Source organism: Leiobunum rupestre, chromosome 2 (genome assembly GCF_980474605.1).
Source record: "Leiobunum rupestre chromosome 2, qqLeiRupe1.1.hap1, whole genome shotgun sequence".
NCBI lineage: Eukaryota > Metazoa > Arthropoda > Arachnida > Opiliones > Sclerosomatidae > Leiobunum > Leiobunum rupestre.
Genome location: NC_143385.1, coordinates 83300160 through 83372248, shown reverse-complemented (window position 1 = coordinate 83372248; position 72089 = coordinate 83300160). Strand labels below are relative to the sequence as shown.

The window sequence follows — 72089 nt, the reverse complement described above, 5'->3', positions numbered from 1 at the left end:
TTGCCAAGACAATTTGGCTCCTTTGATCAAGCTTAACAACATCTTTCAATTTGAAAAAAATCTGTCGAAAGCCAAATCCCATAGAAGAATTACGATGTCCTTCATCTATCAGTTTACAATGAATCCAGATTAGTTTCGGGTTTTAAATTTGACCCATATTTACTGGTCTGATAATATCTTAGGCTAATTGCAGATTATTCGATATCTGATATCGTAATAATGTTTTCGAATCAGGTAACGCAACTGTAATTTGATAATCCGTTGGAAGCACTAATCAGAAGCCTCCGAAAAGATGATACAAGGAACGTTTACCCTTTGGTGGAACGAACGAATTCTTCACATTTCCTGGTAGTGTTGGAGGGGTCAAAATTCGGGACTAATGGTTCTCCGTAGACTCCAATATCCACGTAAATCTCCGGTTCGCCATTACTTGAGTGCACAAACCCCGGATCGTTTGGAAGAGTCATGGGACACAGCCATAGAGGATACACCTGGAATGTTAGGTTTACAATTTAATGAAATACACACCAAGGTTCCATTTTTAACTTAATTGAAACCAACTATGGACTATAATGCAGTTAAATTACGCGAAAAAGTAGAGAAGTACATAATAACAAGTTGGCCAGCCAAAATATACCTCTCCTCGGAAGAATAGTCCCTAGTGGTATTAATTTCTCGAGATAACTTTAAATTGCGGAGTTATATCTTAAAGAGCTATTTGTTAAAAATGTTATCCCAGTTCTATCCCGCCCGGTATAAAATTTTAATTATAATTAAAATGAGACGAAACGACCAATTTTAATTTATTCAGAATATCATAAGTTAGTTGTTACAACAGTGAGTTAGACGTACTATAACACTGCACAATTGAATTTATCCCTTTTTTACAGTACAAGTTTATAAGTTGAATACATGTATAATACGAAGCAAATTTTAATGAAATAAATATCTACAGAGGGTACTATAACGACCGTTCGCTTTTTGGTTTATAATTTTAACGGAATTGGGCTGATTTTAATTCAACGATAGTTTATCGAAATTTTGTAAAAAGAATATTCCCTAAGGCCGCGCGATAAATTTACGAGAATAATTTCCCGTCGCCGTTATATCGAAAATTTATTTGATTCGGGATTGCCAGAACTGTAATGTTGTGGGCGAGTGATTAGAAAATAAAATGGCAACCAGAATTATACAAAATTATAAATGTTTATTTTTATTCAGAACAGTCTATGGAACGTTCTTGATTAATAGCCCAACAATATATATCCCTTCTACGTAATTGTACAGAACTGGTACTCAAGTGTCTTAGTTCATCGTGATTGAAACATAAACCCAACACACTTACACTTAAGTAAATATTATAAATTATACTGAGTAATTTTAACTAAATTCAAACTACCTAACTATAAACTCCGTCTTAATTAACAGCTGAGAGCTGTTCGCTACTAATTACTTCCAATCTACTTAATTAGCCTCACAGGTTGAGTTGATAATTTCAAGCGTATAATTAGGTTATTCCAATTCAAAAAAAATAACAATCAATTTTATCTTACAGCTGACTTGAGTTAGTTCACAATTACTCTAACACTTTCAGTCTTAAACACGCACTGTTCATACAGTGAAGTCCATTCACTCACGTTCCATACGCGAAACACAATTTAACTCTTTTCTTGACCGAAGACCGAACATACTAATTAAAACCGCAAAGTTACCTCATAACTTTTGACCGACACCAGGACCCCGTCCTGTAGTATTTCGTCTGACAGCCAAGAACTAAGAAAAACTAAATTGACGGCAACGGCCTTATATACCCTTATTTTGTGGTTTTTTTGACACCTCGAGATTTGACTAAAGTTCGAAAAATTTAAGATATTATATTTTTTACCCGGTTTGATTGATAGTTCTCCACACGGTGGCGCTATATTATTACTTTTATATAGTTTCCGCGGGAGTTTTGAATAATTATCCTTTTTCTAAGCGTTATTAAAAGGTAAAAAACCCGCCTTATCATAATGGTTTCTTTACTTTTTACTCTCCTAAAGGAAGTGGATGGCTCGGCGGTAAACTATCTGCATTGTAACGATGCGACCCGAGTTCAATTCCTGAACACGATCAAATAAATTAAAACACTCAGATATTCAATTAAATATAATATAATTTGTAAATATTTGATTAATATAATTAATTCTTTTTAATTAAATATAAGATTAATATAATTTATAAATATTTAATTAAATATAAGATTAATATAATTTATAAATATTTAATAAAATTTAAGATTAATATAATTTATAAATATTTAATTAAATATAAGATTAATTTAATTTATAAATATTTAAAATGATGTAGAATAAATTATAGTACCTAACGTTATAACTTTGTAAAGGACATTCGCCAAAGCTGTTTTTTAGAAAAACACCGTAACTTATCAAGCGTTGGTGGCTGAGTGGTTAGAGTACATCTCTTGCACGAGGCAGACCCGGGTTCGATTCCCGGCCGGCGCCAAAAATTCGCAAATTGATACTAAGACGAATACCGTGTACAACTGGTGGAAACCCTGCCATTGGACGTTGAGAGGTAGCATTACACGCAGCACTCGGTCCGTCCCAAAGTCATTAAGAAGAAGTTGGAGAGAAAACGCCCATACAAACACAACATACTCAACATCCACAACCATCATAAAACGAACTCAACACCCACAACAGTCACAACACGAACTCAACATTTACGACCTACAACATAACAATAACGAAATATCCGGTGAGCGTTGACGAAAAAACACCAACCAAACCAAACCCAACCGCAAATCAATCCGTTAACGCTCACCGTCACACGGTGGTTTTGCCAACCCTTCGAGAAACTGCGTACGCAGTGACTACCCTTTGCCCTGAAAATGCGAACGCGTTCGCAGGCCTGACTGACAGACACGGTGATTGTATAACCCCTTCTAGGTAAAAATGGGGCGAAAAAGCTAAACCCTAACAAATTTCAGGTAATGATAAAACTTACGAAATACTTGGACCAATAGGTCTTCGAGAATAAAATTAAAATCCGAAATTCGGACCAAATAGATCTTAGAATGAAAAACAAATTAAAATAGCCAGAATTTTGAGCGCGGTACTGATGACCTCCAAATAGTGCGAAACCAGTCTACCGCGGGAAATTCTGGCTCTTTTATTACCATTTTAATTTGTTTTTTTCCTAGAAGACCCATTGGTCCCGAGTATTTGAAAAGTTTTATCATTACCTGAAATTTGTTAGGGTATAGTTTTTTGCTCTCTTTTTACTATAGACGTTTCTACCTCCTTTTCGCGTAATTTAACTTAATATTTATTTTTGCAACGTGGTTTTAAATTTCGACGATCGTGTTCAATCGTCATCTGATACTATGGTAAACTTTCTTTAAATGAAGTATAAAGTAAGGCGTTTGCTGATTGATTAACGATATTATTGTTTTTGTCGCTAGGAGCACTGACTTTTAGGGTGAAATGTTTGTAGGAGTTCCTAGTCCTACAACCATATGCGACTTTGCCCCGGCCGTTTTTCCTAGCTTATTGGATGATAATTCTTTCAAATACGATTTAGATAAACAAACTCTGTTAGTAGAAAATGCCTATAGTACTATAGTGGAGTACAAATTTGGCTTAGTACGAAATGGCAGTTTGAAATTAAGTTACTGCTTACCACCAATACAACCCTGAATTTTCACAATTCTTTATATAAACAGTATATTAGGCTTATTTCTAGCCTTTGAACTTAAAATATGGATGGCACGTACTTTGACAGCGTCATCGAAGAACGCCAAGGCCCGTTGGAGAGTATGCAAGGGGACAAACATGTCTTGAATGAAATGATGCTTTTCATAAAGTTCTTTGATAGTTTCTCCTTGAGTCAGTTTCAGGAGAGAGATCTTTGGCGGCATCAGCCAACCGAAGAGATTCCTGAAGAGCCAATGGTTTCCAAATGGCAAAATATACTGAAAATCATATTAACATTTCAATTTCTTTCCGATACCCAAAATGTCAATATACACATAATTATAATTAAGGAAACGATGTTTACTCCGCGAAGGAATCTACTAGATAATTAGTGGGGTGGCGGAGTGGTTTGCACTTTCACCTCGCAGCAAGAGGAGCCGGGTTTGATCCCAGCTTGTGGCACTGGGTGAAAACTCGGAACTACTCCTTCCGCGTTGTGTTTGCAAGTTATCCCCACTGTTTAAGGGGTTTTCCCTTTCTATAAAAACTTGTAAAGAGGTTTTTTTCTCGAAGACCGATTGGTCCGAGTATTTGGAAAGTTTTATCATTACCTGAAATTTGTTAGGATTTAGTTTTTTTGCCCTCTTTTTACTATAGACGTTTCTATAAAAACTTGTAAATAGGTTACCGGTTATAGTTAGTGTAGGGTGCTGTTAGCTCGCGTGGCATGTGGGGCTGTCTCTTCCCTCCTACGCGTTGTAACCCGGCCACATAAATTTATGGGCTAAAAATCGCTTGATGACTTGGGCTTAAATGGTTCCTAGTCTAGCTTATTATCTAAACTAAGTTTTGAAATGATAGCTCGTCAGTTCTTAGTTTAGAATTAAACACAGAAAACATTTACAATCATTTTCTTTTACATTGTATTGTTAAATTCATGTGACCTTCTCGACAAAACAATAAAATTTCTGCGAACTGGTTAGATCTTAGTACTTTAAGATTATAGAAAGATATAAAGATAATCTTTGTACTTTTTTCTCATTTCTCGAAAAACTTCTAAATTCTGGTATGTTATCCTTAGTAATATTTCCCATTTCTCAAACACGATTTTCCCATTCATCCAGATTGTCGATAACGACTAAATTCCGGTTTGTTAGATTACCCTTAGTAGTTTTAATATTTATCGAAAACGACTAAATTCCGGTATGTTAGGTTAGTCTCGGTAATAGTTTTCCCATTTATCCAGATTCTCGATAACGACTAAATTCCGGTATGTTAGATTAGCCTTAGCGATTTTTCATATTTCTCGTTAATGACTGAATTCCGGTATGTTATGTTAGCCTTGGTAATTTTATTTATATATTTCCAGATTCTCAAAAACGACTAAATTTCGGTATGTTAAGTTAGCCTTGGTAATTTCGTTTCTATTTTACTCGAAACTCTGGATTGACATTTTCAATGTCGAGATCTACTCAACGTTGAGTATATTTGTGTACTTTTTCTACTTTTTTCAACGTTGAGGTGGATATTTACTGAAGATCGTCCAATCAAAAGCACTTGTTTGATCAATATTCACCACTATTTTATGCATTTCACTTGTTTTCTTAGTTACCTTCATTTCCCAAAAGAGGGCTCTTGAGTGGCGGTGATAATAGTCTCGAAGAGGGATGTACTCGGTTGCTGATCCTTTTTTCAAAAATGACTCCACGTGCTTGAAGAACCAAGGCTTGTTGTAACTGCAAATTCTATTTACCTTCAAAAATGAAAAATGTTTTTATGAAATTACATATCAATAATTTAATTTTCTAGGACAATGTGTCCACAAATATTCTTTTGTGTTAAATAAGCCTTACACTACAATCGAAAATTCGACTATAAATGAAAAAAAAAATTATAAAAATTCCCATTCTTTGGCATCAGCGTTTTCGCAATTTTCTCAAATGAAATATTCAAGCTATTAACTTGGAAAAAAAAATTATTTCTAAAGGCTGGTTCACACGAGCACTGTTTTCCTGATTTTCTCTATTTTCTCGTTTTACCACCTTTCCCCGTTGTTCTGGCGCACGGGAAAACGACTGTACAACGGAGAAAAAAATGTTTAAATATCTCTACTTTATTTTCCCGGTTTTTGAAGCTCTTTGAGTTGGACTAATCAGCGAGCGTTTCGCTGTCACGTGATATAAGGAGCAATTTTGAAAGTCTTTAAAAGTAGGCTTAAGAATTTTTGCGTCTACCACGTGACGGCATAACGCTCGCTGACTGGTCGAGCCCAACGCCCCTCAAAAAAAGGTTATAGAAAATATATTAATGATTATGTCCCTGAATATTTATCGTTTTTGGAAAAGTATTCAAAAAATTACGCAACTTTTTCCACAACCTACATCAAACGGCTCCAAAAATTTCAGAAATCGCAGTTGAACCTACGTGCAGCGCCAAAAGAACGAAGTCGCTAAAATTTGAGAAAGGGCGGCGTGTAAGGCATTTTAAAAACACGATAAATTACAATCTACGAATATAACTCGGTTAAAAAGCAAAGGAGAATGTCGTAGCAGACGACAGTTCCGACCGAAAAACGATAAAACTGGGGAAAATAATATTTCGCTCACGAGATGGCGCTGCAGGTAGGTTCAACCAAGTCTCGACTCTCGAGTCGGGGGGGGGGGATAAAACACGAAATTTGGTTGCTAATAATAAATCAAATACTGGAAATATTAACATGAATTTTTTTGTATAACCATTTTCGGACGTCCTCTATCCATTTAAATGGTTTTTAACCAATTTTAGTACCTCTACCGACAGATAGATGGAAATCCTTTGGACCTTTTCCCATAACTGAACGTAAACAATAGTTCCTTGTACTATTTCCTAATTCGAGGCGGACTTTTCTCTCTCAGACCCATGTTCATAAGGTCCCAGTAAAATTGCGCCGGATTTAACGTAAAAATCACAGGGTCATAGGCTTAGGCAATTCACGTTAACATAACATTTAGAAACTGCCAACGAGCAACGAGTCACCGATTGCAGTAGCGATTCTTGGTCCTGTTTCCCAAAGCTATTATAGTGCATTGGATGTCGCTGACACTTGCTTAAGGTTTTTAGTTATTTCAAAGAGCAAGGGATATCAGCCGTCAACTCATTTAAAGTCATTTTACATTTCTACCATCGGTTTCTCTTATAATCAATTACACAAGACGAATTTAGAAATTGTACCAGATCAGTTTCTACATCGTCCACCATGTCGGCGCACATGATGACCGCCGTGGATTCGGAATAGGCAATTCCTTCGATGAAGTCGTATTTTCCGATGTTACTAGCAATGACCATTTGGATTTGCTCGGGTGAGAAACACGGTTTGTAGTGCACCCTGACGTACTTCTTGGCTGGAATAATTTTGATTTCGGCTGCTACCAGGAAACCCAACGCGCCGTGCGACCACGGAACGGCGTAGAACAAATCAGAGTTTTCTTCCTGTTGATCAGTTAATCATAGATATAAAATTAAACCTACAGGTATGTGGCTTACGAAAGTTTCTGTTGCGTATGAATAATGAGGTTTGCTAAGTGATTTATCGAAAATGCTACTTTTATTATGGTACTTCTTAAGATAGGAACGTTATTTCAGACGTGCTACTTAACTCAATCTAGCTAGTCTGTGGGACCAGAGACCACCTACCCCAAGAGGGATATGTATCGCTGGTAGTAACAAATTTTTAAATCTCGAATGTGATGTGGGTTTTTTATGAGCAGGCCATCTCACGGCAAGTAGAGGCAGTTTTAAAGGTACATAGATGAGCACACGCGACAATAAAAAATGTGTTGTAGAAGCTGGCTCGCACACGACCTTTTAATTTTTATTTCGTAAATTTTATGATTTTCACGCGCTATTATCTGTTTGCTGTAAATAAAGCCGCATCACTTTTGAGACTTTTTCGAGGTTGACGCCAGTCCTTCTTGGGGTAGATGGTCTATGGTTGGACAGAATTTTCACTCTTCCCGTGAGCAGAACAACCCAATCCCCTTAAGTGAACATCAATGGAAATTACAAATTTTTCGAAAGATGTTGTCCTGTTAATTATATTATAATTTTTTTATATTTATTTGATAAATATGAATTATACCAGGATCAATACCATTATGTTACATACCCGAAATTTTAATTCGCGACCGAAACGAGTCTAGGTGGCGAAATGGTGGTAGCTTCCCCTAGGTTGTGCGGATGCCTATGATCTGGCGTCGGTTACAGACGAATTAAAAAGTCATAAGAACGTTTATTTTCATAAATAAACTTATAAAAATATAAGCATCAATTAGATTAAATTGCAAGTATCATCTATAACTATAAGTCTTAAAGTTTGTCCATTTATTTATTTATTTATTTATTTATTTGTACTCGAGAACGGTTAGCTCTAGAGCTTTGACGTTTTTGCTACAGTTTTTGCTACGCGTGTTGCGTTTTCGCTACAGCTTTTACATTTCTTACGTACAAAATAGATCTAATTCATTAAAACTAAGACCCCGGGCGAAGCCTATAGTATTAAAGCAAGTTATTTATTAAGTAAAATTTATGAAGAACGATGAGGAAAAACTTATAGCTTCTGCTTTAGCCGCTACCTTTCTGGATTTCAATGGCGAACCAAGGGAGGCGTACTGATAGTTTACGGTCGCGAATAGATTGATAAAATGTTAATAACACTTTGACACTAAAATAGTTCGTACAAAAAATTCAATAAAATAGCATTCTATTGACAGAAACGATCATAATCAACTGAATATCCATTTTTCAATGTGGGACTTAGTGCTCTCTGGAGAAAACCTTGTAACACGAAATTTGTCAAAGGGGGAGGGGGGATATTAATTTTCCGAAAAGGTTAAGAAGCATGTGCAAATTGTCTTGGGCATAAAGGGAGAAGACGTTGTCCCATTATGTTCTGCAAAGTCTTAACATTAAGATAAACGTACCTAGTAACTGTAGGTATTGCTGATAGTAATTATAAATACAGTGCGAGTACCTTACTGCAATGAACTAAGGATCCATCAGCCATCACTAAATCGTACGACAGGCAAATGTGCTGAAACAATCCGAACTCGTGGGACGATGATTCTATTCCAGATCCCATGATTAGGCCTCCTAAAAAGAAGATTGACATTTAACACTTTAAAACGGTAACTTCCAATTTTACAATAAATTATGATAATAGTGGGGGACACTGCAGTCTTCTACCACAAAGTTTCGCGAAGATATCAAACGGTTTTTAAAGCACGTGTTTTCATTTAAAATATTTTAAATATATTTTTCAAAATGTCACGTGGCTTCTGATTACAGGTGATAATGTAATCTTCAATTGCATACGTTGATTAGTTTCAGCTAGGAGCAACAAACACAGAACCTCACGCAAGAAGAACGCAACCCGTCAAAAGTCGTGCATTTTCTTCGGAAAATTTTCATTGGTTAACGGCTTTAGCCCCTGCTACCGTCGGAACTGGAAAATTCGGAAATTGTCTTCCCCCTTTCCGTAAAACATTCAGCCTAAAGGCTCGTCCAATGAAATTTGTACACAGCGATGCGTTAGCGTGTTTAAAGGCTAGCTGCGTTCTCCTTGTGTTTGTTATTCCTAGGTTTCAGGTTTAAACAAAGTGCATTTGATATTCCCATAAATGGAAATAAATACAATATTAAAATTTCTTTAAATGTAAAATATATCTTTCGGGAAAAAAAATTCGTGAATATCTTGATTGATAAGATATTTATATAATAACAATTTCTGCCCTTGTCTTTTCAATCGATTACCTACTGTTAAATCATCTAATTCCGGTATGATTGGCAAAGTCCACCCGATCGCGTTCAACGTGGCTGTGATCTGTCCTATGTTCACCAACGGCTCCACAGTCACTGTCCTTCGTTCGGTGTCCACCTTCAGAATGTCCACCAAATTAATGCTGATTCGGTTGAGAGTCTGTTTGTAGATTCCTTCCCGAAAGCTGACAGTCTGATATCCTGGTCGTGCTGTGCACATCGGTTTGCTCTGGTCGGATTCATTCCATTTTCTCACCTAAAAATGGCTTTTTTTACTGATCTTTCCTTTTGTAGATAAATAGGAATGGGTGTCTCATTCGTCGATTTAAATACCATATTTAAATACTTCTAAGGAAGCTCACATCGTGCAGCAAGTAAGACATTTCAGTATTTATTGTAGGGCCATCTATTCTCAAAATTATATACTATTACAGTTTGGTAATAATGGTGATTTTGATAAGCCTTAATATGTCAAAAAACGATATACTTATTGCATAAAGTACATGTCAATAGTTTCCATCATTTCAACAGGCACTATATAAACAGTAACTTGTAGGTCCTAGCTCTAGGAAATATTACTTCATGACAATTTCCTTGAAGATGCTTTATAGAAACGTCTGTTAGATGATCCACAACCACCATTAATTTTGAACTTTAAGTACTGTTACAGTTCAGTGATCGCAAAACACGCGAAAGGGTAGAAAAGTCCGTAATGAAAAGGTGGTTCAAATTGGCTAAACCCTAAGCCAATTTAAAGAAATTTAAAAAACGTTCGAGTTACTCGGACCAATAAGCCTTCGACAATAAATAAAAGGCACAGTACTGTGCAACCTAGGAGCAACAAACACAGCACCCCACACAAACAGAAAGCAACCCGTCAAAAGTCGTGTATTTTCTTGTGTACAGTTTTCATTGGTTAGACGCTTTTGCGCCAGCTGCCGTCGGAAGGGGAAAATTCGGAAATTGTCTTCCCTATTTCCGTAAAACGTTCAGCGGAAAGGCTCATCCAATGAAATTTGTACACAACACTGCGTTAGCATGTTTAAAGGATAGCTGCGTTCTCTTTGTGTGGGGTGCTGTGTTTGTTACTCCTAGGTGCAACAAAAAGAAAATCTAAGCCTAATCAGTAAAAATGTAAAAACTCGTTGCGTAGCAACGGAAAGCCGAATAGGGGATAGTGGTGGGGATTAAAATATATGGAAAGTTAAGGTATAGGGCGAAACCGGTCTATTATTGGAAATTGTGGCGATTAAATATTTTATTCGTTTTTGATAAGAATGATCTATTTGGTCCGAGAATTCCATGTAATAAGTACGCGAAGTGAATAAACAACCTTTCAATAACCTAGCTTTAGTTATTGAAGTAGTTAGGTTAATAGTAACAGTACACGATAGCCTAGTGTAACAATACCTTTTAAAAATGAAATGCACACGAATATTATAAATGAAAAGGAATAAAATTATTATTTTGACGCGTATAAGAAAACTTTTTTGTCACTGGATTTTGTTAAAGCTTTAAATGCAATATCAATTAAGTACACTAACACTTTACTTTCATGCCACAGGGGGCGCTGATGCATACGACTTGGGAAGATTGTAGGTTCTGGAAAGACATGTCACTTGCTAATTACAGTGATGGGATACGCGACGGGACAAAACCTGGTTTAACTTGACTCAACGAGTCAATTTCAATTGGTTTTAAAAGGTCACAGAATAATTTGAAAAATTCATCAGAGATTTTAGGTAGTTCCTCCCCTTACCTCGTGATGGCAGATCCAACCAATCATAATTTGGCATTTCTCAAGCCCTGATTCCATAAATCAAACGATTCTGTGCCCCTTTAAATTGTGACATATTTGTTATATTATTTCATTTAACTACTCAGTTTTCCAATGTAAAAAATCTACGTGCCCAAGTTAATAAAAATTAATTTCACTTATTCTATTAAGCTTGTTTTCTTTAAAAACATTCATTTAACAAATAATTATTGTCTTTAACCCGTCAGTAATACCATGAGTAACATAATAACAATAAGTATGACACTTCCTATTGCTTAAATGCTAATTTTCTAACCGAACCTTTTTTCGGCACTGATACTAATAATAATAATAATAATCAGCTAGGCTAATACCCAAGGCACCACCTTAGGCCTAAGTCATCATGCGACTTTTGAAGCCCTTAATTCAGGTGGCCGGGTTACAATGCGTGACTTGGACTCCCGGCTTATCATTTTGGATGACTCCTTTTTGATAAACATTTAAGCCTATTATCGGAGAGCACGTTCTGGAGTCGCGAGGGGCTTTGGTTTTGTTTTGAAGCCCGCGTGCGAATCATACGTGATAAAAAACAGGAGAAAACCTTTTTTAATTTTAAAATTTTAGCCTAATATTTCGCCTATCTATCGGAAACCAGATATTTAGGCTTAACGGGAGTCTCGCATATTTTAGACCCTAGAGACCTCTGTGCTGAGAAAACATGTTGATTGCGCAATAACTATGAAAATCAGTTTGGTTGTAAATCTCGTTAATTACCATACTTATTGTTAATGTTACTTATGGTAATACTAATACTAAAACTAATTGATGAAACCTGCGATAGGTGCTTCTATAGTTCAACTCAATTTCAAGCCTGGCTGCAAGGAAATAAAATTGTTTCCTTTACATTCCTCTAGAAGCAATATTTCCTGTATTACGTGGTTTATCGCGTTCAATGTAAAACCACTGATTGTGAGAAATCTAAACGAATTAGGAAGTATAAGAAGCTGGAGGAATAAAGATATAACTACGCTTTTAAAGTTTTATAACATTTCTAACCAATGTTTTAAATGAACACTAAAGTTATTTAAAATTTCTGATATAATATTTTTTATCTTACTTAATATTGCTATAGACCTGTATTTGTACATTATTTAAAAATAAATTTATTATGTATTATTATATTATACATAATTTATTTGTTAAACTTGTTATATTTTCTACACAGACTTAAAAACATTAACAGAACCAAATAATGACGATGACACCGAAGATCGATTAGACTAAGGGTTACTTTTGGGCCCGCAGACATAGCTCCTTCCCTTGTGATGCATGGGGCCCCTGCTTGATGGGTTCAGTCTAATCAGCCTTATAGATAATGCAGCACTGAGTAGCAGTGCTTCGAAGTTGGGGGGGGGGGGGGGTCCACAAAAATCCCGGATATTTTTAAATACCAAAAACCCCTCGGATTTAAAATTTTAATTTTCTTTAAATAACAGTTCTAAAACATTTCTTTTATAAAACGTTCCGAGCCTATTCTAAACGAAGATAAGGTTTTTCTCAAATAAAAAAATTAAGCAAAACAAACGTTAGTACTAAATTTTGGCAACCGTTTTGGATTAAAAATATCTTAAGTAATTAACTCCGTGATAAAAACCTACGTATTCCAGTGGGTGGACCCGGTGAGGTTATAATTACACGTTTCATGGTGGTCATTGCTCCTCCGGTTCCTACAGCCACGCAATTTACCGCATTCCACCAAGCATAAAATATCTCAAAAGGCCTACCTGATTTTGAACCTCTTTAACTCGTTCATCGTGAAGTTTTGGCGCCGTCCTCAGCGCGAAAACGATTCTGTTTCTGGCGTAGAATAGAATATCGTACACGAAAGAGATTGGTAACAAGAAGAAACACACAAATAGCGAACGATAGCGAACGATTAAGTGTTCTAACAAACTCGACATTTTCAACGGATTGAACTCAACGTAAGTGACGTGAACTCAGTCGAGTTAGTTGGATCTCGAAAAGAATTTCCACAGTTTTACCCGTGTCTACATTACCGAGATAAGTGGCCTATCAGCAATTTTTAAAAAGTCAATAGCTCAGTTATCGTATACGTATCTTATCAAGAATGTACTGATTTCTATTTCGAGAGAATGACTCTGTTGGTACGATTTTTAACGTTGATCCCATTCCCACCAAACACTAATAGTAAGCTCCTTCCCCCTAAATCAAATCAAATCAGCCATGTATATTATTGGTTCCCTACGCGCAAACCAGGGGCGTGTTTCCCGCCCCCTTCTCGTGACAGAGCTTAAAATACGACCACAATGCCAGCGGATCCCTTCGACATAGTCATTCTCTCAACAGCAGAAATAAGCACATTCTTAATCTTTCGAAGGTCGTCAAGCATCTCGGAAGCTCGCATCGTTAAAGAATGGCAACCTTGAATAAAAATAACGCGATATATTTAACAAGCATATTTTATTTTATAACTTGGCAAGATTCCAGAGATTTGAAATGACATCATTCAATAGACTTCGTTTCGGGCCAAAAACGTGGGCGTCGCCATTCTGAACAATCCATGACCGGCAACATTGATTTCACGGTTATTTGTTAATTCGCAGTATATTTTCTTTGCGCCTAGTTACAGCCGGAAAATACCATTGCTTTCTTCGTTTTAGTATTTTCTAAATATCCGGCCAGAAGCACGATTTAATATGCATAAAATACCTTCAATCACGTACAGTCCCGGACAAAAGTTTCTGGCCGTTTTCATTTGGCCGCCATTTCGGGTCTGTTTGACGTAGAGAGCTGCTTGAGGGCTTGTTGGAAAGAATATGCCCACGAAATGTTTATGAACGTGAAATTATTGTTGTCTCTCTCACGTGGAAAAAGAATAACCGTAATTAGTAAAACCCCACCGAATTGACTTAACTAAATAAAGTTGTTGTAACGCTAAAAGGAACTACGACAGCTAAACATAACCAAACGCTTTATTCATAAAACTCAAAGTAAGACTCGCCCTTTTAAAGGGAACGGGAAACTATATATATATATACAAGTTAAAAAACAATCATGTTTGTTTAGATTACATTCGGCTCAATTTATTGGAACCGTTCCAACACCTCCCCCTTTTTTTAAAAAAGTTAATCGTATGATGTTTTATGAGGCTGGATGGTAAGTTGAGCCGGTTTCCGTCGCACCCGTTCTGACCGACGTATGGGAGGAACCTGAGAATCATCCTCCGGAATGCTGAATCTGGCGTGACGCTCTCCAGCAGGAACAACTGTGGGAGGGTGTGTTGGTTCTGGTATCGGCAGATCGAACGTGTTCATGAATACTGAATAGTAACGGTCGTTAGAGCCGGAATCTTCTTTATTCTGGAACCCGTCTAGGCGACGATGAAGTTGGTTTACATGGAAGGTGTTTGTTGAACCATCATCCATCTGAACAATGTACACGACTCCGCGGACGGCCTGAATTCGTCCGGGGTACCAAGTCTTGGAATTGTGCTGCCTGGCATATACGAGATCTCCAAGGACGAACTTCCGCTGTTTAGCACCACGACGACGGTTGAACTGTCGTTCCATCTGATGGTCGCAGACTGTCGATGGAGGTACAGGCGGGTGTAAGAGATCTAAACCAATTCGTAGTTGCCGCCCTAGAAATATCTCGGCCGGACTTTTCCCATCGATACGATAGTTCGGAGTTGATCGGTACGTCAGCAGGAAAACATTCAGTATGTATTGAACACTTCCTTCACCCTTAAGTTTCAATAGGGCTCTCTTGAAGGTATCAACAAACCGTTCGGCCTGACCGTTGGACTGCGGATGGTAAGGCGGAGAAAACATGTGCTGAATCCCAGCTCTGCGACAGAACGTGGCAAACATCCCCGAAGAGAATTGGGTTCCGTTATCGCTTACGATCACCTCCGGATATCCGTAGCGAGCGAAAATGTTTTCTAGCGTAGAGATAGTGGCTGTTGCCGTGGTGGATTTCATGTCAAAGATTTCCGGATATTTGCTATAGGCATCCACGACGAGAAGATACTGGTGTCCATGGTGAGGACCCGCGTAGTCGAGGTGAATTCGCTGCCAAGGCCTTTCAGCTTTCGGCCAGGAATGTAGAACAGCCTTCGGTGGTAGTTTAGCTGCCGAGATGCATTTAGTACATTGAGCGACGTACTGTTCGATTTGAGTATCCAGGAATGGCCAGTAAGCATGAGCGCGGGCTAAAGACTTCATTCTGCTGACCCCTGGATGTCCATGATGAAGAAGTTTCAGAACAGTAGTCCGCAGCTTGCTTGGAATGACAACCCGGTCTCGAAGGAGAATGCAATCTTGCTCGATAGTGAACAAATCCCTGCGCCGATAAAATTGCTCCAGTTCTTTTCCCTCCCGTAAGGCTTGTAGATCCCTGAGGGAAGGCCAATTAGTTTTTATATAGGTCATTACCGTCTGCAAGAGTGGATCTAGACTAGTCGCTGCTTTGATTTCCTGGAAAGTCACGGGCAGTTGCCGAACTACAGCTTGGATATCGGATACCACCTGCAGGCTGGCCAGGACTATGTCATCGTCGGGACAAGGTTGCGATGAGATTAACTTGGACAAGGCAGCTGCCTGTCCAAAGGACGTCGTCAAGCGATATTCGATTTTGAAGTCGTAGCCCGTTCAAAAATTGTGTATAGAATATCTATAGAAATATATAGAGGTTTATAGAAAGGCTATGGGACACCATAGGAATATCTTTTTCTATATAATTTTCGAAGAAAATACCACTACCTTTTTTTTGGGAAATGTTTATGGTTTTAAAAACTTCAAATATCTATAGATATTCCCAAAGTACTCTATAGGTTTTCGAGCTATCCCATCAAGCCCTTACAAAAATATGTCTATTGAAAACCCGAGTTTTTTCTCTTTAGTTTTCCTTTGTTTTTAATACTTTTCCTAGGTTATTTTAATGGTTTATCTTTGACTTTTTAGTAGATTTTATTTCGATACTTGAGTTAATTTCTGAACTTTTTATTAAAGTTATTTATATAGATTTACCAAATGTTTTAGTAATTTTAGTCAATTTCTATAGAATTTATTGTGTTTTTTGTTGTTAAAACACCAGTTTTTCACTGGTAGATACTGGAATTTCCGTAGAATTGGCCGTTTTTTTAAACAGCAATTATTCATTTGTAAATTTAGTGGAATTTCTACACGATTTACCAATTGTTTTTTTTTAGAAAACAGCATAAGTAACCGGGTAGGGGGTTCCAGATTTGGCTTGTTGAAATATACATCGCATAAACTGTATGAGCATCATCCTTTAAACACATTATTCGCCTATTTACATGTATCACAACAAACGGAAGAAACGATAATTAATAGCAAAGACCTGGGACTTATTATGTTGCAGACAGTGTGATGCTTTTCAAGAAAATACCCTCAACTTTACGTAATTAAGCAGCTTGTCGTGTATCAGAAATAAGGTGCATTTAATTGACCATGCACAGTGTTACCGGTTATAGCGTATAAATAGTCTTTGAATACAAGTTTTCGGTCTCTACCGAAAGATATGATATCCAAGTCTCAAGGTCTCATTCGGAATATATGGTCTCAAGGTCTCCGTCGGAAGATTGGGTCACTTGGGTCTCCAAATCGCCGCCGGAAGAACTACTCTCCAGGTATTCAGATCTCCGTCGGAAGGTCTGGCCACTAGGTCTACTTCGGTAGGTCTCCGATGGAATTTCTGTTCTGCAGGTCTCTGCCGGAAAATCTGGTCGCCAGGAAGATCATCTTCTGACGGTTTCTGATATATAATTTCCCCTTTTTTTGGTAACAAGTCTCCGGTCTTTCGTCTTAACTGAAAGTCCGGTTTTTCAATAATTGTTTTTCTAAGTGAAATTTAATTTAATATTTGAAACCGTTTCGATTACTTATAGACTTTGGATCTTCTTAAAAATCAAGCCGGCGAAGAAGATTGTTCAGGCCTAGCATTTCGTATGAAATGTGGATGCCACCGTTCGCCACATCTGTCGTAATTTTTGATTTCTTTTGCATTTTACCGTTTGCATAAATTGAATCATTTGTTATGAATATTTATATCTCGAACTCAACGTTAGCTTCTCGGCCTTTTGGTTAAGACCAAAGTGTAGTATCAGTGTTCTAAATACTCTTAATTAGGTTCACTTGGATGTTATTTGTTGTGGCATCTACCCCAAGTCAATCTGAGCTCCTCTGCAAGCTGTTAAGAGTTTTCGTAAAAGAATATTATATTATTCAAAGAATTCTCTAACACACTCCAATTATCCAATTTAATTCTATAAATAAAGCTATAAGAACTCTAATAAAATTCGAAAGTTATACTATAGATATTCTATACAGTTTTTCTACTAAAACAACCAATAAAACCCTTTAGTGTTCTAAGATATTGTTAAGAACATCTTTAGATGGGTTATAATGTTTTCTGAAATAACATTCGGTAAATTCTATAGATTTTCTACTATAATTAACAGTAAAAAATTGGTGTTTTCTAAAACACAAATCCGCCCATAGAAATGCCACTATTTAAAATTGAAAATTTTCTATTTTCAAACAAAAAACATTCGGTAAATTCTATAGAAATTTAACTATATTTACCAGTGCAAAAGTGTTTGTTTCCTCAAAAACCAATCAGATAATTCTATAGAGAAAACTTAAAAAGGGTTTTTTTACACAAAATTGACCCAAATTTCTAAAGAAAACCCATTGAAAAACCAAGGAAAAGCTATCGAGATATAACGTGGGTTTTCTATAGACATATTTTTGTACGGGAGGCTATCAGAATGAGCGCCCAGCGTTGGAGTCTGTTGGCTGTGTGCACAGGAATTCCCTTCTTACTACCGAAGATAGATAGAAGCGGTTTATGGTCCGTGAGCAGCGTGAAATAGCGACCATAAAGCATCTTGTGGAATTTCTTAACCGCGAAGGTAATAGCCAGACCCTCCTTCTCAATTTGACTGTAGCTCTTTTCGGCAGGAGTTAACGCTCTGGACACATGACTGACGGCCTGGACTGTCCCATCTGGTAAGCGATGCTGGAGGACAGCCCCAATCCCGAAATCCGAGGTATCGGCTGCCACGATGATATCGAGTGTTGGGTCGTAATGCGTGAGCAGAAGGTCAGATTGCAGAATGTCCTTAATTTTCTTGACCGCTTCGCTACATTTGGACGTCCAATTCCATTTCCTCTTTGTCTCTAGAAGCTCGTCTAATGACTGCCGAATAAATCTCATATTAGCGACAAAAACTTGATAATAGTTTACCATTCCCAGGAAAGATCGAAGCGTTGGAATATCGGTGGGTGCTGGCATATGAGTTATCGTCTGTATCTTCCCCGAGTCGGGACGTCGGCCATCACTGTCGATGATAAACCCAAGATATTTAATTTGCTTCATAAAAAACTTCCATTTCTCGAGGCGAAGGTGGAAACCGAAATCTTTAATGCGGCCGAAAACTTCCTGTAGATGGCGCTTGTGTTCTTCCATGTTCCGGCTGACAATGATAATATCGTCGAGATATGCTTTAGCAAATTCAAGCCCAGCGAGCATGCTGTCCATCATGGCTGGAAAGCACCGGGTGCAGATTTGACTCCAAAAGGAAGTCGTTGGTACTGGAAATTCCCCTTGTGTGTGGAAATCGTACAGAGATCTTTCGAGTCGTCATCCTGCTCCACCTGCAAGTATGCTTCGGACAAATCCAATTGCGAGAAAATTTTACCTCCGTTTAGAGTGGCGAAAATATCTTCTGGGAGCGGTAATGGGTGCTGATTAGGTGCTATGGCGTCATTTAACCCCGTAGAAAAATCTGCACAAAGACGAATAGTTCCATTAGGTTTCCGGATACTCACGATCGGAGCGGCCCAGTCACAGTGTTCGACTGCCTTCAGAACGCCTAACTCCTCAAGTCGCTTTATTTCGGTCTCGATGGTTTTACGAGCGGCGTAGGGGACTGGCCTTGCCCTACAATAGATTGGAACGCAGCCAGGCTTAAGAGAAAGCCTAGCCTTTGCTTTTGTACATCGCCCAAGACCATCGCTGAAAACGGCTGGAAACTCGTCCTTCAATGAGCGAATGAATTCGTCTTCTTGGACCTTTTCAGATTGTTCGGTCTGCGTGCCGCAGAGATTAACCGCTGGATTGGTCGGTCCAACGTTACGGAGACTATAAAGCAGACCAAAAGAATCCAGTGTCTCGACTCCCAGAAGATTCAACGCTCCCTCTCGGGCATCATAGAAACTGTGTTGAACCTCTCTTCCTCCTAGCTTGAATACAGCTGTTCCCTTCCCCAGGAACGTGGCAGTCATCCCATCAAAAAGGATTCCCTGTTCGTGACAATGGTTTAGCTTTGGCTTACCAATACGCTCATACGTTGATTGATTGATAATGTTGCCTTCGGCGCCACTGTCCAGGTAGAACGTGACGGGTACGTTATTCACCAGGAATTCGCGTGTAATGAGCTTCGAGGAGCGCAGTGAGTTAAATCGAACCGTGGGGAAACGAATGGAATTGAATTTATTCGTAGATCGTTTCTTCGGTTGAGGTCGTCGCTTTTGTTGATTCTCACATTGAGAAGCGAGATGACCAATTCTGGAACATTCGTGACACGTAGTCTTGGCGTGCGAACAATCCTTGACCCAGTGCATCTCTCCACATCGGAAACAAGCGTATGGCGGTGGTTTCGCAGACCGGGATGCTGAACGCGAGCGACGCTTCCCCGCTGGTTTGGACGAAGGTTGCTCGGCCTCCTGATTGCGGATGCTGTTCACCGGAATAGCGTTTCCCTGGAATACGATCTGTTCCGTTCTTGTGGCGACGATGGTTAGGACTTCTTCGATTATCTCATTGAGTTTGATGCCAACCTCGGCGTTCAGACGCCGCAAGATCATCGTTCTTATTGATTCATCTTCTGGCCGCGACAAACCACACAGAGCAACTAAAATTCAAAATTGGTCTTCGGTCAAATCGGAAAACGTGAATCGCTTTAGCAATAATTTGACTCGGTTGAAGTACTGGCTGTATTCTTGCCCTGTTGCCGCTGAATACGCATAAAATTGAAACGTTCGATGAATAGAGTTTGCTTCTTACCGAAGAGTTTCTTGAGGTTTGTTACGGTCATGACATACGGGAAATCCGTCGGCTCTTTGGGCATACACGACTTGTAATACTCGCAGAAAGCTTCGTTCGAAAGTTTCGACACTATGTATTTGACTCTGTCTAGGTCGGTAAGATTGGGAGCGCTGATGTCCAAGATATATTCGAACCTCTTCAGCCACTGTTCAAACTTGTCGCCATCACTCTCGTCCCATTCGAAAACTGGAATGTCCAAAGAAGCTACCGTGGAAGTTGCCGTAGAAGCGGACGTAGTGGGAGTCCCGACATTGTGAGTCAATAAATTAATGAGAGCTTGGTTTTGTTGCTGAGCCGTCTGTTCTTGCCGCACGAGAGCGTTGAGGATAGTTCCGAGATCGGAGGCTGCTGGCTGTGGGTCATCTGGTTTCGGCATTCTGCTGAAATCCCACCGTTGCCACCACTTCTGACACCACTGTTGTAACGCTAAAAGGAACTACGACAGCTAAACATAACCAAACGCTTTATTCATAGAACTCAAAGTAAGACTCGCCCTTTTAGAGGGAACGGGAAACTATATATATACAAGTTAAAAAACAATCATGTTTGTTTAGATTACATTCGGCTCAATTTATTGGAACCGTTCCAACAAAGTGTTTATTTTTTCTCAATTAGGTCCAGTTGACTCGCAATGTCACGCAGAATCCAAATTTGTTTTTGAATTTGAAATTCCTCCACGTTTTTATTGTATTGAATTTATAAGAAATTATGTCATTGGTTGTAAGAGTGTAATTAAACTTTCATTTGAACTCTGTTCGTAACCAGAGTGGGGCAATATCGAACAAAGCATTGAAAAATAAATCATTCATTGAAATGTTCAATCATTGTTTTAATTCATCGATAAACGTGTAGGTTTTATCTCGATAAGGTTTTTAGTTTTAGTTACTGATAAGGTGTCATGTTTTAATTTTTTAGTTCTTGTAGAATTTTATTACCTTTTCTTGATTGAAGTTCAGACCTTTAACTCAAATGTTAAATAAATTAACTTCCAAGGTTTTGAGTGAACCTTTTTAAGTTTTATTCCCTCGCCGCACTATCTCCGTAACGCGCATCATACAAACGTTTTTTTATCTCTATTAGCGACTTGCAATATAACATTTTATCTTTATTTAAAATAAAATGGTTTTTTTCATTTATCTTCCAATAAATAAAATATTTTTATGATAACTTTAATTTATCATCAATCGCAAATCAATATTTCACTTTCAATCTTCGTGATTTCTGTGTAACATGCATTCTAGATCTACCTAAAGGCATCGCCAATTTGGCCAAACCTTGTGCCGAAATATTTTTTTCGCGCCTGCTACCCACCAAGAAGCCACTTATTGCCAGCCTAAATATTACGCATTAGGGTGTTTCTGACTAACGGAAAATATTTATCGGGGCACAATGGTTGTCCACAGGGGAGACTAAAGGTCTTTTCACACGAGCCAACTTTTCAAATCAAAATGCTGAGTCAGCAAAAATGGATCAGTGATCCATTTTTTTCTGGCGTACTTTTTTGGTGGATCAACTCATCGAACTTTTATTCACACGAACCAACTAGTTTACTCAACTCAAAGTTGACTCATCTAGTTGGATCAAAAAGTTGGCTCGTGTGAAAATGCCTTTAGTTCGGCTAAGCTGGGTAAACTTCCCCGTCTGCCAAGAAGTGCACAGTGTGCTGACAAACCAACTTTATGACTATGAAATCTACCCTGTATCTACATACAAGCATAAGTAACATAATACCAATAAGTATGACAATTAACGAGATTTACAACGAATTTGATTTTCATAGTGATTGTGCAATCAAGGTGTTATATCAGTACAGAGCCCCTAGTGTCTAAAATATGAGAGACTTTTGCCTAAGCCAAAATATCTGCTTATCGAGAAATAAGCGGAATATTTGGCTTAAGTGATAAAAATTATAAAAAGGTTTTATTCGGCACCACGACTAGGTTTTTTGGCATGATTGGCACGCGAACTTCAAAACAAAGCCAAATTTTCCCGCTATTCCAGGACGTGCTCTCAGATATTAGGCTTAAATTCTTAACCAAAAGTATTCGCCAAGGACGGTTATTAAGTTGTGACTCCAAGTCACAGCTTGAAGAGAGTATCAGTGTCGAAAAAAGGCTCGCTTAGAAAATTATCATTAAAGCAATACTTATTTTTATTATGTTACCTATGATACTGACATAATAATGACAATTTAAAATAATTTTGGATGGCAAAATATTTATTTTGATATATTACAGTTTAATATTGGTAAACATATCCTCTTAATACCATTCACTTTGGCAAGTTCACGCATTATACATTTCAAGACTTAACAATATTATTGGTCATATTTGATTTAAGTACAACTTTCATCTCAAACATTGTATCAGAAAGTTGACGAGTTTTGGGCAAATTGGTCATAGTTGCGTAGGAAAACAATCTTTCTACTGGTGCTGACGAAGGCAATGGAGTATTATATAACAAGAAAATGTCCTTTATTATCGGGTAGTCATTAAGCATTGTTAAATCTGATCGGGAATCTTGAAAAAACTGCAATAAATAAAGTTCCGCTGAAGATGAATAATTCTCCCGTGTCTGAGGTATTGGGTCAAATTCAAAGAAACCATCATTTTCAAACGATTTCAGTTCTGGTTCCACGGTAGAGTGATCGTTTAATTTGTCGCTGATAATACGTTTAATTTTATTGAGGAGTTTCTCTCGCGTAAGTGGTTCAAGACAAGTTAACCATCTGTCTTTAAATCGTGGGTAAGAAAGAGCGGCTATAGCTGCAAATATGGCCTTATCCGAATCGAAATCCCAAAACTCTTGAAATCTAAAAACAAAATTGGATATTGTTTATGGTAATATGTTATACTTGCAAAGTAGTCGCGAAGCTACCTAGAAGTTAATCTGACGGGTAGACTTCTGAAAAGGAAAGCGCTACTACTAGCGCTAGGTCCTATTTCATTTTACAGCTACGTTATTTCAATGAATATTTTTAACCTTTCAAGCCCAAATAAAGATTCCCTTATACACCCCTAAGATTTTCTGAGGGATTCACCCATTACGTTATTTAGGTTTTCTAAAGAATGTTTATGAAAGATAGCCCAGTTTGAAATATTTGATTAACCGTGTAATTATTTTTTAAATCTTAAACTTAAACGCAGCGCTCGAAACGACATTTTTTGCTAATTTTACGAACAACTTTGTGCGAAAACGGTTTAAGGTAGAAGGCTGCGCTTTGTTTTATTTTGATATAAATAGATATAAGACTAGGCTCCGGAGAAATTAGATTTTCAATTTATGACATTATTTTTTTAATAATAATTAAAATTATAATTATAGAATTGAGTTACCGTTTCGCGTACTAGAATAGCTCTAAATTTATCTTTAGTGTTGAGTTTTAGGCTTTCTACCCTTTTAAAATTCATCATAGAAAATTTCTTTCATTTACGGCTAAGATGGGATTAGTTAAAAAACTTGTTTTGGAGTGAAAAAGTAATTAACTTCTGGTTACAAAAAATTTCCTTAGTGCAGAATAGGTCAACACAGCGTGAAGCTAAGGGAAAATCAAATTTAAAATTGAAACGCTGTTACCATCTAGTGCTTTTATTCCTTACTAAACATTCATAGAGCTCACCCTTGAATAAGAAGAAATTACTGAATACAAAGACTTAAGACAGACAGTTAAATGTTGGTGATACCTTGAGGTATAAATATTAGTTTTAACGACCCACGGGGTCACTTCTGACTAGGCCTATGTCTTCACATGTTAACTTTAACCAAAACCAAACATTAATAACGTAATTGAATTATTGCAAAAAGTCTATTAAACTAACCGAAAGCCGGTGGAATCGGAGAAACGTTTACTTTAGCATTGCCCCGACGTAAATAGCGACGGGTACTCTCGAAGCGGCCAAAACCAAACTTTCTTGAAATGTCCGCGTGGCCTGCTAGTTGTAAGGCGGCTGATAAACAGAAACGAGGGGGAGGGGGGGGGGTAACTAGTTTATTTTCTTTCACTCGAGGTGGCGTATGCTTCTCCCCGCGTGCCAAGACAATACCGACTAACTTCTGGTAGTTTAATATACTTACGGTATCGGAAAAATAAAGGTACCAAAAATCTAATAACTCGAGATTACGAGAAAGTCGCATATTCTTACCTGACGGTGATGCTCTGCAATAGCGACTTGACGAATGGTTGACAGCATTCAAGGTTTAGCTTTTCTAATTTCCGGCGTAAGGACACTAGGCACGGATAAAATATACCGTAGTACGTATTTTTCTCGCCTTGAAGAATGTCCAAAGCCTCCGCTAAAGGTTCAACAGAACTCAAATATTCTTCTATGTACGTGTATTCGTCATCATTCAAAATAGCCGTTTTCAAACCTAAGGATTTACATAGGTCGCCGTGTTTTGGTTTTAAGTGAAGTATCTGCTTGAGGGAATCATACAACGAATTCCACCTAATCGGTACCGGTCTTATCAGGGAGTGCCCCAAGTTTGATTGGATAATTTCGGCAGATTTGGGACGACCAGAGGCATTCCACAATGTAGAACACTTCTTCGTTACTCGCTTGTTTAACTCTAACAATTTCTCTGAACTAGAAATTGTTTTGTTCAAGTCAGTAGTCGTACATATGTTCAAGGTATGAGCGCAACACCGTAAATATTTAGGCAGGGCTTTTATTTTATCTTCCGAGCAATTTGCAAAAATTTCCAGTGAAACCGATACGCAGTCATAGTCGTCAGGAACTTCATCTTCGTTCTTGTCGCAATCATCGATGGTTACTCCAAATACTTTAAACGCTTTGACAAAATTGCTAGCGTTATCTGTAACCGTTGCAATTATTTTAGCAGCGTCCAGCCCAAAGTCGCTGTGAATATCGGCTAAAATCTCACGAATTCTTTCGTAGCTATGAATTCCTCTAAACCGTTTACACGCTAGAGCAACTGACCTTCGGTCGTATGTATTTGTATCTACCCAATGAGCAGTTACCCCAAAAAAACTACGTTTGGGTGACGACCAAATGTCCGCAGTGGTACAAACGTACTTCACGTTACTGAATAGGCTTACCAACTTTTCGCATTCCACTTTGAATTTTTGGTCCATTTGTCTTCCAAGTGATCGACGACTAATTACATTTGAAACACCTAAGTTTTCAAACATTTGTTTGAAAAACGGATCTTTTACTATGCGCAATGGTACCATCGCGTGTATTACGAAATTTAGAACATTAGAGTCGAATTCGTCTTGGGAGAAAACTTTGGGTCGTTTTTTAGGTAAATCTTTACTATTTAGATGCGATTTACTTGCACGTAAGCGCAGTCGTTGTTCTGATAAATGGAGGACGAACTCGTTAAACGACTTGTCGCCATGTTTACGTTTAACATGGGATTTGAAATTCGACGATGATGTGACCTGTCCTTTTATAGATATTTCTTTTGGTTGGCAAAGGATGCATTTGGCAACTACGGTGTTCGGGATATTAGCGTTATACTTCAAAAATTCGAAATATTTACCATCAAAAATTGTCGATGCCGAGATACTCGAAAAACACTCTTCCATGAGGGCTTAGTGGTTAATGATGTCAGAAGCAATAATTCAATCTACACGACAGCCAGTCCACCAATCGCGATAAACAAATTTTATCGCCTGTTTCTAAATTTATTTATTTTTCGTTTTTTGAAAACTTTAAAAAGATTATTCATTTCTTATCACCAGTTGAAAAAAGGCAATGTAAGAAAAGTATTTTATAGCTTGTGGATTAAAAAATAAAATAAATTAGCTATAATTATTTCCCGTAGGTAAATGAGTAAAACATTATTTACTGTTAACGTTCGTTGCATGATAAAAAAGGATAAATAATTATCGTTTATCATTCTAATCAAGCACTAAGCCTACCGTATTTTTATCAGACATTGCCTAATGAATGATAACTAATTTAGATTAAACACACTACAACTAATTATAAATTAATATCAAATATTGTTTTGTGATTTTAATTGTCATTTCGGTTTGATAATATTTTTAGTTTATCCAAAAGTTATAATTTTGCCCAACTCTGTTCGTAACCATATTTAGTTCTTTAATTTTAACTGTGGTCATAATCCTATTTAGTTCTTTCATTTTAACGTTAACTACTCAAGGTGTAGGGCAAATAAATTTTGTCTTGAACCCAATTGTTTTCCCCACTTTAACGCCTGCTTCCAGGTCAAGTTGATTTGTTTTAATGGCTTTAAAAGTCGCTTGATGACTTAGGCCTTAGGTGGTGCCGTGGGTATTAGCCTAGCTGATTAATTGAATATTTCGATAAGGCTTAATTTTTCAGTTGTAAACAGTTATTAATTTATTTATAACTTTGGCAATTTTAAACCGATTTTAAATTCAAAAACAGATTTGGATTCTGCGTGACATTTGAATAAATAGACACTTAATTTGGTAAAGTCAATTCGGTGGGGTTTTACTAATTACGGTTTTTCTTTTTTCATGTGAGAGACACAACAATTTTAATATTTTAAAAATAAAAATAAACATTTTCATGGAATTTATTAGTCATATTTATTTTTTCTTCCCCAGTTTCCATTAAACAGTTAAATAAAATAGGTCGAAGAGTTCCATATTTTTCCCGGTTATCTTAAAGCAAGGGGTGGCTCTATCATTGCCACCTGTATTACGAAAAGGCCCCTGATTCTTCGAAATACGCCACTTTATTGGCGAGCGTGGTGCCATCTATTTCTGGCAAAGGAAGCTAAAATTAAAAATAGCCAAAGGATAACGTCGTCAGAGAGCCGTTGTAGAGTTATAAGACAACTTATACTCTATTTAGTGTACTTCCTAAATTATATATCCCGTGTAAAAATATTGTTTATAATTGTTGTAATTTATGTTATTGACCAATTTATCAACGCCAGGGGTACCTTTAATTAACGCTTTTTGATTTCGACGCTAGCGACATCTATTGAAAAAAGAGCTGCCTCACGCCGAGCTGCCACTTGCTTTAAAACAATGCATTTTTGAGGGTCAATTAAGTTGCCCCCCCCCCCTTTTTTTTGATTTCCCAGAAAATTTTTCTATCAATTTTATGCACCCACAATGCGACAAAATGCACCAGCAAGAAAAAGAGATGCGACTTGACCATTATCGAGATATAATTAAAATTAAAAGGGGGGCCAAATTAACGTCAGCCCCCATAATTTCGTTATGAATTAATATTCATTTTCTCATAAACTATTTTTTCGCAATCAAAATTATATCGGTCGCATTTCTTCGCATTGACATGTAGTGGCTATGATATTCTGTCTTGGTTGAATAACGAAATTATGGGGGCTGACGATAATGGTTAAGTCGCATCTCTTTTTCTTGCTGGCGCATTTTGTCGCATTGTGGGTGCACATAATTGATAGAGAAATTTTCTGGGAAATCAAAAAAGGGGGGCCAACTTAATCGACCCCATTTTTGATGACCCCTCAAAATTGGCACTAAGAAATTTGTATCCAATTTATTCACTATTAAATGCATTTAATTCGTCGTAGTATTCTGAAAACTAATCCGAAAGAATTTTCGAAATCGATGGAGCCGTTCGAAAGTTATGGTCGAAAATGTCCAGTCCTAGGTTTCAGTAGCACTATGGGAACTATAAAATTGTTTCTCTGATGATGCTTTTTTAGATAACCGGGATAAATATGCGACTCTTGAACCTATTTTATTTAACCGTGTTATTGAAACTGGGGAAGAAAAAAATAGATCCAAAAAGTTTATTATGAAAATATTGGTTTAAATGTGTCTTGGTAGTGAACTTGATAAACAAGGTTGCTAATTATTTCAACGAAAAAGAACCAGCAATGTACTGATATTCTGAGAACGATTAAAACGCATTTTTATTAATCTCAAAATATCAGTCCATTGTGGGTTCTTTTACTACGACGGGTTTTAATTCCCTTAATTTGAAGAAATCGAATATAAATTTTTTAGGGCCAATTTTGAGGGGTTATTAAAAATGCTTTGTTTTGCGAAATATTTTTAAACTACGGAATGGAATAAAACGTAAGAAGACCTTAACAAAAAGGGATATTACACTTTAATGTAACACTGATAGGAGCGAAAATATAATGAAACAAATTGGCACCCTCTTAGGCGATCAGGGCCCCACACATGCGATATGTGCCCAATTGAATGCTTTTGGGCTATTTTCGACTTAAAATATATAGCACTTCCTTAAATTACTATTGTCAAAAGTAACATAAGACCCAAAAAAGTGTCAGAACGGTATAGTAGTTAATGAGAGTTTGTCGCAAAGTAAACAAGTTGCCAAGCAAAAATATACCTCTCCTCGGAAGAATTGTCCCTAGTGGTATTAATTTCTCGAGCTGACCCTTAAAGATATATCTCCGCAATTCAGAGTTATTTTCTGTCACGCCCGGTATAAAATTTTAATTATAATTAAAATAATTGAGACAAAACGACCAATTTTAATTTATTCAGAATATTATAAATTAAGTAGTTACAACAGTGAGTTAGACGTACTATAACATTGCACAATTTAATTAAACCCTTTTTACAGTACAAGTTTATCAGGTGAATATAATACGAAGCAAATTTTAATGCAAGAACTATCTACAGAGGGTATTTGTATTTTTCTCGCTTACGACATACTTGCCGCATCTTTAACGCTCATTTTATTTCAACACTCGCCCTTGATGAAGATACCGTAGAATAGCTATATTCGACATCTGGTAGTGGACGACTCGTAGACTTCCTGTTGACGTTGTGACACATGCCGCATGAAAAAGACCAATACCGTCCAATTTCCAATATCATATATTGACTCGCAAACCCAGGAAACCAATGACTGTATTAGGAATCGTAGATATCCAAATATCCAAACCAAATGTATTAACAAGATGCAAAAACCTTACCATCAACAAAGCACAAAGAGCCACTTTACTAAACGCAAGCTCGAATATCAATAAACGTTAAATGAACGCCTTCGCTGTATTGCAACTAAATTTAAGGCGATTATAAAACCCGTAAATAAATAACAAAAAATAACAAAGTGGATCACCCACAGGTTTTACCCTTTAACCCTCTTATCTCTGCTGACTGCGCTAAAACAAGATTTGACCTTTAAAATTTCATACGTAAAAAATGTAGACTTTAAAAACCATTAATATACTCTTACACTAAGCGGAGTATATAATTTTCAAAAAAGCTTAAGTTGTATCGGTGGTTCTGTGGTAGAACATTCACCTGTCATGTAGGAGGGCTTGGGTTCGAAACCTCGGCGGCGCATTCATTTTTAATCAACAGAGAAGACGCTACAATAGAATATCTTCGATGCAATAATTTCAATGGAACACGAAATTTCGTTCTATTTTAATAAAAGCCGAAATTTAATACTCTGTTAATTTGTAATAAACGCTTCCGATAAAGCTGAAGGTCTAATTTTCGATGAATCGTAATAAGTGTCGTTGGTTCTTTGGTAGAACGTCCGCCTGTCATGCAGGAGGTCTCGGGTTCAAATGCCGCCCGATGCGATCGCAATGTGATAATAGGACGTATACCGTGAACACCCCACCTTATAGACGTTGAGACGTTTATCGTGACCCTAACCAATCGGTCCGTTCAAAAAGTCAACACATAGACGTTGGAGAATAGAAGACAAACGAAACACTAACATCACAAAACCACAACACGTCACAAATGACAATATACATCTACATTACAATCGCAACATCTCGAAAACGACTGCTAAGGCACAACCGTCGCGGCAGTGTAGTATATGTCTTACTATTTTTTAGTTTAAATTAACCATGGTTAAATTTTGCGTTTATGATTAAAACACCAAAAAACCACAAACGAAAATATTATCCGTTAACGCTCACCGTCACGGCAGTTTTGCCACAATTTAAAATCAAAGAAACTGCGTACGCAGTGATTACGCTTTGCACCAAAATTACGAACGCGTTCGCAGGACAGACAGACAGACAGACACACACACACACACACACACACACACACACACACACACACACACACACACACACACACACACATACACACACACACACACAGACAGACAGTAGACACACAGACACGGTGATTGTATAACCCCTCCTAGAGGACATAGTCCCCTCGGAGAGGTAAAAAGGGAAACGAAGGGGGCGTTTTTAGAACGTATGTCTACTGGCGAGTAAATCGAAGAGAGATAATCGCGCTAGACAATAGACTAAATATAACGTTGCTAGTACTATTCCAACTAGTAGGTTATGTAGTCTATAAAGTGACTACGTCTCACTAGAAATTTTAATAGGGTCTTATGCTACTTTTGCTATTATTAAGATATTGCACCACTCAAAGAAGCAGATGGAAATATATTTACTTTGTTATATTTATTGAACCCGAATAGAATGGCACCATTTGGTACGGTAATTAAAAAAATAAATTTTTAAACCAACTTAATTGAAGTAATTTGAAAAAAATATATTTATTTTATCCAAATATCAAAATTGTCGTGTTCTGTGTTGTATTTCTATATTCTATCCCCTAAGCCGTAGACACCAATAACTTAAATCGTCCTTATATCTGACCCTTTTGTTATATTCTGTGAATAACGTGACAAGCGAAGAAGCGGGACGAAAAAGGTCAGAGATAAACACAGCATTCTAGATGTAGCTAGGTCTTATTTTAATAAAGTTGCTATTTAATATTTTATCAATCAAATCATTAATCTAAGTTAAGTTAACCCTACATTTGGCGACGGAGATGTTATCGTTTCCGTAAATTGTATGTAACCATAAACATAATGAGTACGTTCAGCAGCGCTCATCAGACTCACCGATTACTAATCGGTGACATCGGTTTCCTACTGTAAGCTTTTACACGTTTCCGGTTTGGACGTCACAGTTGTCATCGGTTACTCACCGAAGTCATCGGCTGGAAGAGTCGGTTTTTCCGATGACTGACGTCATTTCTGACGTAAAACTACTGCAAAAGCTAAACCATTTTAAAAAACACCGATGACTGAATAAAAGTGTTAAGCAACTTACGACGTCATTAGGACGGAAAAGCTCATTGGTGGAAAATATAAATCCATCGGGTTTTTCCCGTTGACTGTTACTGAACGTACCCAATAAAGAAACAAGCGTTCGGCCAGTGAGACCGCTTTAACTGCGGTTTCAACAGTCACCTCGTCTCTTCCTGCCAGAACGATCGTGCCTCTCGTGGCCGGGATCTCAATCGCTCACAGCTTGACGACTGTCGTGACAGATACCGATCGCCTTCAGGAGACCACCGGGATGGATACCGCTCTCCTTCTACCGATCGTAGAGACTCTTACCGTCATCCCTCCGACGACCGCCGTGGGTCCAGTTCTTTCCAAGGCCGTTCAAACTTCCCCTGGTGGGGAAGGAACAACTCACCCTATCCCAGGAACTCGGGAAACGGGAACCGACGACCCTATTAGGAGGAGTTAGATCGTCTACCCATATCGCCTCTCTCTTCCTTAGTACGCCTGACAAACTAATCACTATCCCAGCTTCCTTAGAAAGAGTATCAATTAACGTCATTATCGATTCTGGAAGCACAAAGAACATCATTAGCTCAGCATTTTGTGATAGAATGGGGATCAGGATCCATCCCGCTCCCAATATTGGACTCCGAGTTGCAGATGGCTCACTTGTCGCTCCCGTAGGGGCTACCCAACTTTCCTTTCAAGTTGGATCTCAAAGTTATGATGTCGAAGCGCTGGTCCTCAACAGCTTCAGCCATGATCTTTTGCTCGGGCTGGAGTTTTGTTACACCAATGGTCACCCTCAACGATTTTACTTGGAATTTACCCATTCCTTCAAAGCTCGCTGCACCATTCCTCCAAAAACTGACATGGTCCTGGAAATCTGTATACCGAACGCATCCGATACTAATCGAAGCTGCACCTACAGCTTTCTAACGCTTCGGGGTTCTTATTTGCAAGATTATCGCCGCCTTCAGGAAAGGCGTGGCCTCATTCGGGTGGCTAACCCCCATCAGCGCCCAATTTTCATTGCGCGACGGGCCCACCTTGCTACGGCACCTGAAATCCTGGACCTTCACTTTCTCGAGGAATCCGCTAACGGAGGCACGTCACATAACCTCCGCGACACTCTGGACATCGGCGACCAACTAACAAGGTACGAGTTACACCGACTACGACTTGATCTTGAGAAACATCACGCGGTTTTCTCATGCACGATGCAGACCTAGGCGAAGAAGGCGTTCAGTTAAGAATAAGAAGGGTGACGTAGTTGAAAATCTTTACCACAAGTTTGCAAGAGACGGTCTAGAGGCTCCAAGTAAAATGCAAAGAGCAATAGGGACAGTAAACACCCTTTCTTAAGCCCTAAAGTACTCGTTACAAATTCCGAAGAAATATTTACAAGCTAATAGCGATATTTCCGCCCAGAATAGATAACTACAAGCTGATTAACGAACGAAGAGGCTACACGAAGTTTTTTAAGTATATTCCTGAGTTTTAAATAAATAACTAATCAGCTCGGCGAATACCCAAGGCCTACTAAGACTGCGATTAGCTTTATGATGACCTAGAAAAGCGAGATATATCATTTGCTTTACAATTCGGGCGATTTCACAACCACAAACCGATTGTCTGCACCTCCACTGTCTCACCCACACCCATTTTGGAGCTGGCCAAGAATTTTCTGTCCTTCAACAAACGTTTCAAGCCTCTCTTTGAAGATTTCAAAAAAAATTGACAGAAATTTAATAACAGCAATGAACCGGAATAAGGACCAATTGATGCTCTACATCTTTATCACCACCCTTGAAAAGTTGACTATTTCAGTGAGGTTCCAGGATTAAAGTACGGCATTAACATTAAGAATATCAGTAAAATTTACTCTTAATCGTCGTCTTAAATTTTCATTTAAAAATTTCAGTTAATCTAGAAGAACGAAACTCTCGACCACATCATCTGAGAATTTCGGCATGGCGTTAGACGGATGGAGAAGAAATACTTAAAGGTGCGGCACTAGACCATCTCGATGGGGGTGAATAAGAAGAACGAAACCCTCAACAGCATCACCTGACAATTTTGGCATGGCGTTAGACCGATGGAGAAGAAATACTTGGAGGTGCGGCACTAGACCATCTCGATGGGGGTGAATAAGAAGAACGAAACCCTCAACAGCATCACCTGACAATTTTGGCATGGCGTTAGACCGATGGAGAAGAAATACTTGGAGGTGCGGCACTAGACCATCTCGATGGGGGTGAATAAGAAGAACGAAACCCTCAACAGCATCACCTGACAATTTTGGCATGGCGTTAGACCGATGGAGAAGAAATACTTGGAGGTGCGGCACTAGACCATCTCGATGGGGGTGAATAAGAAGAACGAAACCCTCAACAGCATCACCTGACAATTTTGGCATGGCGTTAGACCGATGGAGAAGAAATACTTGGAGGTGCGGCACTAGACCATCTCGATGGGGGTGAATAAGAAGAACGAAACCCTCAACAGCATCACTGGACAATTTTGGCATGGCGTTAGACCGATAAAGAAGAAATACTTGGAGGTGCGGCACTAGACCATCTCGATGGGGGTGAATAAGAAGAACGAAACCCTCAACAGCATCACCTGACAATTTTGGCATGGCGTTAGACCAATGGAGAAGAAATACTTGGAGGTGCGGCACTAGACCATCTCTATGGGGGTGAATAAGAAGAACGAAACCCTCAACAGCATCACCTGACAATTTTGGCATGGCGTTAGACCGATGGAGAAGAAATACTTGGAGGTGCGGCACTAGACCATCTCGATGGAGGTGAATAAGAAGAACGAAACCCTCAACAGCATCACCTGACAATTTTGGCATGGCGTTAGACCGATGGAGAAGAAATACTTGGAGGTGCGGCACTAGACCATCTCGATGGGGGTGAATAAGAAGAACGAAACCCTCAACAGCATCACCTGACAATTTCGGCATGGCGTTAGACCGATGGAGAAGAAATTCTTGGAGGTGCGGCACTAGACCATCTCGATGGGGGTGAATAAGAAGAACGAAACCCTCAACAGCATCACCTGACAATTTCGGCATGGCGTTAGACCGATGGAGAAGAAATACTTGGAGGTGCGGCACTAGACCATCTCGATGGGGGTGAATAAGAAGAACGAAACCCTCAACAGCATCACCTGACAATTTTGGCATGGCGTTAGACCGATGGAGAAGAAATACTTGGAGGTGCGGCACTAGACCATCTCGATGGGGGTGAATAAGAAGAACGAAACCCTCAACAGCATCACCTGACAATTTTGGCATGGCGTTAGACCGATGGAGAAGAAATACTTGGAGGTGCGGCACTAGACCATCTCGATGGGGGTGAATAAGAAGAACGAAACCCTCAACAGCATCACCTGACAATTTTGGCATGGCGTTAGACCGATGGAGAAGAAATACTTGGAGGTGCGGCACTAGACCATCTCGATGGGGGTGAATAAGAAGAACGAAACCCTCAACAGCATCACCTGACAATTTTGGCATGGCGTTAGACCGATGGAGAAGAAATACTTGGAGGTGCGGCACTAGACCATCTCGATGGGGGTGAATAAGAAGAACGAAACCCTCAACAGCATCACCTGACAATTTCGGCATGGCGTTAGACCGATGGAGAAGAAATACTTGGAGGTGCGGCACTAGACCATCTCGATGGGGGTGAATAAGAAGAACGAAACCCTCAACAGCATCACCTGACAATTTTGGCATGGCGTTAGACCGATGGAGAAGAAATACTTGGGAGGTGCGGCACTAGACCATCTCGATGGGGGTGAATAAGAAGAACGAAACACTCAACAGCATCACCTGACAATTTTGGCATGGCGTTAGACCGATGGAGAAGAAATACTTGGAGGTGCGGCACTAGACCATCTCGATGGGGGTGAATAAGAAGAACGAAACCCTCAACAGCATCACCTGACAATTTTGGCATGGCGTTAGACCGATGGAGAAGAAATACTTGGAGGTGCGGCACTAGACCATCTCGATGGGGGTGAATAAGAAGAACGAAACCCTCAACAGCATCACCTGACAATTTTGGCATGGCGTTAGACCGATGGAGAAGAAATACTTGGAGGTGCGGCACTAGACCATCTCGATGGGGGTGAATAAGAAGAACGAAACCCTCAACAGCATCACCTGACTATTTTGGCATGGCGTTAGACCGATGGAGAAGAAATACTTGGAGGTGCGGCACTAGACCATCTCGATGGGGGTGAATAAGAAGAACGAAACCCTCAACAGCATCACCTGACAATTTTGGCATGGCGTTAGACCGATGGAGAAGAAATACTTGGAGGTGCGGCACTAGACCATCTCGATGGGGGTTAATAAGAAGAACGAAACCCTCAACAGCATCACCTGACAATTTCGGCATGGCGTTAGACCGATGGAGAAGAAATACTTGGAGGTGCGGCACTAGACCATCTCGATGGGGGTGAATAAGAAGAACGAAACCCTCAACAGCATCACCTGACAATTTTGGCATGGCGTTAGACCGATGGAGAAGAAATACTTGGAGGTGCGGCACTAGACCATCTCGATGGGGGTGAATAAGAAGAACGAAACCCTCAACAGCATCACCTGACAATTTCGGCATGGCGTTAGACCGATGGAGAAGAAATACTTGGAGGTGCGGCACTAGACCATCTCGATGGGGGTGAATAAGAAGAACGAAACCCTCAACAGCATCACCTGACAATTTTGGCATGGCGTTAGACCGATGGAGAAGAAATACTTGGGAGGTGCGGCACTAGACCATCTCGATGGGGGTGAATAAGAAGAACGAAACACTCAACAGCATCACCTGACAATTTTGGCATGGCGTTAGACCGATGGAGAAGAAATACTTGGAGGTGCGGCACTAGACCATCTCGATGGGGGTGAATAAGAAGAACGAAACCCTCAACAGCATCACCTGACAATTTTGGCATGGCGTTAGACCGATGGAGAAGAAATACTTGGAGGTGCGGCACTAGACCATCTCGATGGGGGTGAATAAGAAGAACGAAACCCTCAACAGCATCACCTGACAATTTTGGCATGGCGTTAGACCGATGGAGAAGAAATACTTGGAGGTGCGGCACTAGACCATCTCGATGGGGGTGAATAAGAAGAACGAAACCCTCAACAGCATCACCTGACTATTTTGGCATGGCGTTAGACCGATGGAGAAGAAATACTTGGAGGTGCGGCACTAGACCATCTCGATGGGGGTGAATAAGAAGAACGAAACCCTCAACAGCATCACCTGACAATTTTGGCATGGCGTTAGACCGATGGAGAAGAAATACTTGGAGGTGCGGCACTAGACCATCTCGATGGGGGTTAATAAGAAGAACGAAACCCTCAACAGCATCACCTGACAATTTCGGCATGGCGTTAGACCGATGGAGAAGAAATACTTGGAGGTGCGGCACTAGACCATCTCGATGGGGGTGAATAAGAAGAACGAAACCCTCAACAGCATCACCTGACAATTTTGGCATGGCGTTAGACCGATGGAGAAGAAATACTTGGAGGTGCGGCACTAGACCATCTCGATGGGGGTGAATAAGAAGAACGAAACCCTCAACAGCATCACCTGACAATTTTGGCATGGCGTTAGACCGATGGAGAAGAAATACTTGGAGGTGCGGCACTAGACCATCTCGATGGGGGTGAATAAGAAGAACGAAACCCTCAACAGCATCACCTGACAATTTTGGCATGGCGTTAGACCGATGGAGAAGAAATACTTGGAGGTGCGGCACTAGACCATCTCGATGGGGGTGAATAAGAAGAACGAAACCCTCAACAGCATCACCTGACAATTTCGGCATGGCGTTAGACCGATGGAGAAGAAATACTTGGAGGTGCGGCACTAGACCATCTCGATGGGGGTGAATAAGAAGAACGAAACCCTCAACAGCATCACCTGACAATTTTGGCATGGCGTTAGACCGATGGAGAAGAAATACTTGGAGGTGCGGCACTAGACCATCTCGATGGGGGTTAATAAGAAGAACGAAACCATCAACAGCATCACCTGACAATTTCGGCATGGCGTTAGACCGATGGAGAAGAAATACTTGGAGGTGCGGCACTAGACCATCTCGATGGGGGTGAATAAGAAGAACGAAACCCTCAACAGCATCACCTGACAATTTTGGCATGGCGTTAGACCGATGGAGAAGAAATACTTGGAGGTGCGGCACTAGACCATCTCGATGGGGGTGAATAAGAAGAACGAAACCCTCAACAGCATCACCTGACAATTTTGGCATGGCGTTAGACCGATGGAGAAGAAATACTTGGAGGTGCGGCACTAGACCATCTCGATGGGGGTGAATAAGAAGAACGAAACCCTCAACAGCATCACCTGACAATTTTGGCATGGCGTTAGACCGATGGAGAAGAAATACTTGGAGGTGCGGCACTAGACCATCTCGATGGGGGTGAATAAGAAGAACGAAACCCTCAACAGCATCATCTGACAATTTCGGCATGGCGTTAGACCGATGGAGAAGAAATACTTGGAGGTGCGGCACTAGACCATCTCGATGGGGGTGAATAAGAAGAACGAAACCCTCAACAGCATCACCTGACAATTTTGGCATGGCGTTAGACCGATGGAGAAGAAATACTTGGAGGTGCGGCACTAGACCATCTCGATGGGGGTTAATAAGAAGAACGAAACCCTCAACAGCATCACCTGACAATTTCGGCATGGCGTTAGACCGATGGAGAAGAAATACTTGGAGGTGCGGCACTAGACCATCTCGATGGGGGTGAATAAGAAGAACGAAACCCTCAACAGCATCACCTGACAATTTTGGCATGGCGTTAGACCGATGGAGAAGAAATACTTGGAGGTGCGGCACTAGACCATCTCGATGGGGGTGAATAAGAAGAACGAAACCCTCAACAGCATCACCTGACAATTTTGGCATGGCGTTAGACCGATGGAGAAGAAATACTTGGAAGTGCGGCACTAGACCATCTCGATGGGGGTGAATAAGAAGAACGAAACCCTCAACAGCATCACCTGACAATTTTGGCATGGCGTTAGACCGATGGAGAAGAAATACTTGGAGGTGCGGCACTAGACCATCTCGATGGGGGTGAATAAGAAGAACGAAACCCTCAACAGCATCACCTGACAATTTTGGCATGGCGTTAGACCGATGGAGAAGAAATACTTGGAGGTGCGGCACTAGACCATCTCAATGGGGGTGAATAAGAAGAACGAAACCCTCAACAGCATCACCTGACAATTTTGGCATGGCGTTAGACCGATGGAGAAGAAATACTTGGAGGTGCGGCACTAGACCATCTCGATGGGGGTGAATAAGAAGAACGAAACCCTCAACAGCATCACCTGACAATTTTGGCATGGCGTTAGACCGATGGAGAAGAAATACTTGGAGGTGCGGCACTAGACCATCTCGATGGGGGTTAATAAGAAGAACGAAACCCTCAACAGCATCACCTGACAATTTCGGCATGGCGTTAGACCGATGGAGAAGAAATACTTGGAGGTGCGGCACTAGACCATCTCGATGGGGGTGAATAAGAAGAACGAAACCCTCAACAGCATCACCTGACAATTTTGGCATGGCGTTAGACCGATGGAGAAGAAATACTTGGAGGTGCGGCACTAGACCATCTCGATGGGGGTGAATAAGAAGAACGAAACCCTCAACAGCATCACCTGACAATTTTGGCATGGCGTTAGACCGATGGAGAAGAAATACTTGGAGGTGCGGCACTAGACCATCTCGATGGGGGTGAATAAGAAGAACGAAACCCTCAACAGCATCACCTGACAATTTTGGCATGGCGTTAGACCGATGGAGAAGAAATACTTGGAGGTGCGGCACTAGACCATCTCGATGGGGGTGAATAAGAAGAACGAAACCCTCAACAGCATCACCTGACTATTTTGGCATGGCGTTAGACCGATGGAGAAGAAATACTTGGAGGTGCGGCACTAGACCATCTCGATGGGGGTGAATAAGAAGAACGAAACCCTCAACAGCATCACATGACAATTTTGGCATGGCGTTAGACCGATGGAGAAGATATACTTGGAGGTGCGGCACTAGACCATCTCGATGGGGGTTAATAAGAAGAACGAAACCCTCAACAGCATCACCTGACAATTTCGGCATGGCGTTAGACCGATGGAGAAGAAATACTTGGAGGTGCGGCACTAGACCATCTCGATGGGGGTGAATAAGAAGAACGAAACCCTCAACAGCATCACCTGACAATTTTGGCATGGCGTTAGACCGATGGAGAAGAAATACTTGGAGGTGCGGCACTAGACCATCTCGATGGGGGTGAATAAGAAGAACGAAACCCTCAACAGCATCACCTGACAATTTTGGCATGGCGTTAGACCGATGGAGAAGAAATACTTGGAGGTGCGGCACTAGACCATCTCGATGGGGGTTAATAAGAAGAACGAAACCCTCAACAGCATCACCTGACAATTTCGGCATGGCGTTAGACCGATGGAGAAGAAATACTTGGAGGTGCGGCACTAGACCATCTCGATGGGGGTGAATAAGAAGAACGAAACCCTCAACAGCATCACCTGACAATTTTGGCATGGCGTTAGACCGATGGAGAAGAAATACTTGGAGGTGCGGCACTAGACCATCTCGATGGGGGTGAATAAGAAGAACGAAACCCTCAACAGCATCACCTGACAATTTCGGCATGGCGTTAGACCGATGGAGAAGAAATACTTGGAGGTGCGGCACTAGACCATCTCGATGGGGGTGAATAAGAAGAACGAAACCCTCAACAGCATCACCTGACAATTTTGGCATGGCGTTAGACCGATGGAGAAGAAATACTTGGGAGGTGCGGCACTAGACCATCTCGATGGGGGTGAATAAGAAGAACGAAACACTCAACAGCATCACCTGACAATTTTGGCATGGCGTTAGACCGATGGAGAAGAAATACTTGGAGGTGCGGCACTAGACCATCTCGATGGGGGTGAATAAGAAGAACGAAACCCTCAACAGCATCACCTGACAATTTTGGCATGGCGTTAGACCGATGGAGAAGAAATACTTGGAGGTGCGGCACTAGACCATCTCGATGGGGGTGCATAAGAAGAACGAAACCCTCAACAGCATCACCTGACAATTTTGGCATGGCGTTAGACCGATGGAGAAGAAATACTTGGAGGTGCGGCACTAGACCATCTCGATGGGGGTGAATAAGAAGAACGAAACCCTCAACAGCATCACCTGACTATTTTGGCATGGCGTTAGACCGATGGAGAAGAAATACTTGGAGGTGCGGCACTAGACCATCTCGATGGGGGTGAATAAGAAGAACGAAACCCTCAACAGCATCACCTGAAAATTTTGGCATGGCGTTAGACCGATGGAGAAGAAATACTTGGAGGTGCGGCACTAGACCATCTCGATGGGGGTTAATAAGAAGAACGAAACCCTCAACAGCATCACCTGACAATTTCGGCATGGCGTTAGACCGATGGAGAAGAAATACTTGGAGGTGCGGCACTAGACCATCTCGATGGGGGTGAATAAGAAGAACGAAACCCTCAACAGCATCACCTGACAATTTTGGCATGGCGTTAGACCGATGGAGAAGAAATACTTGGAGGTGCGGCACTAGACCATCTCGATGGGGGTGAATAAGAAGAACGAAACCCTCAACAGCATCACCTGACTATTTTGGCATGGCGTTAGACCGATGGAGAAGAAATACTTGGAGGTGCGGCACTAGACCATCTCGATGGGGGTGAATAAGAAGAACGAAACCCTCAACAGCATCACATGACAATTTTGGCATGGCGTTAGACCGATGGAGAAGATATACTTGGAGGTGCGGCACTAGACCATCTCGATGGGGGTTAATAAGAAGAACGAAACCCTCAACAGCATCACCTGACAATTTCGGCATGGCGTTAGACCGATGGAGAAGAAATACTTGGAGGTGCGGCACTAGACCATCTCGATGGGGGTGAATAAGAAGAACGAAACCCTCAACAGCATCACCTGACAATTTTGGCATGGCGTTAGACCGATGGAGAAGAAATACTTGGAGGTGCGGCACTAGACCATCTCGATGGGGGTGAATAAGAAGAACGAAACCCTCAACAGCATCACCTGACAATTTTGGCATGGCGTTAGACCGATGGAGAAGAAATACTTGGAGGTGCGGCACTAGACCATCTCGATGGGGGTGAATAAGAAGAACGAAACCCTCAACAGCATCACCTGACAATTTTGGCATGGCGTTAGACCGATGGAGAAGAAATACTTGGAGGTGCGGCACTAGACCATCTCGATGGGGGTGAATAAGAAGAACGAAACCCTCAACAGCATCACCTGACAATTTTGGCATGGCGTTAGACCGATGGAGAAGAAATACTTGGAGGTGCGGCACTAGACCATCTCGATGGGGGTGAATAAGAAGAACGAAACCCTCAACAGCATCACCTGACAATTTCGGCATGGCGTTAGACCGATGGAGAAGAAATACTTAGAGGTGCGGCACTAGACCATCTCGATGGGGGTGAATAAGAAGAACGAAACCCTCAACAGCATCACCTGACAATTTTGGCATGGCGTTAGACCGATGGAGAAGAAATACTTGGAGGTGCGGCACTAGACCATCTCGATGGGGGTGAATAAGAAGAACGAAACCCTCAACAGCATCACCTGACAATTTTGGCATGGCGTTAGACCGATGGAGAAGAAATACTTGGAGGTGCGGCACTAGACCATCTCGATGGGGGTGAATAAGAAGAACGAAACCCTCAACAGCATCACCTGCCAATTTTGGCATGGCGTTAGACCGATGGAGAAGAAATACTTGGAGGTGCGGCACTAGACCATCTCGATGGGGGTGAATAAGAAGAACGAAACCCTCAACAGCATCACCTGACAATTTTGGCATGGCGTTAGACCGATGGAGAAGAAATACTTGGAGGTGCGGCACTAGACCATCTCGATGGGGGTGAATAAGAAGAACGAAACCCTCAACAGCATCACCTGACAATTTTGGCATGGCGTTAGACCGATGGAGAAGAAATACTTGGAGGTGCGGCACTAGACCATCTCGATGGGGGTGAATAAGAAGAACGAAACCCTCAACAGCATCACCTGACAATTTTGGCATGGCGTTAGACCGATGGAGAAGAAATACTTGGAGGTGCGGCACTAGACCATCTCGATGGGGGTGAATAAGAAGAACGAAACCCTCAACAGCATCACCTGACAATTTTGGCATGGCGTTAGACCGATGGAGAAGAAATACTTGGAGGTGCGGCACTAGACCATCTCGATGGGGGTGAATAAGAAGAACGAAACCCTCAACAGCATCAACTGACAATTTTGGCATGGCGTTAGACCGATGGAGAAGAAATACTTGGAGGTGCGGCACTAGACCATCTCGATGGGGGTGAATAAGAAGAACGAAACCCTCAACAGCATCAACTGACAATTTTGGCATGGCGTTAGACCGATGGAGAAGAAATACTTGGAGGTGCGGCACTAGACCATCTCGATGGGGGTGAATAAGAAGAACGAAACCCTCAACAGCATCACCTGACAATTTTGGCATGGCGTTAGACCGATGGAGAAGAAATACTTGGAGGTGCGGCACTAGACCATCTCGATGGGGGTGAATAAGAAGAACGAAACCCTCAACAGCATCACCTGACAATTTTGGCATGGCGTTAGACCGATGGAGAAGAAATACTTGGAGGTGCGGCACTAGACCATTTCGATGGGGGTGAATAAGAAGAACGAAACCCTCAACAGCATCACCTGACAATTTTGGCATGGCGTTAGACCGATGGAGAAGAAATACTTGGAGGTGCGGCACTAGACCATCTCGATGGGGGTGAATAAGAAGAACGAAACCCTCAACAGCATCACCTGACAATTTTGGCATGGCGTTAGACCGATGGAGAAGAAATACTTGGAGGTGCGGCACTAGACCATCTCGATGGGGGTGAATAAGAAGAACGAAACCCTCAACAGCATCACTTGACAATTTTGGCATGGCGTTAGACCGATGGAGAAGAAATACTTGGAGGTGCGGCACTAGACCATCTCGATGGGGGTGAATAAGAAGAACGAAACCCTCAACAGCATCACCTGACAATTTTGGCATGGCGTTAGACCGATGGAGAAGAAATACTTGGAGGTGCGGCACTAGACCATCTCGATGGGGGTGAATAAGAAAAACGAAACCCTCAACAGCATCACCTGACAATTTTGGCATGGCGTTAGACCGATGGAGAAGAAATACTTGGAGGTGCGGCACTAGACCATCTCGATGGGGGTGAATAAGAAGAACGAAACCCTCAACAGCATCACCTGACAATTTCGGCATGGCGTTAGACCGATGGAGAAGAAATACTTGGAGGTGCGGCACTAGACCATCTCGATGGGGGTGAATAAGAAGAACGAAACCCTCAACAGCATCACCTGACAATTTTGGCATGGCGTTAGACCGATGGAGAAGAAATACTTGGAGGTGCGGCACTAGACCATCTCGATGGGAGTGAATAAGAAGAACGAAACCCTCAACAGCATCACCTGACAATTTTGGCATGGCGTTAGACCGATGGAGAAGAAATACTTGGAGGTGCGGCACTAGACCATCTCGATGGGGGTGAATAAGAAGAACGAAACCCTCAACAGCATCACCTGACAATTTTGGCATGGCGTTAGACCGATGGAGAAGAAATACTTGGAGGTGCGGCACTAGACCATCTCGATGGGGGTGAATAAGAAGAACGAAACCCTCAACAGCATCACCTGACAATTTTGGCATGGCGTTAGACCGATGGAGAAGAAATACTTGGAGGTGCGGCACTAGACCATCTCGATGGGGGTGAATAAGAAGAACGAAACCCTCAACAGCATCAACTGACAATTTTGGCATGGCGTTAGACCGATGGAGAAGAAATACTTGGAGGTGCGGCACTAGACCATCTCGATGGGGGTGAATAAGAAGAACGAAACCCTCAACAGCATCACCTGACAATTTTGGCATGGCGTTAGACCGATGGAGAAGAAATACTTGGAGGTGCGGCACTAGACCATCTCGATGGGGGTGAATAAGAAGAACGAAACCCTCAACAGCATCACCTGACAATTTTGGCATGGCGTTAGACCGATGGAGAAGAAATACTTGGAGGTGCGGCACTAGACCATCTCGATGGGGGTGAATAAGAAGAACGAAACCCTCAACAGCATCACCTGACAATTTTGGCATGGCGTTAGACCGATGGAGAAGAAATACTTGGAGGTGCGGCACTAGACCATCTCGATGGGGGTGAATAAGAAGAACGAAACCCTCAACAGCATCACCTGACAATTTTGGCATGGCGTTAGACCGATGGAGAAGAAATACTTGGAGGTGCGGCACTAGACCATCTCGATGGGGGTGAATAAGAAGAACGAAACCCTCAACAGCATCACCTGACAATTTTGGCATGGCGTTAGACCGATGGAGAAGAAATACTTGGAGGTGCGGCACTAGACCATCTCGATGGGGGTGAATAAGAAGAACGAAACCCTCAACAGCATCACCTGACAATTTTGGCATGGCGTTAGACCGATGGAGAAGAAATACTTGGAGGTGCGGCACTAGACCATCTCGATGGGGGTGAATAAGAAGAACGAAACCCTCAACAGCATCACTTGACAATTTTGGCATGGCGTTAGACCGATGGAGAAGAAATACTTGGAGGTGCGGCACTAGACCATCTCGATGGGGGTGAATAAGAAGAACGAAACCCTCAACAGCATCACCTGACAATTTTGGCATGGCGTTAGACCGATGGAGAAGAAATACTTGGAGGTGCGGCACTAGACCATCTCGATGGGGGTGAATAAGAAGAACGAAACCCTCAACAGCATCACCTGACAATTTTGGCATGGCGTTAGACCGATGGAGAAGAAATACTTGGAGGTGCGGCACTAGACCATCTCGATGGGGGTGAATAAGAAGAACGAAACCCTCAACAGCATCACCTGACAATTTTGGCATGGCGTTAGACCGATGGAGAAGAAATACTTGGAGGTGCGGCACTAGACCATCTCGATGGGGGTGAATAAGAAGAACGAAACCCTCAACAGCATCACCTGACAATTTTGGCATGGCGTTAGACCGATGGAGAAGAAATACTTGGAGGTGCGGCACTAGACCATCTCGATGGGGGTGAATAAGAAGAACGAAACCCTCAACAGCATCACCTGACAATTTTGGCATGGCGTTAGACCGATGGAGAAGAAATACTTGGAGGTGCGGCACTAGACCATCTCAATGGGGGTGAATAAGAAGAACGAAACCCTCAACAGCATCACCTGACAATTTTGGCATGGCGTTAGACCGATGGAGAAGAAATACTTGGAGGTGCGGCACTAGACCATCTCGATGGGGGTGAATAAGAAGAACGAAACCCTCAACAGCATCACCTGACAATTTTGGCATGGCGTTAGACCGATGGAGAAGAAATACTTGGAGGTGCGGCACTAGACCATCTCGATGGGGGTGAATAAGAAGAACGAAACCCTCAACAGCATCACCTGACAATTTTGGCATGGCGTTAGACCGATGGAGAAGAAATACTTGGAGGTGCGGCACTAGACCATCTCGATGGGGGTTAATAAGAAGAACGAAACCCTCAACAGCATCACCTGACAATTTTGGCATGGCGTTAGACCGATGGAGAAGAAATACTTGGAGGTGCGGCACTAGACCATCTCGATGGGGGTGAATAAGAAGAACGAAACCCTCGACAGCTTCACCTGAGAATTTCGGCATAGCGTTAGACCGACGGAGAAGGAATACTTGGAGGTGCGGCCCTAGAGCACTTTGAAGGGGGTGAAGAAGAAGGACGAAATCCTCGACAGCTTCACCTGAGAATTTCGGCATAGCGTTAGACCGACGGAGAAGGAATACTTGGAGGTTCGGCCCTAGAGCACCTCGAAGGGGGTGAAGAAGAAGGACGAAATCCTCGACAGCTTCACCTGAGAATTTCGGCATAGCGTTAGACCGACGGAGAAGGAATACTTGGAGGTGCGGCCCTAGAGCACTTTGAAGGGGGTGAAGAAGAAGGACGAAATCCTCGACAGCTTCACCTGAGAATTTCGGCATGGCGTTAGACCGATGGAGAAGAAATACTTGGAGGTGCGGCACTAGACCATCTCGATGGGGGTGAATAAGAAGAACGAAACCCTCAACAGCATCATCTGACAATTTTGGCATGGCGTTAGACCGATGGAGAAGAAATACTTGGAGGTGCGGCACTAGACCATCTCGATGGGGGTGAATAAGAAGAACGAAACCCTCAACAGCATCACCTGACAATTTTGGCATGGCGTTAGACCGATGGAGAAGAAATACTTGGAGGTGCGGCACTAGACCATCTCGATGGGGGTGAATAAGAAGAACGAAACCCTCAACAGCATCACCTGACAATTTTGGCATGGCGTTAGACCGATGGAGAAGAAATACTTGGAGGTGCGGCACTAGACCATCTCGATGGGGGTGAATAAGAAGAACGAAACCCTCAACAGCATCACCTGACAATTTTGGCATGGCGTTAGACCGATGGAGAAGAAATACTTGGAGGTGCGGCACTAGACCATCTCGATGGGGGTGAATAAGAAGAACGAAACCCTCAACAGCATCACCTGACAATTTTGGCATGGCGTTAGACCGATGGAGAAGAAATACTTGGAGGTGCGGCACTAGACCATCTCAATGGGGGTGAATAAGAAGAACGAAACCCTCAACAGCATCACCTGACAATTTTGGCATGGCGTTAGACCGATGGAGAAGAAATACTTGGAGGTGCGGCACTAGACCATCTCGATGGGGGTGAATAAGAAGAACGAAACCCTCAACAGCATCACCTGACAATTTTGGCATGGCGTTAGACCGATGGAGAAGAAATACTTGGAGGTGCGGCACTAGACCATCTCGATGGGGGTGAATAAGAAGAACGAAACCCTCAACAGCATCACCTGACAATTTTGGCATGGCGTTAGACCGATGGAGAAGAAATACTTGGAGGTGCGGCACTAGACCATCTCGATGGGGGTTAATAAGAAGAACGAAACCCTCAACAGCATCACCTGACAATTTTGGCATGGCGTTAGACCGATGGAGAAGAAATACTTGGAGGTGCGGCACTAGACCATCTCGATGGGGGTGAATAAGAAGAACGAAACCCTCGACAGCTTCACCTGAGAATTTCGGCATAGCGTTAGACCGACGGAGAAGGAATACTTGGAGGTGCGGCCCTAGAGCACTTTGAAGGGGGTGAAGAAGAAGGACGAAATCCTCGACAGCTTCACCTGAGAATTTCGGCATAGCGTTAGACCGACGGAGAAGGAATACTTGGAGGTTCGGCCCTAGAGCACCTCGAAGGGGGTGAAGAAGAAGGACGAAATCCTCGACAGCTTCACCTGAGAATTTCGGCATAGCGTTAGACCGACGGAGAAGGAATACTTGGAGGTGCGGCCCTAGAGCACTTTGAAGGGGGTGAAGAAGAAGGACGAAATCCTCGACAGCTTCACCTGAGAATTTCGGCATAGCGTTAGACCGACGGAGAAGGAATACTTGGAGGTGCGGCCCTAGAGCACTTTGAAGGGGGTGAAGAAGAAGGACGAAATCCTCGACAGCTTCACCTGAGAATTTCGGCATAGCGTTAGACCGACGGAGAAGGAATACTTGGAGGTGCGGCCCTAGAGCACCTCGAAGGGGGTGAAGAAGAAGGACGAAATCCTCGACAGCTTCACCTGAGAATTTCGGCATAGCGTTAGACCGACGGAGAAGGAATACTTGGAGGTGCGGCCCTAGAGTACCTCGAAGGGGGTGAAGAAGAAGGACGAAATCCTCGACAGCTTCACCTGAGAATTTCGGCATAGCGTTAGACCGACGGAGAAGGAATACTTGGAGGTGCGGCCCTAGAGCGCTTCGAAGGGGGTGAAGAAGAAGGATGAAACCCTCGACAACATCCCCCGATAATTTTGGAATGGCGATAGACCGACGGAGAAGAAATAACTGGAGGTGCGGCGCTAGAGCACTTCGAAGGGGTGAAGAAGAAGGATGAAACCCTCGACAACATCACCCGATAATTTTGGAATGGCGATAGACTGACGGAGTAGGAATAATTGGAGGGGCGGCCCTAGTGCGCTTCGAAGGGGGTGAAGAAGAAGGACGAAACCCTTGACAACATCACCCGATAATTTTGGAATGGCGATAGACCGACGGAGTAGGAATTCTTGAAGGTGCGTTTAATTATTTTTATTCCAAAAGTGGCGAGCATTTTCCATTGTCACTGTTATGGAATGCGCATAATAATGAGAAATATTCATCTAACTTATATAACAATATTTATTTTATTGTAATGTCAATTGCTATTACAATTTATTTTTAAAATATTATAAAAAGGTATTTTTTAGGTTAATAAATTATATTTGAATAATTAAGGTATTTATATATTTTTGCTTTTAATAAAACTTTATAATGTTTGCTTGCAGGTAAAACTAGCTAACTGAATTAACAGTTTACATTTTTATAGAACCTCGAAGTTTCCAAACAGCTGGATTTTCTTTTACTAAGCACAAAGTGTCCACTATGTAAAATGAAAAGGCTTATTAAGTTGAAGTCCGTTACAATTACATTTATCATTAGAACTAAGGTACCCAAAGAAAATTAACATTGTTTGCTGAGCAACATTTGGAAAGAAAATTAGCAAAACGTTTTCTCAACATGGTGCAAAATTTGTTTTTAATAATACAGATATAACTAGCACAAAATCTATAAAAGATTCCGATTTCGGTAAAGACAAAAAATATTTTATAGATATTAAGGGTGTGGTTTAAATAAATTTCAAAAAACTGTGCTCACGTTCATTATGGATGTTCCCTTCAATTAGCGAATGTTTCAGTTTCGATCAATCAATCGAAGCTGGTCCAAAAACACTAATTAATCTTTACAATTGTATTTATAGATATGTAAAATCGACTTCGCGAAATATCACGTTACACCTTCTAAAATAACTTAAATAAAAATAGTTACAAAATACCGTAAACCGCGTATCACTTTTCGAGGTATATAGTCAAGTTATTGGGCGCCTTGAATTTACCCAAAGAGCGAGATAGAACGCGGCGAATCACTAGTTTTGTTTCTTGCTGGCGACGTGGTACGTTTTCAGATTGAAAGCCATGAAGGAAGACGCTACGTAGACGAATATTTTGGCCGGCAGCTCCAAAAATACCGTCATCAAGATCCGACACAACAAAAACTTCTCGTCGTCGAACATTTGTCCTTGTCCGTTCATCAACGATTTGGTTTGAATAACGGCGAACAAGTCGATGTACCAATCCATGGCTAGAATGAATGCTTTCACGAAGTGCATTAAGTGGAATCCAGGGAGACAAGGGAAGAAGCCTTGCACCAATAAAACAAGCATAGTGGGGAAACCTAAACACCAATTAACTACGAAATTTAGAAAGAAAAACTTGTGTCTGAAGAGGATATCCGGGTTCCTGACGTTGTTGATCATGCCTCGTAGCCATCGAGCTCTCTGATCGATCACGTCCTTGACGCTAGTTACACTCTGGTTGTATACGTCACCTTCGACCCAATCGATGCTGTAACCCATTTGAGAAGCTCTCAAGGCGAAGTTGACGTCTTCGGTAATGGAATATTTGGGCTCCATATCAAAGGAGACTCGCTCGAGGATGTCCGATCTGCAGACGAAGAACGTTCCAATGGCGCCGACGTGGGCGCGATGCGTGACGCTGTAGTAGAAACGCATCATCCCAGAGTGAGTCATCATGAAATATCCGTCGAAGAAGCTGAAGAAAACGTAATCCTTCCAATCTCGGATGTAGTAAGGGTCGTTGCACAAGATTCGGCCTTGGCCCATGTCGTGCTTCCTATCAGTGGCCAAGTTGGCGATTCCTACCACCGCGTCCGAGGTCAGAACCGTGTCTTCGTCCAAGTGAACGATCCACGTTTCTTTGCGATGTCTTCTGTTTTCGATGGCGTATTGCAGATTTCGTCCTCGGTAAAGCGTGTTCTTTCTCGTCCTGTACTTCTCCGGAACCACGATTTCCAAGCAGTTCTTCCGTTTCAGGTTGATGTTTTGCGGCTTTTCCGTGATAATTTCTATCAGGAAGTTGTCCAAGCCGGCTTCTTCGAACGCTTCTATGTTCCTCAGAACCGTTTTCTCCACTAAGTTGGGGAAATCGCCTTTAGTGACGATCCGGACGCAAATGAAAGGAATGCGATAAAGTTTGGCGCGAAGTTTCGGTCTTCTCGGAAACGTGTTGAAGAATATTAACCCTAAGAACGTCAGCACGCATCTCGGTAAACTTAAAAGTGGTAAGATGTACAATACGTAATACAGAAAGAGTTTTATAGCACCGTATTCTTCGAAAATATCAATATTGGAATCGATATCGTACGGTTTGATGGCGTATTTAAAAAACACTACTATAGTGAAAACTAAAGAAACGCAGTGAACGCCATGTTTAACCGTTCCCTTATCACATTTCCAAGTTAACTGAAAAATAATGAAAAATATTAATTGAGCTTCATATAAGTGATACGCGTTGCCATTTCACGGAAGAGACACAAATTTTGAAGGTAAACAAAAAGTATAGCCTAAGTTGGCTGAGACAGGAATTTCAAATAACTTGACCTCTAGCATTTATCAACGGTTTCGTAATAATGGCGTAAAGAACAACGCTACAAAAGATTTCGGGGAAAATGGCCCCGGTTGTGTTTTACGGGTGTGCCCCAAAGGTCCTAAGTTACTCTACTGCTTCTTCGTTAATTACCTCTACGAATCACTGGTCCATATGGCTTTATCAAAGTTTTTACAGCCTATACGAATTGTTAATTTTTTCTAGATTTTCTACATCTAGATAATTGTAATATAAATTTGTCTCTGTATTTTTGAAATATTAAGCTTTGTCAAATAAATATAAAAAGAATTCAAAACGTGCAAATTTAGAGAAGTAATTTAATAACTTCAAAACAAAAACCTAGAATTGATATTAACTTAACATTTTTTTTTAATGGAATATCATTATTGAAGTAGGATCTCCTAATTCTCTAAACTTTGTTAATATAACACAAAAAACATGATTTCGATTTAAAATTCATTTATTGGGGTTTCATTTTGCGGATGCAGGTGTGCTGGTCGAACGCTAGCGGGAGTACACGTGCATTTCCGTTCACCGCGGCGAATCAGTCCAACCTATGCATTGACCTACATCAAATAGACAACCGCGTCAATTTCAACGGGAAATTCAGATTTTACAACTATATAGCATTAAAACACGGTTCGTTGCTGTCCAGGAGTTCTATTTACTGAGGGAGTGAACATCATGTTTTCAACCTGAATATTAAGGCTCCAAGAAGGTCAGAGGCCTACGAGGGGGCTTTCGGCTTACCCAATAATCAAACTAGAATTATTACAAAAATAATCAAAATTATATCAAAACCAAACCGATTCAATCATTTAAATATCGATATAATCGATTCATTAACAATTTCGTTATTTTAATTTTGTTTTATAATTTAAATCACGGTCAATAATTTTAATAATTATTTATTATTTAAATCACGATCAATAATTTTAATCTTTATTTATTATTTTAATAACGATTTATTATTTAAATCATGATTTATGAATTTAATGAAGATTTATTATTTACATCAATATTTACTAATTTAATAACGATTTATTATTATAATCATGTTTTATTAATATAATAACGATTTATGATTTTAATCATGATTTATTATTTTAATCATGATTTATGATTTGAATCATGATTTATGATTTGAATCATGATTTATTATTTTAATCATGATTTATGATTTTAATCATCATTTATTATTTTAATCATGATTTATTAATTTAATAATGATTTATTATTTTAATCATGATTTATTAATTTAATAATGATTTATTATTTTAATCATGATTTATTATTTTAATCATGATTTATTAATTTAATAATGATTTATTATTTTAATTATGATTTATTAACTTAATAATGATTTATTATTTTAATTATGATTTATTAACTTAATAATGATTTATTATTTTAATCCCGATTTATTAATTTCATAATGATTTATTATTTTAATGTATTAATTTAATAAAGATTTTATAATTGAATAAACATTTAATCCCGATTTAATTTAATATCGATTTAATCACGATTTATTAATTCATTTACGAATTAATAACGATGTAATCACTGTGAAATTGAATAACGATGTAATCACTGTGAAATTTAATAACGATGTAATCACTGTGAAATTGAATAACGATGTAATCACTGTGAAATTTAATAACGATGTAATCACTGTGAAATTGAATAACGATGTAATCACTGTGAAATTTAATAACGATGTAATCACTGTGAAATTTAATAACGATGTAATCACTGTGAAATTTAATAACGATGTAATCACTGTGAAATTTAATAACGATTTAATTTAATATCGATTTAATCACGATTTATTAATTTATTTACGAATTAATAACGATGTAATCACTGTGAAATTTAATAACGATTTAATTTAATAACGGTTCAATCGCGGTTTAATTCGGTTTATTTTAATCACGGTTTAATCACGGTATATTTTATTAACGACTTAATGAGGGTTTACTTTAAAAACTATTTATTTACGATTTATTAATTTAATAACGATTTTATAATTATTTATTAATTTAATTTCGATGAAATCACCATTTTTCAGTTAAATTTTGATGTAATAAACATTGTTTAATTTAATAACGATTTATTAATTTAATTTAGATGTAATTACCATTTTTAAATAAAATAACGAAGATTAAATTAATTCCGGTGTAATCATCATTTAGTAATTAAATAACCATTTATTTATTTAATAAAGATTCAATTATTTAATAACTATATATTAAAATGATAAAGATTTAATCACGATTTATCAATATAATAACGATTTTATCAAGATTTTTTAATTTAATCATGATTTATTATTGTGTTAACGATTTATTGTTATAATCACGATTTATTATTTTGTTAACAATTTAGTGTTTTTGTCATGATTTATTATTGTGTTAACAATTTACTGTTTTAATCATTGATTATTAGTTTACTCACAATTTATTATTTTAATCGAGATTTTTTATTTTAATCATCACCATTTTAATAACGTTTTAAACAAGATTTATTTTAATAACGTTTTAAACAAGATTTATTTTAATAACGTTTTAAACAAGATTTATTTTAATTACGTTTTAAACAAGATTTATTTTAATAACGATTTAAACACGATTTATTTTGATAACGATTTAATCAGTTTATTTTAATTAAGATTTATATTAATATATTAATAAATTACGATTTTGCCACGATTTATTAACTTAATTTTGATTTATTACTTTAATAATGATATATTAATTTAATCATTATTTACTAATTTAATTACGATTTATTAGTTTAATCATGATTTATTAATTTAATAAAGATTTTATTATTTTAATCACGGTTTATTTTAATAAAAAATTAATAACGAATATATCACGGTTATTTAAATATATTACTATTTTATCGCTATTTATTTTAATAAAAATTTAATAACGAATAAATTACGGTTAATTAAATAAATTATGATTTTATCACGATTTATTAACTTAATTTCGATCTAATCACCATTTATTAATTTAAAAATGATTTGTTAACTTTAACACGATTTATTAACATAATTTCGATCTAATCACCATTTATTAATTTAAAAATGATTTGTTAACTTTATCACGATTTATGAACTTAATTTCGATGTCATCACCATTAATTAATTTAAAAATGATTTGTTAACTTTATCACGATTTATGAACTTAATCTCGATGTAATCAACATTTATTAATTTAATAATGATTTATCTATTTAATGACGATATAATCACTATTTATCAAATTAATAACGATTTAATCCCGATTTATTAATTTCATAATGATTTATTATTTTAATGTATTAATTTAATAAAGATTTTATAATTGAATAAACATTTAATCCCGATTTAATTTAATATCGATTTAATCACGATTTATTAATTCATTTACGAATTAATAACGATGTAATCACTGTGAAATTGAATAACGATGTAATCACTGTGAAATTTAATAACGATGTAATCACTGTGAAATTTAATAACGATGTAATCACTGTGAAATTTAATAACGATGTAATCACTGTGAAATTTAATAACGATTTAATTTAATATCGATTTAATCACGATTTATTAATTTATTTACGAATTAATAACGATGTAATCACTGTGAAATTTAATAACGATTTAATTTAATAACAGTTCAATCGCGGTTTAATTCGGTTTATTTTAATCACGGTTTAATCACGGTATATTTTATTAACGACTTAATGAGGGTTTACTTTAAAAACTATTTATTTACGATTTATTAATTTAATAACGATTTTATAATTATTTATTAATTTAATTTCGATGAAATCACCATTTTTCAGTTTAATTTTGATGTAATAAACATTGTTTAATTTAATAACGATTTATTAATTTAATTTAGATGTAATTACCATTTTTAAATAAAATAACGAAGATTAAATTAATTCCGGTGTAATCATCATTTAGTAATTAAATAACCATTTATTTATTTAATAAAGATTCAATTATTTAATAACTATATATTAAAATGATAAAGATTTAATCACGATTTATCAATATAATAACGATTTTATCAAGATTTTTTAATTTAATCATGATTTATTATTGTGTTAACAATTTATTGTTATAATCACGATTTATTATTTTGTTAACAATTTAGTGTTTTTGTCATGATTTATTATTGTGTTAACAATTTACTGTTTTAATCATTGATTATTAGTTTACTCACAATTTATTATTTTAATCGAGATTTTTTATTTTAATCATCACCATTTTAATAACGTTTTAAACAAGATTTATTTTAATAACGTTTTAAACAAGATTTATTTTAATAACGTTTTAAACAAGATTTATTTTAATTACGTTTTAAACAAGATTTATTTTAATAACGATTTAAACACGATTTATTTTGATAACGATTTAATCAGTTTATTTTAATTAAGATTTATATTAATATATTAATAAATTACGATTTTGCCACGATTTATTAACTTAATTTTGATTTATTACTTTAATAATGATATATTAATTTAATCATTATTTACTAATTTAATTACGATTTATTAGTTTAATCATGATTTATTAATTTAATAAAGATTTTATTATTTTAATCACGGTTTATTTTAATAAAAAATTAATAACGAATATATCACGGTTATTTAAATATATTACTATTTTATCGCTATTTATTTTAATAAAAATTTAATAACGAATAAATTACGGTTAATTAAATAAATTATGATTTTATCACGATTTATTAACTTAATTTCGATCTAATCACCATTTATTAATTTAAAAATGATTTGTTAACTTTAACACGATTTATTAACATAATTTCGATCTAATCACCATTTATTAATTTAAAAATGATTTGTTAACTTTATCACGATTTATGAACTTAATTTCGATGTCATCACCATTTATTAATTTAAAAATGATTTGTTAACTTTATCACGATTTATGAACTTAATCTCGATGTAATCAACATTTATTAATTTAATAATGATTTGTTAACTTTATCACGATGTATTAATTTAATCGTAATCAATTAATTTAATAACGATTTAATCACTATTCAATCACAATTTTCAATTTAATTACGATTTATTAAGTTAATAACGATTTATCTATTTAATGACGATATAATCACTATTTATCAAATTAATAACGATTTAATCCCGATTTATTAATTTCATAATGATTTATTATTTTAATGTATTAATTTAATAAAGATTTTATAATTGAATTAACATTTAATCCCGATTTAATTTAATATCGATTTAATCACGATTTATTAATTCATTTACGAATTAATAACGATGTAATCACTGTGAAATTGAATAACGATGTAATCACTGTGAAATTTAATAACGATGTAATCACTGTGAAATTTAATAACGATGTAATCACTGGGAAATTTAATAACGATGTAATCACTGTGAAATTTAATAACGATGTAATCACTGTGAAATTTAATAACGATTTAATTTAATATCGATTTAATCACGATTTATTAATTTATTTACGAATTAATAACGATGTAATCACTGTGAAATTTAATAACGATTTAATTTAATAACGGTTCAATCGCGGTTTAATTCGGTTTATTTTAATCACGGTTTAATCACGGTATATTTTATTAACGACTTAATGAGGGTTTACTTTAAAAACTATTTATTTACGATTTATTAATTTAATAACGATTTTATAATTATTTATTAATTTAATTTCGATGAAATCACCATTTTTCAGTTTAATTTTGATGTAATAAACATTGTTTAATTTAATAACGATTTATTAATTTAATTTAGATGTAATTACCATTTTTAAATAAAATAACGAAGATTAAATTAATTCCGGTGTAATCATCATTTAGTAATTAAATAACCATTTATTTATTTAATAAAGATTCAATTATTTAATAACTATATATTAAAATGATAAAGATTTAATCACGATTTATCAATATAATAACGATTTTATCAAGATTTTTTAATTTAATCATGATTTATTATTGTGTTAACGATTTATTGTTATAATCACGATTTATTATTTTGTTAACAATTTAGTGTTTTTGTCATGATTTATTATTGTGTTAACAATTTACTGTTTTAATCATTATTAGTTTACTCACAATTTATTATTTTAATCGAGATTTTTTATTTTAATCATCACCATTTTAATAACGTTTTAAACAAGATTTATTTTAATAACGTTTTAAACAAGATTTATTTTAATAACGTTTTAAACAAGATTTATTTTAATTACGTTTTAAACAAGATTTATTTTAATAACGATTTAAACACGATTTATTTTGATAACGATTTAATCAGTTTATTTTAATTAAGATTTATATTAATATATTAATAAATTACGATTTTGCCACGATTTATTAACTTAATTTTGATTTATTACTTTAATAATGATATATTAATTTAATCATTATTTACTAATTTAATTACGATTTATTAGTTTAATCATGATTTATTAATTTAATAAAGATTTTATTATTTTAATCACGGTTTATTTTAATAAAAAATTAATAACGAATATATCACGGTTATTTAAATATATTACTATTTTATCGCTATTTATTTTAATAAAAATTTAATAACGAATAAATTACGGTTAATTAAATAAATTATGATTTTATCACGATTTATTAACTTAATTTCGATCTAATCACCATTTATTAATTTAAAAATGATTTGTTAACTTTAACACGATTTATTAACATAATTTCGATCTAATCACCATTTATTAATTTAAAAATGATTTGTTAACTTTATCACGATTTATGAACTTAATTTCGATGTCATCACCATTTATTAATTTAAAAATGATTTGTTAACTTTATCACGATTTATGAACTTAATCTCGATGTAATCAACATTTATTAATTTAATAATGATTTGTTAACTTTATCACGATGTATTAATTTAATCGTAATCAATTAATTTAATAACGATTTAATCACTATTCAATCACAATTTTCAATTTAATTACGATTTATTAAGTTAATAACGATTTATCTATTTAATGACGATATAATCACTATTTATCAAATTAATAACGATTTAATCCCGATTTATTAATTTCATAATGATTTATTATTTTAATGTATTAATTTAATAAAGATTTTATAATTGAATTAACATTTAATCCCGATTTAATTTAATATCGATTTAATCACGATTTATTAATTCATTTACGAATTAATAACGATGTAATCACTGTGAAATTGAATAACGATGTAATCACTGTGAAATTTAATAACGATGTAATCACTGTGAAATTTAATAACGATGTAATCACTGTGAAATTTAATAACGATGTAATCACTGTGAAATTTAATAACGATGTAATCACTGTGAAATTTAATAACGATTTAATTTAATATCGATTTAATCACGATTTATTAATTTATTTACGAATTAATAACGATGTAATCACTGTGAAATTTAATAACGATTTAATTTAATAACGGTTCAATCGCGGTTTAATTCGGTTTATTTTAATCACGGTTTAATCACGGTATATTTTATTAACGACTTAATGAGGGTTTACTTTAAAAACTATTTATTTACGATTTATTAATTTAATAACGATTTTATAATTATTTATTAATTTAATTTCGATGAAATCACCATTTTTCAGTTTAATTTTGATGTAATAAACATTGTTTAATTTAATAACGATTTATTAATTTAATTTAGATGTAATTACCATTTTTAAATAAAATAACGAAGATTAAATTAATTCCGGTGTAATCATCATTTAGTAATTAAATAACCATTTATTTATTTAATAAAGATTCAATTATTTAATAACTATATATTAAAATGATAAAGATTTAATCACGATTTATCAATATAATAACGATTTTATCAAGATTTTTTAATTTAATCATGATTTATTATTGTGTTAACGATTTATTGTTATAATCACGATTTATTATTTTGTTAACAATTTAGTGTTTTTGTCATGATTTATTATTGTGTTAACAATTTACTGTTTTAATCATTATTAGTTTACTCACAATTTATTATTTTAATCGAGATTTTTTATTTTAATCATCACCATTTTAATAACGTTTTAAACAAGATTTATTTTAATAACGTTTTAAACAAGATTTATTTTAATAACGTTTTAAACAAGATTTATTTTAATTACGTTTTAAACAAGATTTATTTTAATAACGATTTAAACACGATTTATTTTGATAACGATTTAATCAGTTTATTTTAATTAAGATTTATATTAATATATTAATAAATTACGATTTTGCCACGATTTATTAACTTAATTTTGATTTATTACTTTAATAATGATATATTAATTTAATCATTATTTACTAATTTAATTACGATTTATTAGTTTAATCATGATTTATTAATTTAATAAAGATTTTATTATTTTAATCACGGTTTATTTTAATAAAAAATTAATAACGAATATATCACGGTTATTTAAATATATTACTATTTTATCGCTATTTATTTTAATAAAAATTTAATAACGAATAAATTACGGTTAATTAAATAAATTATGATTTTATCACGATTTATTAACTTAATTTCGATCTAATCACCATTTATTAATTTAAAAATGATTTGTTAACTTTAACACGATTTATTAACATAATTTCGATCTAATCACCATTTATTAATTTAAAAATGATTTGTTAACTTTATCACGATTTATGAACTTAATTTCGATGTCATCACCATTTATTAATTTAAAAATGATTTGTTAACTTTATCACGATTTATGAACTTAATCTCGATGTAATCAACATTTATTAATTTAATAATGATTTGTTAACTTTATCACGATGTATTAATTTAATCGTAATCAATTAATTTAATAACGATTTAATCACTATTCAATCACAATTTTCAATTTAATTACGATTTATTAAATTAATAACGATTTATCTATTTAATGACGATATAATCACTATTTATCAAATTAATAACGATTTAATCACGAATTTTCAATTTAATAACGATTTAATCACGAATTTTCAATTTAATAACGATTCAATCACGAATTTTCAATTTAATACCGATTTAATCACGGATTTTCAATTTAATAACGATATAATAACGAATTTTCCATTTAATAAGGATTTAATCACGAATTTTCAATTTAATAACGATTTATCACTTAAATAACGATTTAATCTCGAATTTTCAATTCAATAACAATTTATCACTTAAATAACGATTGAATCATGATTTATCAATTTAATTACGATTTTATCACGATTTATCAATATAATTACGATCTAATAACGATTTATCACTAAAATAACCATTTAATCACAATTTAGCAATTTAATAACGATTGTATAACATTTTATCAATTTAATAACGATTTTATCACGATTTATCAATTAAACAACGATTTCATAACGATTTATCAATATAACAACGATTTCATAACGATTTATCAATTTAATAACGATTATATAACGATTTATCAATTTAATAACGATTTTATAACCGTTTACCAATTTTATAACGATTTATCAATTTAATAACGATTTTGTAACAATTTATAAATTTAATAACGATTTCATAACCATTTATCTATTTAATAATGATTTATCAATTTAATAACGATTTATTAACTTAATAACGATATAATCCGATTAAATATTGATCAATCCTTTGAGATTATCCTGATAATCATGCAATTGATCTGCTCCTGTGGGTTTGTTTTCCTGGGGGTTGGTGTTCCTCTCCCCAAAAGGCGAGAGGGCGCGACGGTGGTTTTAGCCCATTCCTCCAAATTTCTGAAAGAGCCCACTAATAATTAAGATCCAGGAAACGCCCTAGGTTCAATTACTGATTAGTATAGACCAAAATATCAATTTCATTGAATAATCCTTATGGAACACGCAGTTCATTAAAATCTCTGCAGTTGCTACAAAATGAAAATCAGTGGTTCCAGGGGTTTCTCGGATCAAAGAATCTCGTCAGGGCCGTCAAGATCAAAGAATCTCGTCAGGGCCGTCAAGATCAAAGAATCTCGTCAGGGCCGTCAAGACCGGCTCGGGTTCCGTTAAAAGAATCATTTCCAGCCCAAGACATCAATTATTATTGGAAATAACAATTACTTTATGGAGATAAACTTGGGAGAAGAGTTCAAACCTGGGCCCGCTGCATGGGCCCTGGTAAGTGGTACCAGCTTCTACTCTAACGACGCGTCTGAGATTTCCCAAGCTCAATTCTCTCTTCAGCGAAACAACAAAGTGGTTTAAATGGTAAAGGTGATGCCATACTTACGGTAAAATTAAAATAATCTTGGTTTGAGAACAGCGTCATTTTGAAGTCGTTGTTTGAACCAAGTCCTAAAAAAAGTAATAATTACCGCAAATCAAAACCGAATTAATCTGGACTGACTAATCGACAGTTTAAGTTTAACAAGCATACATTTGGAACTACTTTTCTTTACCACCAAACTCAATCCACGTGACCAGACTTACGACTATTTAAAAAAAAAATTCAGTAGGCCTAACTCGTTTCAAGCGTCGACTTAGTTTAACTAAAGTAATCCCCTAAAATTAAAGTTTACCGCTAATTTTTAAACGTACGATATTTTGTATCGCGAGGAATATAACTGTGTAAAGAACAAACATTTTATTTCAGATACTACCACATTCAGTTATTTCACAACATTACTACGAAATATTTGATGTTTTGGAAATAGTTTAGATGAAGGAATCCTCGTCTTTGCGATGTAGTTTCTGGAAGTACCGTGAAATAACCGCAAATGGCACTATCTAAAATAAAATTGTCCATTATTTTTTAACATACCTGAAATTTCCAACAAAAAGTATTCTTAATGTTTAATTTCTAATTTGGTTGTTCTCTCTTCACTGCGAGAATATTAATAGTTAAGCCATTACCAACATCAGTTCCGCAAGAATGGTCCTGACGCATGCTTGAGAGCAAAATCAATTACTGGCCATTGGTCAAATGAACTCTAAAAGTATATTTAACGCGGTGTGGCGTTAAGTTAAAGGCAATTTTTGCTATGAAATTCATTCGTTGATTTTACAATATACGTATAACTACTAAATCTGATTAATTCGAAAATACCAATAAATAAGGCTAAGTATATCTATTCTACTCACTCGATTTTCAGAATTTCGTTATTAGTTATACAATTTTCTTTGCTCGGAATTTCAGCAAAACAAATGAATGCTATTGACTATACAAATCCATTCAAACCACAATTTTTTTTTAATCTTAGCATAACCAACAGTCCAACAAGTATACTCTCTCCCCTCCCACTAATTTTTAGGACTTGCACTCTCTTAGGCAAAAACCTTAAACTGGAAGACTTCAATGGGAATTTGCGGAATGAAGAGGTCAAAGGTTAAAAGCCACGCCTCGAAAGAGTACCTAATACCAACGACAAATTAACGAAATAACGAACTAAAAAAATTACCTGCGAATTGATGGCTGTTTCCGATGTAAATATCAAACAACCACGTAGACTATAATCACTTCCGCAGTGTAAGCGAACCGCCGAATTAAACGGAATATGACACATGGAACGATTTAGGCTATTGATCTCCCGAGAGTGATGAATGAATCGGTAAAACTCGTGCGAACGCCAAAAGTAGGTCTATTCCATGCCCCCCCCCCCCCGTTCCATCATAACGATCTACGACCACATCTACACCCAAGCTTACTCCATGAGAAACACACGACGTCCTACGCCCTACATTGCCATCTAAAAAGCGGGCCAACGCTCTACTTACACCGCTAGAGACCAATAACGAAATGATTTCGAGGTGCATCACGATTCTATTTGGGGCCTGTACTGCCCTACTTAATGAAACCAGAAAAATAATTACATATTCAGTGTACCTTATGTATTAAGTATATATTAATTATTTAATAGAACTAGAAAAATAATTACATATTTAGTGTAACTTATGTTTTAAGTAAATATTGATTATTTAATAGAACTAGAAAAATAATCATAAACGAAGCACGCCAAGAATAGGGGTAATCGAAGATAACGAGAAGTAGGTCGAAGCTGGTGCCTTGGGTATTAGCTCTATTTAAAAAAAAGGTCAAGATTACGCCCAAATTACGAAAAGTTAGTCGAGATTACATGAACACTACGCGGAATACTTGTAGATTTCCCGGGGAGTACCAGTTAAAAATAAAGATTACGCGAAATGCGTACGATTACATGGAATACTCGGATATTTCCCGGAGAGTACACGGTATGCATAAGATTACGCGGATTGCGTAAGATTACGCGGAATACTCAGAGATTTCCCAGAGTACGTGGTATAAATATGAGTACACGAAATACTCGGAGATTTCCCGGAGACTACGCGGTAAACATAAGATTACGCGAAATGCGTACGATTACGCGGAATACTCGGAGATTTCCCAGAGACTACGTGGAATGCGTAAAATTACGCGGAATACTTGGAGATTTCGCGGAGAACACCCTGAATACTCAGAGATTTCCCGGAGAGTACGTGGTTTATAAAATATTACGCGGAATGCGTAAGATTACGCGGAATACTCGGGAATTTCCCGGAGACTACGCAGTATACATAGTATTACACGGAAAATTGGGAGATTTCCCGAAGAGTACACGAATGCGTAAAATAACGCGGAATACTTGGAGATTTCCCGGATAGTACGCGGTACAAATAAGAGTACGCGCAATATTCAGAGATTTCGCGGAGTCATAAGATTACGTGGAATACTCTGAGATTTCCCCGAGAGTACGCGGAATGCGTACGAATTTTCAGAGATTTCCCAGAGTATGCGGTATAAATAATATTACGCGGAGAACTCGGAGATTTCCCAGAGTAAGGTGTGGTGGTGGCGTGGTTAGCACTGTCGCCTCGCAACAAGAGGAGCCGGGTTTGATTCCCGCTTGTGGCACTTGGTGGAACTCGGAATCACTCCTTCCGCGTAGAGTTTGCAAGTTCTCTCCTCACTGGATTAAGGGGCTACCCCCGAGTTCTTCATTTCCCCTTCCATAAAAACTTGTTTAGGTTAACGGTAATAGTAAGTGTAGGGAGCTGTTAGCTCGCGTGGCATGAAGGGCTTGCCACCACCCACCTACGCATTGTAACCCGGCCACCTGTTTAAGGCATTATAAGCCGCTAAATGACTTGGGCCTAAGGTGAAGCGTTGGGTATTAGCCTAGCTGGTTATTATTATTTTTACGTGGTCAACATACGATTACGCGAAATGCGTATGATTACGCAGAATTCTTCGAGTTTTCCCGAATAGTACGCGTTATACATACGATTACTTGGAATACTCGGAGATTTCCCCGAGAGTACGCGGTATACATAAGATTACGTGGAATGGATAAGATTACCCCATTTATTACACTGTCTTTATATATTTTTTAATAAAGAATTATTTATAATAAAGCTTAAACCGAGAGACACAAACTGCACACCGCGTTTTCGTCTCTAAAATTCTACTATATTTTGTTTAGACATACGAGATAAAAAGGCGCCTCTAACCCCTACCAACGACTAATTTGGCTATACTGCACCCCCGACCTAAATCAGTCCGTCTAATCCGGGCCACAAAACAACAAAGTAGCCAGTAATATGAAGTTCGATATTGTGCCTTGAATTCAAATGTTTTCATTTATTAATGATTTGTTTTTCAACGGTGAAGCGATAAACACAATAGCAAATGCCAAAAGTTCATTATTGAACTAGCAGAAGTGTGCTAAATCCTGAAATGATTTTATTAATGCCAAGTTCCATTATTTCAAAGAATCGAGTTTAATCGAAACTGATAAACAGGGTGATAACTATTGGAAACAAGCAACTTGTACGAAGTGAATGCTAATTCAAATTATTATCCCGATGGTTGCTGGGATAGTGCTTCTTATTTCGGAACGCGCTCAAGGGCAAAATACGAGTGTTAAGGAAACTGTTGAAGACACGGAATGGTACTGATACAGTTTGATTTGCGTATAGCCTGACCATTAAGCTTAGGCGGAAGAAACTAATTACTCATAACAATACCACACAGAACGTTTTGGCCTAAGCTGTATTTAATGAGACCTAACTCTAGTGGTATGGGCGCTATCTAACTTAATCTCCTCTGGACGCATTATGTCCGGGGGATAAATTTCAATTTCATTATTTGATATTTTTTAAAGTCAGCAAGGCCCTTTAGAAATAATTCTTTGCTTTTAAAGGTAGTGTGCTTTTTAAAGCGCTGTTACACAATTCCATATATTGTTGATTATTTCAGATAAGTATGGCGAATTTTACTAATTCTGAGTACGCGGATATGTAACTAATGTACAGGCGGGCTCACGGAAAAGGTTAGAAGCCCAAAGATTGTACCGAGTACAGTTCCCTCAAAGACCGTTTCCAGAATCCAGATTGACGCACATTTGCCGCTGTTGACGTTTGAGAGAACACGAACAAATTCAACCAGGACACCAATTTGATATTCAAATATTTCTATTGCCCATCCAGTTTGATGAATTATAGTTTTACAAGTGAAATACATTTGAGTAAATCGTACTTGAACTTTCACTGGGTGGATTAACTAATGTTTTTATAATAGTGGTAGCGTTGGTCTAAGGAAACCTTCAAAATGGCGTGCACATAATTGACTCGATTTTTCCACGTTAAATCAAATACAGTCTTTTAAATTGATCGATCTAAGCGTTTTTCTCAAAAACGACGTGACGACAATTGGTGAAATTATCAGGGTATATACAACGTATAGTAATCAATTGAATTTGTAAATTTCCAAAAAATCGAAGCATTTTTGAGCGTTTTAGAAATTTTATTTTTTCACCGGTAGGTCGCAGACAAAACGTTTCAATGATAAAGTTGAAGAGCATATTTAAAAAGTAAGAATACAGTTTTCCCTCGAGTTTTGAGGGCTAAAAAGAAGACAAGAAGACAAGTTGCCGGGAGTAGTGGCTCACTCCTGTAATCCCAGGCGTCCGGGAGGCAGAGTTTGTGGAAGGCCGTGTGAGGACGATCACTAATCCCCCAACGGGTCGTTGTCATATTTCCGCCACGGCTGTCGCAACCCTATCCCCAAGTATCCCCCCGTTGGCGTGGCCGTAACAGATATCTCGCACCTGATTATTCAAATGGACGAGCGGACTGTATTGTCCCACCCGTCACAATAATAATAATAAAAAAAGAAGAAGCCAAGTTGGCCGTATGAGGCAATAGCTTCTTTTGAAACCTAAAGAAGCAAATAACAAAAATTTACGTTTGTTGCAATTAAAAAAACGTTTAAACTTTATTAAATAAAAGGAAGAATAAGAGTAGATGATTGTAGGGCGTAGTATATCTTTTTAGACCTAGGCATATCTACCGCTATTGTTTTAGGAATGGACCTGCGCGTTGGCCTGCTAGACCTCCGGACTTAACACCGCTGGACTTCTTCTTGCGGGGCTTTATTTAAGACTACGTCTATCGTGCATCGAACTACGCTTCACCCAAATGTGTATCGCAGCGGACGGCGATATCTTTGAACCCTTTTTGTAAAGTTTAACCCTAAAAATTTTGAACGTTTTTTATTGAAAATCCAAAGCTTTAATTCCAACAAACATACATTTTTATAATTATTCGCTTGTCTTGGTTTCCAAAGAAGCTATTGCCTCCTACGGCCAATTTGTCTTATTTCAAGCTCTCAAACTCGAGGAAAAATAACCGTTTTTTGAACGAACCAATTGTATTCTTACTTTTTTCAAAATGCTCTTCCAGGGTTGCCCCAAAATTTGAGATTCAAATTCCCCGACTATTTCCTGTTTTCCCTGTCCATTTTAAGAGATTTTCCCTGACATTTTAAGGCTCAATTTTTATTTTATATTTGACTTTTATCAGAAGTTAATAAATTTTAATGAACTTATATTTCAGTAAGAACGTTATTGCAATGTTGAAAAAATTAGCCAAACTTTCAAGGAAATAAATCATAATCATAGAATTTGTCATAGATCTGGTCTAAAAAATAACCTTAAGAAAGTGCAAAGATAAAATTTAATTCCCTGACTTTTCCCTGACTTTTTTCAATTTCTAAAAATTATCTGACATTTAACTGACTTCTTAGGTCCATTCTTAAATTCCCTGACTTTTCCCTGATTTCCCTGACGTGTGGCAACCCGGTCTTCCAGTTTCTCATTGACACTATTTGTCTGCGACCTACCGGTAAAAAAATAAACTTTCTAAAACGCACAAAATTGCATCGAATTTTCAATATGCAAATTCAATTGATTACTATTGTGTCGCGTCGTGCTTGAGAAAAACGCTTGGATTGATCAATTTAAAAGATCTTGAATATTCAATCAAGTTTAGGCAAGCTTCCCTAACTCTACGCTATAAAATACTTTCAGTCTTTAAGCAGACCACATATAACAACCCATAAGAGGCGTCGTGAATAAGCCAATCACAAGAAACCAGATGTAGGTCACTAAAACCTTTTCCAAATGATTGGTAAAGGCTGAATCTGCTACTCCTCTGTATCATCATATTTGATACACTTCATTTTTTTTGCATTCTTATTATTGCCCCCTTTCTAATATATTTTCATTTTCATTTTTAATTTTGTAATTTTCATTAACCAATAAAAATTTAAATTCGTTTCAATTCGTCTGTCATTACTATACTCTTAAGTCGCTAACGACTTGGCCCTCAACCTCAAAATTACAAATCTATTGAAAAATAAACGAAATTGAATCTAATTGAATCTAAACGTACCTTAGAATATTTCAATACAATGCTCAGTGTAGTAGAATTGTTATTTGGTAGATTAGCTTTTGAACCAATCCCAACCCGTACGGGATCCAGGTAGGGCTGTGCAAGTAGTGATTTGAGGCAATCGAGTCAGGTTCCGAGTTTCTGAAATTGTTTTGGTCGAGTATAGAGTCAGGTGGTATTTTTCTCGAGTCGGATAATCGAGTACTCGATTAAGTCAAAAAAAATCCCTTATTCGAGTAGTCGAGTAGTTAAGAAAACCGTTCGGGTTCTCGATCGACTTTTTTTCTATTAATTTTAAAGGGATAATGAAATCGGAAAATACAGTACCTTCAAACTATTCAGTTTTCGAAACTACATATTTTTCCAATTTACAGTCATTAGAAAAAATGTAAACTCAAATTTTAAGAAAATAAAAACTACACCGAAAAAAGCAGACGCCGCCAACGCGAAATCGCCGTGTGTTTTGAAAATCCCGAGGCGACTTTCGAAGTTAAAACGTCGCTTCTCATTGGTCGTCCGTACAGATTCCGGGATTTTCAAAACACACGGCGATTTCGCGTTGGCGGCGTCTGCTTTTTTCGGTGTAGTTTTTATTTTCTTAAAATTTGAGTTTACATTTTTTCTAATGACTGTAAATTGGAAAAATATGTAGTTTTGAAAGCTGAATAGTTTGAAGGTACTGTATTTTCCGATTTCATTATCCCTTTAATTATTCATAACGGTATACTTGATTATTCAAAACTATATTAAACTTGATAAAGTATAAATCATAACGAATTAACGATTATAAACTTAATAATTCATAGATAATTTAAAAAAATTATTTACAACGATTACCGGTACACTATAAAATTTTAATAAACAAAGTCTAATTAGACTTTGTGAAGCGTTTGAAGACGGCGGCGTACACGCCAATATGCCGAAACATGTTACACCAATTTAATTTTTATTAAAATTTTATAGTGTACCGGTAATCGATGTAAATTATTTTTAATTACTTAGTATACACTAGTCTAGGGTTTTGGTTAGTAGGTAGATTATACCGATTTACGGCCACTTGGTGCCCATTGGTGCCGTTGGTGCTTGTCTTGATTTTTTTTTCGGAGTTTACCTATCCTAGGGTTGACGGCCATTTTGTTTTTCTGGAGCTTACCTATCCTAGGGTGCCCGGTTTTGCTTGTCTTGATTTTTTTTCTTCGGAGTTTACCTATCCTAGGGTTGACGGCCATTTTGTTTTTTTCTGGAGCTTACCTATCCTAGGGTGCCCGTTGGTGCGTGTCTTGGTTTTGTTTTCGGAGCTTACCTATCCTAAGGTTGATGGCCATTTTGTTTTTCTGGAGCTTACCTATCCTAGGGTTGACGACTATTTGGTTTTTCATAGCTTACATATATTAGGGTTGAAAGTCATTTGATTTTCCATCGGTACTTAGAGGACCGAGAAAAATATCCATCGGTACTTAGAGGACAGAGAACTAAACTATAATGGAAAATTACAAAACAAAAAACGTGCGATTTGGTGAAACGATTGTTTGCGTCATTCCGTTTGAAGATAGGGTAAATTACGCATTTCGTAAATCTTGTTTGTTTAGATTGCGTATACAGTGCGTGTATGAACCAAAACTAAATATTATACTGAAAGCAAAACTTGAACAAATGGGGAAAACCCGTGTTTGTAAGTCACACGCGCTACGGAAACTGGTATAATAAGGAAATCAGACTTCGGTATCGTCACGTGACTGGTATTTCCATCGTAACCCAAAAAGCCGAAGCGCCCACGAGCAAAACCCCATACGTCATAGGGGGGGTAAAATGCAACTAAAAAGCACAAAGGTTGATATTTTATGGCTATAAAAACGACGGGAATCGAATCAGAAGTGTATTTTATGATGCTACGAGCAGTCAACATCATCTAAACATATTTGCCGAAAAGACTTTTAAATGTAAGTATTACTTTACAATAAATCATATTTTTAATTTACTATTTTTCGATATATTATTTTAGTTTTTCTAAATAAGACTTTTCCCATTTAGGGACAATGCAAATATATTCGAAATATCTTCAAGCAAGTTGGTCACCGTTACTCCTGCTTGTAAAATTAGACTTGGATTTACAGATGGATCCACTAGCGTCGTTTTAAGCGAAGACGAATATTACCAACTATATCGAATGAGGGATGAAATTAAACAATTTTTCCAGAACGATGACGCAATTCCGATTTCTCAATTCTTCGACGGAGCGACACATAAACGTATCGAAGTCAAGATTTACCAAGATTTCAAAGTACTTAATATACGCGAAATGACGACGGGAAACGGAAAAAGCTATGGAATGTTATTTCCTACAAAAAATGGATTTTGCATAGGATCTGGCGCGTGGGAAAAACTCATAGAAAAGCACGAACAGGTTGTGTTAATGCTAAACGAAAGTAAACGTGTTTTCGAAGCTATTAAACAGATTGTTGTGCAACAGCTTACCACGTTTATTAAAAACGCTTGTAATGGGTGTCTTATAGACCATCCCTCGCAATTACAACATGAATGTTTAATACACGACTGGAAAGAACGTGTAGACATTAACTTTTCAAATGCTGTTAATAATTTAAACATCGAATTAATAACGGAGGTATTTAATAAATCGACATTTTTAAGTTTTGGATTTTGTAAGCAAATGGTTACCATAATTGTTTGTACATCTAAACAATATTTATAAATAAAGAACATATGGAATTTCCTGATATAAATCTTGGAAAAATTATTTATCATCTTCAATATTTACACGTATCCGAAACAGACGTATAATTTAATGACGAGTTAGATTCAAAGATTAAGTAAATAACAGCAGTATCTTTCCATAAGATAAATAAATTTTCCAGAATTGATATCACTTTCGATATCAGTTTAATAATTAGTCGAATAAATAATACGATAAATAGTAAATATATGAAATATATAAAAACGTCGATTTCTCAAGAAACAGTAATTATATTAATAAATATTCCGAATGATAAGAAATACGTAGCTCGTATTTATGGTTAAAGTTCATTTCCACAGGGGAAAATTTCATATATAAATAGTGGATGCTATAAATTAAAAACATTACAAGAATTTGCTTTCAAAGAGACAAGTTCCTCCCATTTAAAAAGTTTTTAAGCATCGTCTTAAAAATGGTTATATGTGACATCTGCCACGCTAAATTTTCGTTGAATAAGAGTTTGCTGAGGCATAAGCGTGAAAAACATGAGAAAATAAATTTCCCTTGTACGTTATGCCCACAAACCTTTACTAGACGCGACGTTTTAGCTAATCATTTTAAAAGCCATAAGTTTTCTTCCCACGATCAAAGTTCACCCCGAGAAACGCGTATGTCCCGACCGAAACCGCGTTCGATAAGTAAACCATCAACCTCCAAGTCCGTTAAGAGCGGTAAATTCGTCACTCCGGAACCATCATTGTCACACGTAGAGGATGTGCCCGTCGAACAGACGTCCGTCACCAACCTTGGCTCTCAACCGTCAACGTCACACGCTGTGGATGAACACGTCGACCAGTTACCAAGCGATACAAGTCAACCAACAACGGAGTCCCATCCAAAACGTCACCTACCCGGTTATTATCCTCCAACAATTCCAGTTAAAAAAGCTCGGATCGCCAGTGGTCCACTGTTTTCATCTAAAGACGAGGATGCTCCCGAAGACCATAACGTTCCATCTACGACTGTCCAACCATATACCGTATTGGAGGAATTTAAGGATTTATTTTTAAATCAGAACGAAGAGGGTTTACAAGAATATGTCGATGAACTTGAATTCCCTATGGGCACAGTTAGCTCACAAGAAGGAGCAGACCTAATTAAAGTTGTCAATGAATTAGAGAATAACCAAGTAATCGCTGAACCAGTTGTACCAACACCACAAGACCAGCCTGTTCCAGACCAACTTGAAGAGATCGAAGCATTAGGTAACGCTATATTTTGCGCACGTTTTACACCTGGATCGATAGTAACAGACCCCGAGGAATACATAAATCGTCATCGACGGGCTATTGAAAACTACCTTAGAGGAAAACTGTCTAAAGTCCACGGGATAAAATGGTATATCACTATTAGAGCTCGCTACACTCGCGAATTAGTGAACTCGGATCAGGATGCGGAATTTCTTGCTTATCATCGAAGTACTATGCAACAAACGTTGATCCCGGATAT

The 72089-nt window shown here is 37.6% G+C and overlaps 3 protein-coding genes across 3 annotated transcripts in view; 1 reads left to right on the top strand and 2 right to left on the bottom strand.

Annotated features, from left to right (window-relative positions):
- Positions 1–13607, bottom strand: part of LOC149959772 (delta(24)-sterol reductase-like) — a 14435-nt gene extending 828 nt beyond the window's left edge. The window contains exons 1-7 of the mRNA XM_090166534.1: positions 13032–13607; positions 9486–9747; positions 8707–8825; positions 6909–7166; positions 5311–5451; positions 3779–3976; positions 313–491 (exon numbers count right to left, since the gene is read on the bottom strand). Of these exons, the coding sequence (XP_090022660.1) occupies positions 313–491; positions 3779–3976; positions 5311–5451; positions 6909–7166; positions 8707–8825; positions 9486–9747; positions 13032–13208 (1334 nt within the window). The 5' untranslated portion in view covers positions 13209–13607. The remainder of the gene's footprint in view (positions 1–312; positions 492–3778; positions 3977–5310; positions 5452–6908; positions 7167–8706; positions 8826–9485; positions 9748–13031) is intronic.
- A 35999-nt stretch (positions 13608–49606) lies between these two features.
- LOC149959771 (glycolipid beta-1,4-mannosyltransferase egh-like) lies at positions 49607–62090 on the bottom strand. The gene is made up of 4 exons (XM_090167390.1): positions 62057–62090; positions 61434–61498; positions 61265–61381; positions 49607–51001 (listed from the first exon to the last, which is right to left on the bottom strand). Exons 1-4 carry the CDS (start codon positions 62088–62090, stop codon positions 49607–49609), a joined length of 1611 nt encoding a protein of 536 aa, XP_090023516.1.
- Positions 62091–71250: 9160 nt separating this feature from the next.
- The window catches only part of LOC149959770 (uncharacterized), a 4276-nt gene continuing 3437 nt past the window's right edge, over positions 71251–72089 (top strand). The window contains exon 1 of the mRNA XM_090167389.1: positions 71251–72089. This exon is cut by the window's right edge and continues 363 nt beyond it. Coding sequence (XP_090023515.1) covers positions 71251–72089 — 839 coding nt within the window.

Excerpts from the sequence above, each read along its gene's own strand:
- LOC149959771 (XM_090167390.1), bottom strand. The coding sequence starts at position 62,090 with ATGCGTCAGGACCATTCTTGCGGAACTGATGTTG. Across the intron at positions 61,499-62,056 it reads TTCTTGCGGAACTGATGTTG|GACTTGGTTCAAACAACGAC; the intron begins GTAATGGCTTAA and ends TACTTTTTTTAG. Across the intron at positions 61,382-61,433 it reads AAGATTATTTTAATTTTACC|AGAGAATTGAGCTTGGGAAA; the intron begins GTAAGTATGGCA and ends GTTTCGCTGAAG.